Source organism: Dipteris shenzhenensis, chromosome 7 (assembly GCF_047967505.1).
Source record: "Dipteris shenzhenensis isolate YYH24624 ecotype China chromosome 7, Dip_SZ_1.0, whole genome shotgun sequence".
NCBI lineage: Eukaryota > Viridiplantae > Streptophyta > Polypodiopsida > Gleicheniales > Dipteridaceae > Dipteris > Dipteris shenzhenensis.
Window position 1 is genome coordinate 41495474 of NC_141602.1, and position 72089 is coordinate 41567562.

The window sequence follows — 72089 nt, forward strand, 5'->3', positions numbered from 1 at the left end:
TGTATCATTGACATTTTTTATTTTGGTACCAAATCTTACACATAAATCTTGACTAGTGTTCATGGTGGTTCTAATTTTGAGGGAGCTAACTTTGTACGGTACAATTCAACGATCCTTGTTTAGACTCCTTCGAATTCATTGAAGTGCTCAGCTTTTTTGTGATTTCCTCCATCAGCTTTCTTGTGGGATCTTATGCTGTTATTCAACTTTGGAGGTTCAACTTTTGAGAGCTCGACTGCCATTAGAGCATGCAGAATAGCTAAGTCATTATCAAAGATTTGACCTTCAATTTCAGCATTCTCATTCTCTATTTCAAGGTCCCAAGGAAAATTTGAGTCATCATTGGTATGGGTACCTTCTTAGGTTCATTATCCCACTTGAGGTCAGCAATAAAGAATGGCATCTCTAGATCGATTGGTTCTGCATGTGTTGGTGGAGGATCTACCTGTAGCACCTTAGCATCTACTTGTGAGAAGATGGGGTCTAATGAATGGCAGTTGTCGATGGTTGCCAATGTTTGTTTCTAGTTATTGACATTGCTTTGTGACTCACCTGCTATGGCATGCTGTTGCAAGGGAGCTGATTTGCTTGAGATTGTTGTCAAAGATGTGTCATCCAATGCTCTAGGGCATCAAGAAGCAAATCATATCTATTTTGATGTCTCTATAGAAGCTATCTCCTCTTTGCAAAAGGGTCAATGGCAAGAGGCCATGGAAGCTGAATATGATTCTTTAATCTCTAAAGGTACATGGGTTATTATTGAACTACCTCCTTGCTCTTCTTCTTGCATTTTCTTAGCCATTTCTAGCAATACTTTTTCATGTGGCCATACTTAGAAACAGGTCATGTTCAAGGGGGAATTCCAAGAGCAAGTCTAGCTCTCGGACTTGTGTTAGATGTTTTTGACAGGAAGAAGGAGGAGAAGCATGTTGAGCTTCAAGGCATGAATGCCAGGGTTTCCACTGACAGTAGCAGTGATGAAGGCATTCTTTTGTCTATGTTTGACACCTCCTTCTTGGCCGCTGATTTACCCATTCTCGGTGATTGGATGTTAGATCCATGTGCTTCATGTCATATGACCCCTCATAGGTCATGGTTCAATGCATATCAAGAATGCATTGTGGAGAGTAGTTTGATGGGCATTGATCATTCTATGGATGTCTATGGTTATGGAGATATCCACCTTGTTATGCCTAGTGGCTCTATTCTTGTTCTGCAGAGGATTAGACATATACCAAGTTTTGCTATGAGCAAGATCAGTATTGGACAGTTGGTTGAGGCAGGTTATCGTGTGTCTTTGGGTGATCATGCATGGAAGATTGCTAGAGGCAATCTGGTTATGGCTAGGGGATCACGGGTTGGATTCTCTTATGCATTGCATGTATCAGGTGTCCAAGATCAGATGCTTATGATTAGTAAGCAACCATCAATTAGTTTATGGTATGCCAGACTTGGACATATGTCTGCTGCAGGTATGGAAGCCCTTACAACATTGAGATACATTCCTGTTATGGATGTCTCTCAAATTTTATGTCATGATTATCATGATGGTCAGCAGTAAGGATCCTCTTTTATGAGGAAGACAATTAGTGAGAGGTATGTTGAGCCATTGTAGTTGGTTCATAGTGCAGTTTGTGGGCCTATGCCTACCGTTTCATTGGGTGGCGCCTCTTACTTTGTGACATTTATTGATGCTGCTACAAAGTACATATGGGTATATCTTATTCGTCAAAAGCATGATGTATATGATACATTTCAGTGCTTCTTGGGTAATGCTGAAAATTAGTCAGGAAAGAAGCTATTGATCTTGATGACTGATGGTGATGCAGAGTTTACCTCTCCTAGATTTCAGCATTTATGTGATACACTTGGTATCAGGAGGGTGTTGACCACTCCTCATCTTTTTGCTCATGATGCCTTGGCAGAAGGCATAGATCGGATTCTATTGGACAGGATTGGTAGCATGCTACGATATGCAAGTCTTACCAAATGCTATTGGGCTAAGGCATGTAAGGCAGCTGCATACTTGCTTAACAGGTCACCCAGGAGATCTCTGGATGGTAGACTACCATTTGACTTCTTGACAGGTAGGGCACCATGTTAGGAGCATTTATGTGTGTTTGGTTGCGAGGCTTATGCTCACATTGGTCCTGATCGAGGAGGTGTATCTTCCTTGTATACAGTGAGTCCAGTAGGGACTACATGTTATGGGATTCTTCATCTAAAGAGCTAATATGCAGCCATAATGTCTATTTCAGAGAGGATGCTATGTTTAGACAGCCCAGGACTATGGATAGCAGGAGAGTGGTGTTCCAGGAGGGTGTAAGTGCATTGATACCTCCGAATTCTTTGCAGGGGTAGCCCATATCCCTTGGAGTGGGAGGTTTTTCCCACGGTGAGCAGGTTATAAATTTGGGATAGCCACAATTTAGAGACGATCAGATGTCTTGAGTATTCCACAAGTTTATACTCCTATGGAGATTGTTGATGCAGTTTGCTCCCAGGATGCGGAGTGCCTCTTGTAGATGAGGATGAGGCTATGCATGGTGAGCAAGATACTTGGGCTAGTGATGCCCGGTATGATCCATTGGCCAGTTATGCCAGGATAGATGTGGTTTCTGCAATTATTGACTCAGGCCATATTGTGCATGGGCAAGAATCATTGATATGTTTTCTTTGTAAGTGCCTCCATGGCTAGAAGCAATAACCTCGAGCTTTGCTTCATAGGTTTGATACCGTTATGAGAGCTCATGATGTGATGCACAGTGAGACAGTTTATGGTCTCAGTAATCAGGAGGTTGCTATCCTTCTAAGGTTACTTGCCATATGGTCCTTTATGGATAGGGATGCTTTGTAGTGGGAGCTTCATGGTCTTGATGATGCTTGTCTTTAGATACTTGGTTGTTTCAGTATGGAGAGGGGAAAGTTAATGAGTACTCCACTGCCTGTATTGGCTCCATACTTGAAACACAGCAGGTTTGATGATCACAGATCAATTAAGCAGCAGGTTATGGTTGATATGGTAGCCATAGTACTTCATGCATCCATGACTGGGTTGAGACTTGGTTCTCACATGTTTGCCATTAGGGCTACACTTCCAGTTCTTACTTTCATTTTTGCAGTGGGAGTTGGTAGCATGATTATGGTATATTTTGGCAGTAGGGAAGCGGTTGTGGACATCAGTTCCTTATGCTTCTAGGAGCACCATGCAGGTGATGCAGGTTGGGTAGACCAGCAGAGGTCTATTGTAGGGCATGTGCTTATGGTCATAGGTCGTACAGAGACATTTTCTTTGCACAGTCACAGTTCGGGTGCTATGGACTTAGTATAGGAGCACGTGGTGGTGAGAGTTCACTCTCCCAGTGAGATCTGGCATGAGATCTTGGTTGACAGGCATCTACAACTTGTCATTTTCTATTCTGTAGACTTGATGTTTGCTAGCAGCTTATCCTCTATGCACTTTGCACATTGTAAAGTGCCAATGGGCATAGGATGATGGTTTAAACGGTCATCATTTTTCAACCTATGGCTGATTGTATTATATGTGTACTATACTCCCTTAAAGGCACATTGCCTTTAAGTGGGAGGTTGTTGGGGTAAAGGGCAGTGTGCCCACCCACTTGTATAGTACCCGTGTATACTCATATATATATGATAGAGGAATAAGCTGGAGTAGCTTTTGCTCCACCACTTCTGGTGTCTCCTTATCCCTTCCTGAGTGCTCCCTCTTCTCCCACACAATTTGTATTATTATTTGATTGTATGTGAATACATAAGGGGCGGTCTCTCATGGATACATAAGGGACATTTATCATGGATACACTTGATGAGAATTTGCAACTCAAAACAATAAGATTACTCAAATCATGCTATAGGGTCAAAGTTTATAACATTATAGAGTCATAAGAGCCACACTGCATGAGAATTTGCTACTAAGAAATAAATTTTATTAGCAATTCTAATATGATCTTCTTAGCCCTACTAGGCTTGTTGCAGAGAATACAAAATAGGATTAACGACTATTACAGGACACATAGGCTGAGATCCACACTAGAAGAGCTCATCATTAGTATCTCTTATCCTCTCAACAACCCAATCTTCCACGGACTCCACGTCCGTATCCTCAACATAATTACAATGAAGGAAGAAATTCAAGAAATCACAAATTGTTTCTTTATCATCTCTTTGGGAGGATCTTATTGTTCTTTCAACATCTGCATCAAATCGGCCATATTGAGTGCTGCGATAACGTAGGTTGCTTAAGAAGTCTAGGCGATCTTGTCGTGCTTTTATAATATATTGTAAAAGTCTTTTTCTCTCTACCTCTCTCTCCATCCATATAAATGGAGAGCCTTGTCGAATTCTTGTGTCTCTCTCTCCTTTGGTTAGCAATCCATTCTTTGAGACTGTCGATTCTGGAGTCCACATCTGCAACGATGCCAAGGACATCCATGATGGGTGGGGAGATGATAAATTAAGAGTGATGAAAGAAGAATGTGCTTGTAGAAGGACTAGGATGGAAGAAAGATAATAATATTATTCATGTCTTCAATCACTTTATTTCATATATTTGAATGTATTCAAAATCTATCATCTCATATGTCTCTCACATTACGGTCTTGCATCTTTTACTTCACTCAATTGACAACTCACCTCTCTAAATTTATTTATTCGGTTTCACTTTATTCGAAGTCTAACTTATTATATACAATAAATATCTCATGATAAGAATCTAATAATTATACCATTCTTATGTTCCATCACTTAATTTTAGAGATTTCAATGTACTCAAAATCTATCATCTCACATGTCTCACATTACGGTCTTGCATCTGCAAGTCTAAGTTATTATATAAAATAAATATCTCATGATGAGAATCTAATAATTATATCATTCTTGTGTTCCATCGCCTTATTTTATAGATTTCAATGTACTCAAAATCTACCGTCTCACATGTCTCGCATTACGGTCTTGCATCTATGACTTCACACAATCTAGTAGTCTAGCGTTCTCCAACCATCATCTTAGTGACATCTCAGCCTCTCCCAATTCTTTATTCTAAATCTTTCATCTCACATTATGAGTCTGCAATTCTATAAATCTCTCTCTAGTCGTTCGTCTTCTACATCTTGCCCGTGCAGCTTTACATCCAAACACTTCTTCTACTTTGCTCTCATTACCTTCCTCCTCTCGTCAAGCTTACTCCTTCCATCTTGCCAGCAGCCTTACAGCAAAACACTTCTTCCACTCTATATAGGAGAAAATTTATAATTCCTTACTTCTCTTCTATAGTTTTAACTACATCAATGATGATGAGATGAACTCAGCCCTTGAATGGGTTGAATCTAGGATTTTAAGAGCAAATATTAGTGCCTTCCAGTGAGAGGCTTAGTGTAACTTTTGGTGTTTGTCAACACCTTTATAAATATTGTGAGAGTTTGCTTAATACTGTAACTTTTGAAGGTGTTTGTTAACACCATTATAAATATTAAGAGAGTTTACAACTACTAAATCTTATTTTTTGGTGTAACTTATCTGTGTCACACTAAATTGTATAATTTTAGTTTCATCTAATTAAAAAATCTCAAAAAATTTGCTTGTTTTTATGCTTTCATCTGTGCTTTGAAGATTGGGTTTTTTCTTAAATTTTATCCGGAAACTAGTCCAAAAGTATATGTAAACTTGAATGAATTTGTAAATTGACAAGTCCAAAATTAATGAAATAGGTGTTAGTACCTATCTGCTCTGGGATGTATACATTTGAAATTTATTGAATTATTTTGTTTTCGTTTTCTTTTTGGGTAGATTTAATGAGCACTATGTAAACATTCTACTCAATCATGATGTAAATGAGCACTATGTAAACGTTCTACTCAACCTTGAACTAGAAAGAAAAAGCTATCATCTAAAGCTTAAGAGAGGTTCTCATTAATGCTAATAGAGACAACCTAAGTGCGTAAGTCATTGCTAGAGTGATGACGTTTTGGCATAAAAATACGAGAGTTTCTATAAATAAAAAGGACATCTGTAAAAAATTGACCGAATGCAAGGTATTTGAGGAGCATTTCATACACATGCTTGATACAACGTAGGTCAATGATGCCTAATGACAAAATGTGATTGTCCTAAATGAGCCCGATGGTTGCACTACAAGACATAGGCTGCTTTTTTACCAATTGATCTACCTCTGGAGTGCATATCAAGGCTGTATTTCAGCCCATTAAGGCATTTCAACCCATCATGCTATAACATAACACTATCATGGTCATACATTCGGCATATACGAGTATAGAACTCATATGCATGGCAGCCTACACCCTGTACACCATCCTATACCTGCAAGTAGACTAACTTGAGAGTGATGACTAAATGATAGAGCATGCTTGCTCATCTGTGTCATCCCAATCACTCTGTTTAATGCTATTAGGCTTGACACCTTTGCATTGTATGGGCTTATGCTGCCTCTTCTACACTAATACATCATAAATCTGCTCTCTCCAATACTGAAAGTTTGATCCATTCAACCTCTCATTATCAAAGAGGGCACTACCAGCTGTAGATGCCATATCTGTGGCACAATAGCTCACAACCAAAGAGCAGTATAGTGCAATAGGCAACCCAAATGACCAAAAAACATAGTGTTGTCCAGACCAATCAGGTCTCCAAATAAACTGGCTGATCCAATGCTCAAAAGCACTCAGCCACTATAAAGAGGCATAAACAGGAATATATGCAACCCAATAACCTGCCAATGCTTGGCAATCCAAGTAAGCAATGCACTGAACCAAATGAGCAATGCCTGCTCAACCAATGGTAGCAAGAGCCCAGCTCAATTATCCATAAACATCAGTGCGGCATCCACCAATGCAAATCCATAATGCATCAAAATGGCATTTACTACATCACCAATGCATCACCTCAAGTGTGCAACCCTTTGGCATCAAAATCAAGCATTCACCACTTGCCAAATGTGCCAAAGTGACTTGCCAAAATGCCAATAATGCCCTTGGACTAAAGTGAGATCCCAATCACTTTCTATAATTTACTATGAGTTCCCAATTCACTGTTGTGCTAGAGAAATTCCTACAACAATACATCACATCCACTTTGGGCATGATAACACGCTATCCCTGTTTTTGAATAGTGATATCTTTTCATCGAAAGACCAGATGCCAAACCTATAAACAGCAAATTTGTAGCTTGTAAAAGATCTACAACTTGTCAGTTGACCTCAAGAGCCAAATCCTTGTGGATTCTCAGATATTCTCACCTGAAAATTAGCTTCCTACACATTGGTCACAAATAGACATTAGACTGTAACTCTTTGTGGTTTTGCAGAGGCTGTAACTCCTGCAACGTATACCGGATCAACTTGCTTCCAAAAGCAAAGTTGTAATCTGTCCTACGAACTACAACTTTCCAGTTTGGCATAAAGTGCAATTCCACACCAGGAAAGAGTAAATGCACTGAATAGACGAGCACACATAGCTCAACAGTAGTAGATGCAACCAACTGCTCAATGCACAAGCAAAAAATGCCAAAACTCCACTGTGCAAATCTCGTATAAAATGTCCTGCAAATGCCTCAAGATCAGCATATCCTTAGCTCCAAGAGCACAAATGCAATCACTGGCAATCCCCTAGGCATCCAACTACATCAACCAGAAGCTTCACGGGGTCCTAAGCTTGCCCGCACATGAACTAGTGCCAATGGCCATGGAGAATGCCAAAACTGGTTACAAAGGAGAGCCAAAAATAGCTATGTTGCCATTCTTATACTCCTCCTAGAATGCATAGAAGTGCTCCGTGCTTGTGCAAGGTCTCTTAGCAATGCTAAATGGGCTTGGCAATGGGCAAGCAAGCAAGTAATGGCAAGCAAGCAAGTAATGGCAAGCAAAATCGGCTTAAGGAGAGCTCCAATGGCGCCTGTAGCAAGCTTGAATGACTTGCAAGCTTCTCACGTTCAGCCGGCCAATTTCCACGTCCGCCATCATATAGCTCTATGACAATGCATGCCCCAGCCTTCACACAACAATGGTTTGCAACACCAGCCTATGCCTCCACAAATAGCTCCATAGCCACCTCTCTGGCAAACCGATGACTCCAGAGCACAACAAGGCCACAAACCTTCCAAGGCCTCTTCTCTACAGCAAAGGCAATAGCCTACAAAAAAAACTATGTAGCCACCAACGACCGCATCTTCGAGCTCCTACTCGGTAGAGTAGCATATCAACAAAGATAGTGCTCACTAGCCAAGTTGCCTCTAAGCTCCGAAGCTGTATCATCTAGCCAACAATGCCCGTGGATGGGTTTTGTAGATTGCTGGAGCACTGGAGCCCTGGAAGATAATCCAAAGTGATTCTTGCAGTTGCGTTGTAGAGCAAACAGATCTGGATGATGTCTACCCAAAATCTCCTTGTGAATGAGAGAATCGAGCTCTCCAAAGCTCCCGGTAGATCTCTCAAAGTAGTGTCGTGCTCCTCTCACCAAGCTCCTTGCAATTTGAATGCCATGGGCTCTGATACTAGTTGTGGGAGAAGAGGGAGCACTCAGAAAGGGATAAGGAGACACCAGCAGTGGTGGAGCAAAAGCTACTCTAGCTTATTCCTCTATCATATATCTATGAGTATACATAGGCACTATACAAGTGGGTGGGCATACTACCCTTTACCCCAACAAATTGAATAAATATCATAAGTAAATATCCTATTGTATTGTAACATTTAACATAAGTTTAAAAAATACTATCATTAGTCAACACAAACAAGGTAAAAATACTCAAGGACTCATGTTTCTTTCTACATGCTTTACAAACGGAATAGAGTCTGATGAATCCTCTTGAGGCTGTGATGCTCTAAGAGTGCATTGAGTCTCTACTTCTTGTGTAGATGGTGTACATTGAGTTTCTACTTCTGGTGCAAACTATAACAAGCCTGGTAGGGTTGGGATAGACTCAATCTCTTCCTCCTTCACAAGATGTGATGTTGTAGATGCACATAGAGTCTCTACTTCTTGTATAGGAAGAATGCAACAATGCACATTGAGTCTCTACTTATTCTGTATTGATCTAGGAAAGTGAGATATAACCGTACTGATATAACCGTACTGCAGCAATAAATAAACAAATGTTAGAAGCAGATTAAATCAAATGATTGAAGTATCAAGCAAAGAGAAGTTCATATCAAACCTGAGGATGGCCATCATGACTTTGTCATTAGCCTCTTTCAAAGGGTCAGAGAGGATTGTAACTTCCTCTCCCTACCAAATGTCAAAACATGAGGTCGCTTGCTAATGATAACCCTAACCTCAAAAGAGCTCTCCATTTTGTCGAATACAATGATTACATTAGAACAACTTATGGATCTAGCAACCAATGTTTCCTCTAGACGCACCATGTTATCAATAAATTCCTTAATGGTAGATTACATAAATGCATGCAGATGCAAGTCTATGTATGTTGACAATGAGGTTTCACCGCCACTCAAATTAAAAATTTGAGCAAGGAGCAAAAAGCAGTTATATCCAACTCTCCACCCACAACTGTGACCATCATTTTGCTTCACTGCCAGGCATGTTACATACTCTATTTGATCTTCTAAGTCACCTTCCAATTGCATAAGTGCATCTCTAGCACCTACCAACTTCCGAGATGATCTACACATCAAAATAGATAACATAAATGAATATGCGCATTGCATAGGATGCATCTCATTGAAGTAATTGTTACACAAGTAGGTTATACTTACTCTGACACACTGCCATTGAATTGACAAAGAAACATTACTTGGCTACTAACATGTCCACAATCGCCAAGCTCCAATGCGAGCTGCATTATCAATTAAGAATAATTATTATTTGACATAATCCTCCACAATGTAAGAGATAAGCTAAATAAGGATTGATACTCACTTTTCATGATATGCAATAAAGATAACTCGTGCCTCAGTCAAATCAACAAGTTGCAACCACTTAAAAACACCATCCATGGTCTTTTGCTTGTTGCTAAGTACATTAGAAACAAGAGGATCGACCATATATGCACGTCTCTGTATATATAGGGGAAGCTGTTCTAAAACCATACTATAATAAAAAGAAAAGAATATTAGTTCATTTGAATCAATGGAAATACAAAAGCGTAAAGTCAAGAAAAAGTTTGTGTCAAACCTGAGGATGGCTATTTGTGTCAAACCTGAGGATGGCTATTATGACATTCTCATTAACCTCTTTCTTGGAGTTTAAGAGGATTGAAATGTCCCCTTCATCAAATAGAAAAGTAAGAGGTTGTTGTCGAACTTGAAACCTAACTTGAAATGACTTCCCCATCTACTGCAAGGTATAATTATTTTCTAGACTCATCCGATGGATAGCCATAGTAGCTTTGCTTTCTTAAGATGAGCTTCCTATATTCTCTACTCCAGCTATGTCCTCCTCCTTTTCCTCCCCCTATAAAAGGATAAAATAATTATGAGATTCAAAATTTTAAATTAATTTTAATTTAAAAAAGGATTTTAAATAAATAAAGAAAATTAAGGATAAGTTTTCATACCTCTAGATATCTTCGTGGTCTTTTTATGTAACCTTCTGAGGCAAGGTCAATGTCATATCCATCTCCTTCTGCTTCCTCACTATCACTGGTGTCCTCACTATCATATCCGGAGCTTTCAACATTTTCATCCTCTTTCTTGCTCTCATCACACATGGCCATTGCTATCTCAGCATCCTCTTCATGTGAGATCGGACCTTTCTTATCATACTTCATTATAAGAGAAGCCACGGTATCAAGGTATTCCAAGCAAGCAGGGCTCTCAATAATATTTACAAGGTGTCCTTTTCTAATAAGAGCTTCAAAGAAATGTCCCATTTGACACAATGTGACTTCCCGTCTGAGCAGCAGCAAAAATTCCATCATACTAATTAAAAGATCATCACTTTTTGCTGACCTTTCATAGTGATTGACCTTATGATGGAGGGGACTTGGAGCTTCATGCTCTTCCAACATTAGTTGCAATCTCTTTGCATTCCCTCTTATGTTGTTCTATAAGGAGTGATCATTGTAAGGGCTCTTCATGCATAAGAAAAAGGTTTCAAGACTCTGTATCTTGAGACCGCATTCTCTTTTGTCTCTCTTTCTTGAGTATATACCATTGTAAATCTTAGGCTCATTGCCATATCATTTTTCTAGGGTAGTAAACATTTTTTCCTTGTCTTCTTTATTAGTAAATATGACGATGTTACATAGTCCCACTCTACCAATGGTGGTATGTAATATTCTGTCAAGGAGTTGATGAATATCATCAGGTGATATTTTATGGACAAAGAAAAGCTGAGGCCTCTCCCAAGCAGTGTCGTTAGACAAGAAATCATTCAATGAAACTCCCTTGCACTCAACACTCTTTCCAGACTCTAAATGTTCTCATGTATGAAAAAAAAACCCTTGTTCAAGTTTTTGCTTTTCTGAGAGTGTTCTCATTGATAATTTCTTTTGCATATGCATGCACATTTTCCGAAACATCATTCGCCACATAGAAGGAGTAATTTCAGATCCATCATTGTCTACCTTCACCCATTTTTGTGCCCAAGCCTTCTGTTTAGCCAACAGTAAAGCTGACGCCATCTGTCTCACAATACTATGATCAACTTTACATTGGCTAATTGGAATATTTTTTTCTACCAGCAAATATTCAATCGCACTCTTTACTACATCATGCTTAACCTGCTGAATGGTGCAATCTTCCATACAATGATCTTTATACTTTTTGCCAAAAAACCATTCTTTGGACATTAATTTCTTTGCAACAAGACTTGTGTATTTGTATGGTAAGTTTCTTATAGGCCTCCACATCTGAGCCATCATCTCTTTTTTCTCATTCTTCTTTGCCTTGTCTTTAATCAATGATAGAACCTCATATGTGACATCTCCCTTCTCACATGCAAGACACACTTCTTGTATCTAATGAAAAACTTCATCACTGTGGAAAAGTATGCTTGTGTAGGCTTGATACCTGTCCCTTATTGTCTTAAAGCTTGTCATCGCCTTTGTTCTTTCCTACTTTCCCCTTGGTACAATGTCACTCAAGCATGTGTAGAAGTCAACAAGATTATCCACTTCCACTTTAGTAGCAGTTCTTTGGAGAGTGGCCATAGGAGAATTAAAAGTTCACCATATGGTCCTAGCTTTGAGCAACATTTTTGAAGTGGAGGTGATCTTTTGTAGTGCATGAATGTCATGATTAAGTCTTTTCAACTCAATCCAATATTTTTTCTCATTCTTGAAGATAAAAATGCATGCAGAATAGTAGTGGAATTGAGGCACATTCACGAAGGTGTCATAAGCAATTTCTCCTTTGTTGTATGCCTCTCTAGAATGCTCATTACAAGCATAGGCATAGTGTTGACCATCTATTGCCTCAAATGTGCAATGAGCTAAGAAATTTCTCTTGGCATCCTTTATATGTCGTTGTGGATCATTCATTGAACTATGTCCTTCCCAAAGTGAGGAAACTTGTTTTGCGAGGAACTTAGTGAGTTGCATCTCAAAATCTCGAGACTAAAAGAAATGGATGGATTGACTAGAATCTCCTTTAATTGGCCAATGTGCCCTTGAACGGATTACCAAATTAGAAACAACTGGTTTTTTCCCATCAAGCAAATCTTGAAAAATCTTTTTAGCATAGTTTGTATCTAAGGTCCTGTTGTTGGTGACGATGCCTACTTTGACCACTGTTGAAGCATGTACAACTTGAGTCTTTTGGCCCCATATATATCTTGGATCCTCATCTGTCACTATGTCATTCAAGCGAAGATTTAGGTTCTTCATTGTTCATAACATTTCAGCTTTTGAATCTAACTCCATTTCAAGACCCTTTGCATCCTCTTCGTGTTCTTCCTCTTCTCTTCTTTACCCTTTCTTTGTAGATGAATGACCTCTTTTTTGAGTACTTATAGCTATCATAGGACTTGGAACTGTAGCTTGTGAAGTACTCGCCTTTTGCATTTGAGGTCGGGGTTTATTTTTTAGGGGCTCTATGTGAACCACTCTAGATTGTCCTACTTCTTTTTCTATTGCCTCCACTCCAAGTATACTCAAGGGCTGCACTTGTTCTATTATCCCATCAACTTTATGCATTACACCATCTAAGTGAGTAATACCATGAATGAGAGATGCATGTGCATGTCCTATCTCATTTGATGCATGTCATGTCTCAACCAATTCAATTCTTGTCTTAGATGTAGATCCCTTGTCAGCATCCATGTGTACAAGACCCTCATCCAATGTTACAATGTGTTTTGTCTCATCCATACCAGTTCCTCTCTCATTTGTATTACCCTAAACCAGGTCTACATGGCATGTCTAATCACTTCCTTTCTCATGTATGGATTTTTGCACCTTAGGTCCCTCCAATGAAGTTGAACCTTGTTCAATGACACCCTGAAAGTATTCAAGGATGTCTTTGACTGCATTTTTCTTGCTTCCTTAATGGAAAATTCCTCCCACACATGTTGGAGGATCTCCAATGCCGGAACCAATTCAGGAAATCTAGGTGCTTTTGGAGGTGACATCACAAAGTGCATTGCATATTTCTTTGAAAAATGAAACAATCTGTTGCTCATTCTTGACTTTGTGTAAATCATCATTGTATTACTATCATTTTCAATTTTTATTCCTAGTAAGGTGTCCCCTTGAATCGAATTGCACTTTGAGAAAGATATATCTGTGCCTACTCATCTTTCTCCAACTCTCTCTTTGTCATCACTAGAATGAGATTTTGTAGCATCATAAATACACGCAGATGCTATGGGAAACAAAGACAAACGATATGTAAGAAAATAATACGTTTGTGCTCAACAGATAACAAGATCTCATATGCAAGAGAGAAAACCAGATAGTATGGAGAATCAAAAATTTGATTACTATAGAACTAATATAATAGATGGCGCTGCCTCCCAACCATGCGCTCCTATGAAAGAAGCTTCGATGGCATGCTGGAAATAGTAGAAGACAGAGACTGGATGCTAAGGAATCAGGGTTGTTGTAGCCATTGATGAAATGGGCTTCACGGGCTTGCTCTTATATAGCCACCAGTCATATTCGATTAGGCCCAATTGGGTGACCGACCTAGTCTGCCCAAAACAATCGGTCCCAAAATAGGCCGCCGACCATACGATAGAACCGGTGCACAAAACAGAGCAACTAACCTATGGTTTCCATTCGGCCCAGAGCCATCTGGGATCATCTGAGGCTCCATACGGGCCCCGCAACCCGAGAGTGGACTACCTCGGGACATGCTCCGTCTACCCTCAGTGCAGTTAGTCAAGGGATGCCTTCCCGCACTTGCATGTAGCCTAGTTTGTGGTGTGCCAACTCGATCTAAAGCCGTCTAGCCATCAGGCCACACATGGCCCCCATCTGGTGTCCAAACCAGGACCTACCGGATAACCGAGCTACTCAAATGCCTTCTCCTCATATGGGGGGATTACAAGTAGAGTTAGTTGGTTCCCATGTAGTTACACGAGAGTGGAGCATTGATATCTAACACGATACGCATAGCATCCATGAGAACGAAATATAGATATGCAAGAGAGATAGAACACCGAATATGACTGTATTTCGGAGCAATAGCTCGCACAACAACTATGTACAGAATGACATCGGAATGCTAGCAATAGCATGCACATAGAACCGTCTGATGGTTAGGGAAGCAACCGTTGAAGACCCCAACCACTTGGAGATCCGAACCGTCAACCCTTGTGGCTAACCTGCCCTTGCACACCTCACTACTACTAACCTGCATGGTTATGCAATAACAGATTTCCTTTGCTTAGTACCAAGAACCATGCTTTCTTTGTGGTGTCAACAATGGTCCAGTTTGTGAAGTCCTTCAGGGCATAAATTCTTCCATTGTATTTCAGTGTCATACCATTGACAAATGCTGTAGCCTCAAGATTCATTCTATATTAAGGCATAACACAAAATTTAGGTACAAATAATATAATACTTTTGCATGAAAGCTACAATTACTTTGATAGTCCCATTGATACACCTCAAGTTTTCATTCTCCCCAATGGTATAAGTGTCAATTTCACTCTTTGGGAATAGCCTAAAAGGCTTTACAATGCTTAGATACATGCATAAATGTGCAAAAAAAATTAAGGATTTACAATGAACTCATGGATAGTGTAAAATGAAATAAAATACAATCGGATACAAATCTGAAGTCTGTCTAATACAAGTGCAATATGCTCTCTGTCAACTCCCACAAGTAGTACAAATATAATTTACTCTGTCCACTCCCACAACTGATACAATTGTAATCTGTCCTGTCCACTGATACAACTTCCAATCATCTTGAAAGTTTTAAAACCTTGATCGTTGCTTAAATGGTAGGGTTGTTGTGAGTGTGAAACCACATGTGAACGAATGGACTAACTCCGATTAGGGACTAGTTGGGAAATTTTGAGCATGGCTTTGATTGGTTTTTTTGGAGTTCTCTCTTCTAAGGATAAACTAATCTATGCTAATCTAGACTACTCCAACCGTCAAAATGAATAAAAGCAAGAAATAATTTCTTTTCCATTGTTATTTTTAATATGCTTAGGTTGCGAGTTAAAAGCAAGAAATAATTTATTTTCCATTGTTCTTCTTAATATACTTAGGTTGCGAGTTCAAAAAAGACAATTACTATTGAGACAAACAATTTAAAAAAATGAGACAATATTTTTATTTACAAAAACTAATTTACTTACAACTCATAAGAATTTAACATTCACATTAATAAGAAGTTAAAATTTCAATAAATTTAAATTTGACTTTATGACAAATAATAAAAACTAAAAATTAAAATTGACTCCAAATCCTAAACCCTAAGCCCAAACCCTAAACCCTAGACCCTAGACCCTAACCCTAAACCCTAGTCTTGGCTTTCTAAACCCAAACCTGAAACCCTAACCACCAACCAAGAAACCCTAAACCCTAAACCCCAAACCCCAAGCCCCAAACCCTTATCCCAAAACCCAAAATCCAAACCGCAAACCCTAAGTCCCTAACCTTAAACCCTAAACCCAAACCCCCAAACCCTAAACCCTAAACCTAAACTCCCAAACCCTAAACCCTAACCCCCAAACCCTTAAACCCTAAAACCTAACCCCCAAACCCTAAACCCTAACTCCCAAACCCTAAACCATAAAACCCCAAAATCCTAAACCCTAAACAAAAACCCCCAAACCCTAAAACCTAACCCCAAAGTCCTAAACCCTAAACCCCAATCCCCAAACCCTAAGCCCTAACCCCCAAATCCTAAACCCTAGCTTGAAAGCCTAAACCCTAATCCCTAAACCCTAAACCCTAACCCTCGAACCCTAATCCCTAAACCAAATCCTAAACCCTAAACCCAAACCCTAAACCCTAAATCCTAACCCCTATCCTAAATCTTAAACCCTAAACCCTAACCCCCAAACCCTAATCCCTAAACCCTAAACCTCCAATCCCCAAACCCTTTTTTAATTCAAATTAATTTCACTTAAAACTAATAAGAATTTAAAATTCACATTAATAAGAAGTTTAAATTTTGACAAAGCAAATTCTTATTAGTTTGAATCACAAATTTTGAAATTTAAATAAATTAAATTTAACTTTATTGGAAAATATAAAAATGTAAATGTAAAGTTTAGAAAATAAGGCTTAAAATAAAAATTCAAAATTTACGTAGAAGAAAATATTAATTCTCCCTAAAAGGAAATAAATTAAACTAATATATTAATGTAAGCTAAACTACTTTTAAAATTTTCAAAAAGGTGAGAAATTTGAAATTATACGTTCTATATTCTAACACAAAATGCATTTTTTTTCTACTATATTTCATAAGTTTTAATTGAGAAATTAAACTAGTAAATTGAAAATGTAAGTGAAACTCATTTTAAATTTTAAAAAAGGCGAGAATTTTGAAATTCAAGTTTCCATAAATTTGTCTTTTCACACACTTTTCAAGTTTCCACACATTTGTCTTTTCACACACCAAGGTTCATAGTTTTGTTTGTTTAAGTTTTGACTAAATCACACACTAAGGTACATAGTTTTGTTTTCAAGTTTCCACACGTTTACATTCAGTCATTCCTATCTTCTCTTTAGTAGCCTCTAATCTCCTTCCTTGATAGTCCCCTCTACTTCTATACCCATTGTCATCTCTAATCTCCTTCACTATCCCTTCTCTAATATCCGTTATTGATCGTAGCACCCACATCCCTCCATCAAAACATCTCTCCTCCATTACTCCTTGATCGTCGCCCACTCCTTTCTCCTCCTCATTGGTAAGATTTTCTATCTCTTTCATTCTTACTCTCTCCCTCTCTCTCACTCCCTCCCTCCCTAGATGTTCATCTCTCTCTTCTCTCTCTCTCTCTCTCTCTCTCTCTCTCTCTCTCTTGTCTCCTCTCTCCCTCTCTTTCTCTCTTCTCTCTCTCATGCGAGTATGCTTCTCTCTCTCTCTCTCTCTTGTCTCGCCTCTCCTTCTCTTTTTCTCTTCTCTCTCTCTCTCTCAGGAGTATGCTTGCCTCTCTCTCTCTCTCTCTCTCTCTCTCTCTCCCCTCTCCTCTTCATTTCCTCTCTCTCTCTCTCTCCCCCCTCTCCTCTTTATTTCCTCTCTCTCTCTCTCTCTCTCTCTCTCTCTCTCTCCCTCTCCTCTCTGTTTCATCTCCTCTTCATTTCTTCTTCTTCTTCTTCTTCTTCTTCTTCCTTTTTGGGTTATGTACCACATTTGAGTTTCTCTGATTTTGAATTTTGTGAGCATTGTCTCTATGGGAAGCAGACTAAATCAGCCCATAAAAGAAGGGGAAAGAAAGAGTTTGAAATGCTTGATTTGGTGCATTCAGACGTATGTGGTCCCACGCCTACACGATCATTAGGCAGGGCTGAATACTATGTGACATTCATTGATGATGCAACTAGGAAAGTGTGAGCTTATGCTATAGTTCGGAAGAGTGATGTGTTCCAGGTATTTCAGAAATGGCTGGCCTTGGTTGAGAATCAGTCAGGTAGAACGCTTAAATGCCTACGAACTGACAATGGTGGAGAGTATCTCTCTCATGACTTTCAGCATTTCTGTGATACACGTGGGATTAAGAGGGAGCTCACATCCCCTCATACTCCAGAGCAAAATCCAGTTTTGCAGAAAAGATGAACCGTACCATTCAAGAAAGGTTGCAATGCACGCTTTCCAATGCAAGTCTTTCTGGTGGTTTTTGGGCTGAGGCAATGAAGACTATAGTGCATGTGATCAATAGATCACCTAGTAAGAGTTTGGATGGTGGTATTCCTAAAGAGGCATGGAGTGGCAAGAATCCCTCTTACTCTCATTTGCGTATATTTGGGTGTGAGGCATATGCACATGTGCCAAAAGTGCTTCGAAAGAAGCTAGATCCTAAGTCTAGGAAATGCATCTTTCTGGGTTATGGTGAAAGTGGAGAGATGGGCTATCGTCTCTGGGATCAGAAGCAAAGAAGATCATACGCAGCCATGATGTAGTCTTCAATGAGAAAAAGATGCATAAGACACCCATGAGGGATGTGGAAATGAGGAGAATCAAATTCCAGGATGTGAATCCACCTACATATGTTGATAGACAGCAAGCTGTCCATGCACCAAATGTGCAAGAAATGGTACCACCAAGTACTCCCACATGTATACAATCAAGGGTAGATGATGGATCATCTATTGGTGGAAATGATGAGCCAAATGTGGTTGATATGCAGGTGCGACAGCAAGCTGAAATGCCCTTGAGAATATCATCTAGAGTGTCTAGACCACCTGATAGGTTTTGTTCCAAGGATAGACTATGTGATGCTTACTGATTGCCGGGAGCCTTCTTGCTACAGAGAGGCTATGATGCGTGAGGATCAACGCAAGTGGGAGTATGCTATGCAATCAGAGATGAGTTCACTTATGAAGAATAAGACTTGGGACTTGGTTTCTTTGCCACATGGAAAGAAAGCATTGCCATGTAAATGGGTCTACAAAATGAAGGTCACAGGTGATGATGTGCCTAGATACAAGGCCAGTTTGGTTGCTAAAGGGTTCAAGCAAGAGAAGGGTTTGGACTTTGATGAGATATTCTCTCCGGTTGTGAAGATGATCACACTTAGATGCATGCTTGGACTAGTGCCATCAGAAGATATGGAGCTTATGCAAATGGATGTCAAGACAGCTTTCTTGCATGGGGATTTGCATGAGGAAATTTACATGGTACAGCCGGAAGGTTTGAAGAAAAAAGCAAAGAGCATTTAGTTTGCAAGCTGAAGAAGAGTCTCTATGGTCTTAAGCAAGCCCTAGAGAATGGTATCAAAAGTTTGATGCTTTCATTCAATCTCAGGGTTTTAGAAGGAGTGAAATTGATCACTGCCTCTACACTAAAAGGGCTAAGGAAAATAGCCTGATAATCTTGCACTATATGTGGATGATATGCTATTGGCTAGCAAGAATACTTATGAGCTAGATGCATTAAAGTCCAAGTTGCATGAGGCCTTTCATATGAAGGATTTGGGATTTGCAGGTCATATTCTTGGTATGTGCATCACGCGTGATCGGAGTAGGAAACTCCTTTGGCTTTCACAAAAAGAGTATGTTACAAAAGTATTGCAGCGTTTCAATATGGAGGGGGGGAAGGCAGTGAGTACTCCATTGCCTCCATATGTGAAACTGAGTCATACAGATAGTCCCAAATCAGATGAGGAGAGGTCCATGATGGCCAAGGTTCCTTATGCATCAGCAGTTGGGAGTCTTATGTATGCTATGATAGCTACTAGACCAGACATTGCATTTGTAGTGGGAGTTGTTAGCCGGTATATGGCTAATCCAGGAAAGAGGCATTGGGAGGCAGTTAAGTGCATCATGAGATACATGAAGGGTACCAAGGAGATGTGCATCTGCTTTGGTAGAGGAGATATGCGTGTACTTGGGTACACAGATTCAGACTATGCAGGGCATGTGGATGGTAGGAGATCCACTTCTGGTTATGTGTTCACCTTTGCAGGTGGTGCAATGTCGTGGATGTCTTGCGCACAAAAGTGCGTTGCTTTGTCTACCACAGAGGCTGAGTATGTTGCAGCCACAGAGGGTTGCAAGGAGGCTATATGGCTTGATCGGCTAGTGGGAGATTTGGGGATTCATACAGGTGTACCGACATTGCATAGTGATTCCACGAGTGCTATTCAGCTAGCACGGAATCCGGTCTTTCATGCAAAGACCAAACACATTGAGGTCAGGTACCATTTCATCTTGAGGACAAGCGCATAGAGCTTGTCAAGGTTCATACAGATGATAACCCTACAGATATGCTGACGAAGAGTCTACCTAGTCAGTGGTTTGAGTATTGTCGTGTATTGATGGGCATTGGATAGTATGCTCACTGGTTGTTGTCCCTTAAAGGCACATTGTCCTTTAAGTGGGAGGTTGTGGGGGTTAAAGGTCACTGTGCCTTTACCCCGATTATGTACAATACTCAAACACATATATAAATGAATGAAAAAGAAGATTAGGGTGGTTCTGCACCCACCAAAACTTGTGTGGCTCTCTGTCTCTCTCTCTCTCCTTCTTCTATTCTTGCTTCCATTGAGAGCACTCTTAGAAGAAGAGGTTGAAAAGGTAGATATTTTGTATCATAAACTGACCAACATAGATTCGATATTGGGATTGTGTGGAATTATTCCACTTTTAGACAAAATGAATATGTTGAGTAAAATGTCACAATCGAAGGATATTTATATCAATGAATATGTCAAGGCAATAAAACTCACTAATTTGAGTATAACAACAGCATACGATAAGAAGTCAAGCTCCAGTTTTCAAGACGAGAAATTGTTTAAAGATTGGAAAAGTTTAATAGACCTAGATGGGGATTCCTCACTTTTAACATGTGACCAGGAAGGATATGTTTGCCTTCGTGCAAACAATCATATTTTCAGGATGACAAGAGAAAACAAACAACACAAAAGACTACAATACATTAAAAAGAGGCTTTTTTAAAGAAAGTACAAATGGTGAAAAATGCCCTTAGTGAAGTTGCAAGTGCAGTGGTAGATGAGATTAGAAGTAGGTTTCCACGAAATGACCTAATGGAAGCATTTACCATCATATTTTCACATGGATCTTATGAAAATATCAAAGCAGGTCTAAAGAATCATTTGGATGCTCTCAAAAAACAATTTGGATGGGACATGGACATGGACAATATAAAGTACAATGGTTTGTTGGATTTTGGAAAGCTTTATTCACAGTCTTCTCTTTTTGGAGAAGTCATGCACCAGCAAAGTAATTTAATGGAAAACGTTCAAATGCAAGGTTCGATGGTTCGGCTTTGGAACAAGCTCTCTCATAGTACATTCCTACAAGATAACATTTCTGAGTACTTCAAGCTTGCAAAGTTATGTCAAACCTTTATTCTTGGCTCAGCTGAGGATGAAAGGTGTTTTAGTGCTCTCGGTTACTTGAAGAATAAGCTTCGTAATAAGCTAGATGATAACTTAGATCTTAGCTTGAGATTATACTCTTGTTCTTATGATGTTAGTAGCTTTCCATATGATAGAGCATTAGCACTCTAGAAGTCAAGTTGTAAAAGAAAAGGCTATAATTAGCTTTTTTGGACTATTTAAATTAGACTTTGAGAATTTTCTTCCCCCATTGGATTTGAAGGATATTCATTATCCTTAAACAATTTTATGTTTTGCATAATCTACAGTATCCTAAATGCTAGCTATTTCATGTATTTTGAAATTATGTAAAACGGAAAAGACATAGTTTTCAATATAACTAGTTTTTAGTATATTTGTGAAAATTGAAAGTTTTTTAAATGCCTATAATATTTAGCCAAGTTTTGAAACAAAAATTATAACAAAAGATATAATTCGCCAATTTTTTGAAACTTTTAAAAATAATTTATAAAAATTTTCGCCAGTATATTATAATACTATATTTCTATACCTTCGATAAAAACATCCCTGGTGGGAGGCCCGTAGTGAGGTTTCTATGGAGCCTTGGGCTGTCATCAGTCGAGGAGAGATGGGCTGCCCATGAGCTTCGAGTTGGATGTTGCTTTGTTGAGGAATGGTTGTAGATAGAGCTTCGGGCTCTCTCTCTCTCTCTATTACTCACATGCAATGATGGAAAAGTCTCTCTCTCTCACTCAATGATGAACAGAAATTCTCTTCTTCCTCTTAGTAGAAATCTCTCTTTCTCTCTAGCAATGAACAAGATCTCTCAAGGAAACCTTTCCCTCTCACAAGAAGCAATGAACCAAATGAATAAAAGGAGCTCTCTTGAAGAAACTCTCACAAATCTCTCAATCATGAAGAGAACATGAATCTCTCACAAACTCTTGAAGGAGGTGAATGGAAATCCCTTACAAAGAACTCAAGCAATGAACAAAAATATGGATGAAAATTCCTTTCACATGAACAGAACTGAATGAAATTTTCCTTCTCTCGAAAGAAGTGAACTTGCATGAAGAACACTTAGGAGAACTCTCAATCTCACAATCTCTCTCACACTCTCAAGAAAAGCTCAAGAATCACAATGCCTCAATAGTAGAAGGCAAGGGAGCTCTGATACCATGACAAAATATGAAGAGGGAAGAAGAGAAGAGTAGAGATGAGGAGAGAGGGCATAGCTAGAGAGCACACCACAAATGACTAATTGTACACTAGATTTAGTTGAAAATGTAAAATATATACAAACCCATTTAGGGTTAGGGTTAAGGCATCTAACCCTTTTGTTTATAGCACTCTATTGGGTTAGTGCTCTGCAGATATGATCACCTGATGGCGCTATGCACATATGATCACATGATGTTGAGCGTGAACTCTCAACAGGACAACTATGAGAGCATTGTGTCTATAGAGTAGTGGCAAAGCTCCGCTTGTAATATCTTGAGCCTAAAAGATGGTCTTATGAATCTTAAAGGATGAGGATAGCCAAAATCCTCTCTAGAAAAGATCCAATCATACTTGCAAAATCAGGATCTAGAGAGAGAAATACTAAATCTAGTGAGAGAGAGAGACTAAAAGCCTACACTTTTTGAGGTCCCTCCACATTGTGTAGAGACCCAAAAGGTCCCCCCACTTTGTGTAGAGACCCAAAAGGTCCCCCCCAAAAGTGGAGGGACTCATGTCCAAAATGGGTCCCACCACGAAGGTACCTACGGATTGTGTAGAGACCAACATGTATAAATATCTCTCAATGGACTCGCAAAAAGAGTAGTCCTAAAAAAAATTTATCTCCAAAAGAGACATTCTCATGCATATGCTAAAGAGAGAAGGAGTTCTATTGCTCTGCATTACTATTACTCGTATTGTCCTCCTCATCCTAACTAGATGGGTCACTTGGGACCTCATCTTGCACATCTTCTAATATATATTGAAACTCTTCTTGGACGATGTACCCACGGTCCAAGAAGATGTCTACATAGTTCATGATGTCTTTAATAGTCTCCTCCTTGTTAATTTCTAGCACAAAGTGGTCTCTCCAAAGCTTGCAAAGATATTGTAGGTTGGTTTGTGCGACCCTCAGGTAATGTTGCTCCCATGACAATCAGTCTGGACCCCACCTACGTGCTTGCACTTTGATGTTAAAATTATCCAATCTACATCATGCACAATTTTTTTTGCTACATGTGATAGCAGAGTATCCATGTGTCGAATGGTGGCAACATGAGGAAGTGGGTTGGGGTTTATGGAAGACTGTCGGGGAGAGGTCATTCCATTTATAATTTGTTTGAAAAAAACAACAAAATATAGGCATATAAAACACATGATAAATCATATCAAGGCACTCATTCAAGATCTGTAAAAAAGAATTCAGAGTACAAACAAGCTACATTCACATTCACTTCTATTCAAAAAATTAAGTGGACCAATAAGCCGATATATATCGCACAAGCCAATATATTCCCATATGATAATTTTAGTATTGCATCCACTCTCCTTTATTCCACAATCTTTCCCAATCACATCCCCTATCACCCTATCCCCTTTATCCTCCTCAGCTTTTGTATGCTTGATTCTTTGCTTTTCCCTTCTTCACTTCATCCTCCCTCAATCTTTAAAGTCTCCCCTCCTCTCTTCTTTTTCTCACACCACTCCCCTCGTATATCTCTCACCATTCTTTTTTGGTCTATTACTCGTTCCCTTCTCATCACTCTCTTGTCATTCTCTTCTCATCATTCCCCTCCTTCCACTCCTTTCACTCTACTACTCCTTCTCACTCTCTCATTGCTCCCTTCTCGTCGCTCTCTCTCTATTACTCCCAATGGCCCCTAGTGAAGAAGCTCTAATAACATACTTGAAGGTGTTGTGCCATCAGTATCACGATATAAAGGATGGGGAGGTAGATGTACCATTGCTCCCCGAGGCGCATCTATAACCCTCCGCACATGCCACAGACGAGGATTATTCCAACTAGGATAAGATAGATCGTGAAATCCTGGAGGATTCTATTGAGTGTGTGATGAGCTACATCCAAGAGGAAGGCCTCATGCCCAAGGAAGCTCCTTGGAGTAAGGAGCCAAAGAAGAAAGAAGTGAAGGACAAGAAGAAGAAAAAAGATGACAAAGGAGAGGGTAGCACTTCATAGAAGACCAAACGATGAGAAGACTAAAGTATTATAGAGTACTCCGATTTGGAGAATGTAATTACTGTTTCTAGTATATGAGAGGGAGCCCTCTCTTGGATATTTTTTATGCTCTAAGAAGTGATTATGTTGTAACCCCTCTTGGATATTTGTTATGCTCTATGAAGAGATTATGTTGTATCCCTCTCTTGGTTATTTATTATGTTGTATGTTTTTGAAAAGATGAAAGAAGGTGAGATGTTGAAAGAGAGAGGAGAGGAGAGGAGAGAGAAAACAAAGAAGAAAAGAGAGATAAGAGAGAAAATAATATAAAGAGAGGAGAAAAGAGAGAAAGAGAGAGGGGAGAAAGAGGATGTGAACATAAGAGAAAGGGAAAAGGAGATGAGCGAAGGAAAAGAGAGGACCTTTACCCCAGTTATGTACAATACTCAAACACATATATAAATGAATGAAAAAGAAGATTAGGATGGTTCTACACCCACCAAAACTTGTGTGCTCTCTGTTTTTCTTTTTCCCTCTTCCGTTCTTGCTTCTGTTGAGAGCACTCTCAACTGGTATCAGAGCCCGGGTGATCTAGCTGAGCGTGTGTGAATGCTTGAAGCTCAGCAGCTTTGTGGGAGGAAGGAGAAGCTCTGTGGGAAGCTTTGTGGGTGACTTTACTTGCATCCAAGTGTGTAGAGACCTTGGAGGAACCTTTGGAAAAGTCACTTTCGTTTTGCGAAGTGGTTTTGAGAGCATGTTAAGTGTTTTCAATGAAAAAGTCGTTTTTTGAGCTTTTCCCTATTCCATTCGATGACGGAGACTCCGTATTGACTTGTAGAGGCAACTATTTCTTGCTTTTGGTGTCCACGTCACTTCACGAGCTTGGAAAAACCTTCATTCTTGAATCTAGGATCATTTCACTGGAATTCTGACTCAATGTGTCAGTTTCTACGTTTTTTTGCCCGGGTGTTGGAACTCAAGTTTAGAGCAACCATTTGGAGATCTGTCAGTTCCGGTGGACTCAGGAGGTCCTAAAACTTCTATGTTGCTCATCATTTACAGTCCGGTGGAGTTTACAAACAGCTCTATTTCCAAAAACGTTTTTCAATCCGTGTGTTGGACCCAATGATTGAGACCACGGTTTCCAAAACCATCAGTCCCATTGCACTCCGGACGCCCAAAAACCCCTACCTGCTAGTTCTTACATGATTCAGTGGAGGATTTTTAGAGTTATAGATCTCTGTGTATTCGATTTCGTCTCTCTGTTATGCATTTTTCATTCTAAGGTTTTGAAACCTTAGATTTATGCCACATGGCAGTCGATAAGTGTTGACTCCCATTTCTCACTCATCGATTGGGATTTTGGAGTTCCAGCAGAAGAGAGATATTTGCAGATTTTCTTGCTGAGTCTGATTATGCAATGGCACCCATGTTTTGAGGCATCTCAGGTTCTATTTTCAATAGCGGTCATTACCATGGGACTATGATTTCTTGAGTATACCTTATGCAGATCACACTGGTTGCAGTTTGAGCAGTGTGCGTTCATTTGTGGTATGCATTGGGTTGTAGTGGATGATTTATAGGCTATTTGGATGCATTGCGGTCCTTATTGGATGCGCTGATAGGCCCAAATTGCCTTGTGGGATGCTATTTTTATGGACGCTTTGCACATGGATGCTATTTTATGCTGAGGGACAGCTTTGACACATTGCAGGTGATGCACTGATAGTGCTATGCTCTCTTGGATGAGATATTATTAATGCATATGCCAGTGGATGGTGTTTATGCTTGAGTCATTTGGCACTTATTGGCATTTTGGATTGCCATTGCAGTTGGCATTTTCTTTTGGGCCAGATTTGCTCATATGGATGCATAGTATATGCACATGAGTCAGATGCTTTAAGACATGACTTTTGGTGATATTTCACTCTATTGTGGCATACACATTTGGGTGCATCTGGTATTTGGTGTGACTAGCATTTGGGATTTTTGCTTCATTTGCAACATGGCATCCTCTTCCATGTTTGAAAAGAAGTTTTTTAGCATTAAAACGTTTGATGGGACAAACTTTTCTTTGTGGAAAGAACAAATAAGGGATGTGCTTATTCAAAAGAAGCAGATTAAACCCTTGGCAGGGATTGAAGCTAAGCCTGCAAATATGTCTGAGGATGAATGGAATGAGTTGGATGCATTAGCAAAATCTACTATTAGACTTCATCTTGCAGAGTCAGTTTATTTCATAGTAGTAAATGAGCAGACTATAGAAGATTTGTGGAAGAAACTATGTGCCACTTATGAAAATGAAACTACCTCTAATAAAGTTTATCTCATGAAGAGGTTGTTTGAGCTGCAGATGAAGGAAGGGGTCTGCATTGCTTCTCACTTGAATGAATTCAATATCATTTTCAGCTAGCTTCAGGCTCAGAAGACGATTTTTGATGCGGAGACTAAGGCAATATTTCTCTTATGTTCATTGCCATCCTCACGGGATACCTTTACCTTAGAAGTCTATCAATGAGTGGCCTTTGATCACTTTCTTTTCATTACTTGTACCTTCTACAGTCTTGTAAACCTTCCCACAATGCTTCTCAATCGTATCAATCTTCAATTGTAACCGTGCCTCCTTTTTCCTTGCCCATGTGCATATTTTACAAATGGCCCACTTTGGTGCATCCCCAGTGTCCACTTGTTCTACGTCTAACCAAGGATAATTGGCTACCCAATCTTCTTGAAAATTCCTGCGAATATCCCAATCTCTCTTTCTCTTCTACTTACTTGAAGAGTTGCAACTTTGTGATGCATTCTCAATGGCTTCTTCAGTTGGTGTTGACATTGATGATACTATTTCTAACATTTTTCCACTTTCCAATCCAGTTAAATCCACCACGTCATTATTTGTCAATGATGTGCCAGCTGATGAATTTTCAATTCCAATTGCATTCCCTAAATTATAGTTTTGTGATCCTATCTTCCGTGCTTCCAAGACTTGAAAACTCAAATCCCTGTTAAAACTATCATCGTTAAGCAGTGATCTAGAACATTGATTTCTAGCATAATGCATTGTGCCCAGAGCATGTTCAGGAGTCCCATAAATTGCTTCATGATTCATGGATGATGAACTTAAGAGTAAATTCTCTGGTGTACTTGATGTTGTAAACATGTTTATATTAGTGCCCAATGATGTAGAAGGTAATAAGAAAGATGTCATTTTTGTATTTTTCTCTAGAGCTTGAACTTTCTTCTTTCTTCCCATGATAAGTACCTATTTAAAATATTATGTCTTTATTAGTTGAGCATAAAATAGAACATAATTTCTTTTCTCTAAACACATGCTGAAAAAATAGCATAATAATTCTTATCCTTATAAAATTATGTGCACTTCAAGTGTGTTGCAAATCAAGTATAACACATCTTCCAAGAGAAGAAATACTTTAATTTATTTTCATACAAATCTACTATATGAATACAAAATGAATATAAGTCCACCACATGAATACAACAACAAGATATTGCTAGCTTCAAAGCAACATTCATCTCATCAAGGGGCCGCATTGCTAGACTTGCATTACATCCAAAGCAACATTCAAAGGTAGACTGAGTATATTTTCTATGTTGGTAGCTTCAAAGCAACATTCATCTCATCAAGGGGTCGCATTGCTAGACTTGCATTACATCCAAATGTTGATAGGATTCTATAGGTATCCATAAGTGCTATTCTCTCTATAGAATTCTCAGTCATCATCTTTTCAAAGGCATGTTTTTTAATACACTTTAATAGTGCACTATCAGGCATGTGGCGAGACTATTCAAAATACCCAACTGCATCTTCCCAAAACTGTATAATCTCTGTAATTATCCATCCTAATGCATATATGTCTGACTGAGGGCTATACACACCTCTCCTAGAAAAACATTGAAGCTCAGGTGCAAACCACTTCTTTCGTGCATGCTCTTGCTCTTTCTTATGCTTCCTTTGTGTAAATTGTTGGTCAGTCTCTAGAGGTGTCTTCTTCATATCCTTAAAAGCTTTTCTAGTCTCTGAAGAAACTAGTGCCATCCCTAATCAATTATGCCAACTCTACATGCACCATTTGCTGTGAAATCTAACAGAATGTTACTAGGATGTAAGTCTGTATGAATCCATTGACCCTTATGTAACCTTGCTAGTCTAGCAATGAGTGCATGTATAATGTGATGCACATTTGAACTAAAGTAGTTAATTTGCTCTATTTTCTCCCTTGTGCATACATCTTCCAATGTTCCTTGTGCCCTTGCCTTCGTTTCTTTGCCTCTTTTTAGGACTATAAAACTTTTAAAAAATAAATACGCATACATTTCTTTAGCTTGTCAACTAGATCTAAGGAACTTGGTCCTAGGTTGTGGTGCCTCTTAGCCCCCTGCCTTGTGAGCACAGGAACCAGACACCACTTCCTAAACCAAGCCCTTCTTTCATGTTTGAGATCATAATACTACACTACATAAAGCATGCCAAACCAATTTCAACTTACTCTATACAATGCACCAATAAATACATTAAAAAAGAAAGAGCACATCACAGACAATGATGCATATGCATATTCACAACAAAAACTTTTAAAAAATAAATAAGCATATATTTCTTTAGCTTGTCAACTAGATCTATGAAACTTGATCCTAGGTTGTGGTGCCTCTTAGCCCCCTGCCTTGTGAGCATAGGAACCAGATACCACTTCCCGAACCAAGCCCTTCTTTCATGTTTGAAATCATAATACTCCACTACATAAAGCATGCCAAACCAATTTCAACTTACTCTATAGAATGCACCAATAAATACATTAAAAAAGAAAAAGCACATCACAAACAATGATGCATATGCATATTCACAACAGAAAATTTTAAAAAATAAATAAGCATACATTTCTTCAGCTTATCAACTAGATCTAAGAAATTGGTCCTAGGTCGTGATGCCTGTTAGCTCCTTGCCTTGTGAGTGCAGGAACCAGACACCACTTCCTGAACCAAGCCCCTATTTCATGGTTGAAATCATAATACTACATTACTAAAGCATGCCAAACCAATTTCAACTTACTCTATACAATGCACCAATAAATACATTAAAAAAGAAAGAGCACATCACAGACAATGATGCATATGCATATTCACAATAGAAACTTTTAAAAAATAAATAAGCATACATTTCTTCAGCTTGTCAACTAGATCTCAGAAACTTGGTCCTAGGTCGTGGTGCCTCTTAACCCCCTGCCTTGTGAGCATAGGAACCAGACACCACTTCCTGAACCAAGCCCTTCTTTCATGTTTGAAATCATAATACTCCACTACATAAAGCATGCCAAACCAATTTCAACTTACTCTATACAATGCACCAATAAATACATTAAAAAAGAAAGAGCACATCACAGACAATGATGCATATGCATATTCACAACAAAAACTTTTAAAAAATAAATAAGCATACATTTCTTCACCTTGTCAACTAGATCTAAGAAACCTGGTCCTAGGTCGTGGTGCCTCTTAGCCCCCTGCCTTGTGAGTGCAGGAGCCAAACACCACTTCCTGAACCAATCCCTTATTTCATGTTTGAAATCATAATACTACACTACATAAAGCATGCCAAACCAATTTCAACTTACTCTATACAATGCACCAATATACATTAAAAAAGACTTGCTACCCATGTGGCAGTAGATCTACTGCCTACATGTCAGCCTTAATTCTTTCCCTACTATAGTCAATCCTCTACAGCTACTGGCTATGGTGTATGAAAGACCAAAATTCAAATAGACATAGATAAGGGTCTATTGGGAAAGGTTCCTCTTCATCAAAGACTGCAGATTGAATTCCATTTTATGTCTTTGGAGGATGCTGCACAATGCTAGCTTATGCAGATGTATGCTTTTATTCCTATGTACTTTAAGAGTGGCTACTTTCTGCAAGTAGTTTTTCTCGTTTCTTTTTTCTAGACTTCTGAGCATGTTGAGCAATCATAATACTACACTACATAAAGCATGCCAAAACAATTTTAACTTACTCTATACAATGCACTAATAAATACATTAAAAAGGACTTGCTACCCATGTGGCAGCAGATCTGTTGCCTACATGTCATCCTTAATTCTTTCCCTACTGTAGTCAATCCTCTACAGCTACTGGCTATGGTGTATGAAAGACCAAAATTCAAATAGACATAGATAAGGGTCTATTGGGAAAGGTTCCTTTTCATCAAAGACTGCAAATTGAATTCCATTTTATGTCTCTGGAGGATGCTGCACGATGCTAGCTTATGCGGATGTATGCTTTTATTCCTATGTACTTTAAGAGTGGCTACTTTCTGCAAGTAGTTTTTCTTGTTTCTTTTTTCTAGATTTCTGAGCATGTTGAGCAATGAAGATGCTTCCTTCTACTACAAATTTTAAGAATCACATCTGGTAAGCTTCCTGCTTGATCGTTAAGCTTTGCCATGGCTCACACACCTATTTCTTAAGGAAGGATAATGCCCATTCTTTCCAGGGAATGACATGAATGTGTTGTGTATTACCCCCTTCATATGTCTGACAATGTTCCGTAGTATGTACGAAAGAGTTTGTACTTATTTTATGCATAATGAGTTTGTATTTCTACAAGCAGCCTACAACTATGCAGATGAAGAGAGAACGTCACCAAGCTACAACGTAGATTAAGAGAGAAATTTTTCAACGTGTCTCTACAAATATGCAAATTAATAGAGAATGTCATCATTGGAGGGTAGAGAAAAAACTTCAATCGCTAAGGGCATCCATGAGCTTGTAGAACGAACCAAGAAAGAGGCAATGATCTGAGTTCTCACCAGATTTTGCCTGGCACAACCAACAGTAGCTGATTTCAACACGTCAATAGCCCCTAATCTCCCTCAAAGCTCGACCTGTTGGCAGCCACAAATTCAGATTTGTTATCTGAATACATCTTCAATGCACTGATCAGTACTTTGGAGACTACCTACAACTTTACATACACTACCACATAGAAACATAGCAGCCCCAACACTTCGATTATACAGTGAATTAACAACTGAAAGAATCAAAGAACTAGCTCAACGCAAAAACACGAATCGAACAAGAAAACTACAAGGATGAAATTTGTGTGGTCGCAAGTGTGTCTAAAATTAGAGGGAGAGATGCCTGAGTGGGACACTCACATACGAGAAATTGACGCTGCCAATCGAAAGATGCAGAAAAGAGTCTCACAAAGATGAGAGAGCGTAAAATTGATCGTCATTGCTGGATCATGAGAGAGAGAGAGAGAAGAAGGGTACCGGCCCTTCTGCTGAGAGCAAGATTCGGGGTGCATCGACCAACGGGGCGATGATTAGCAGTGGATGGTCGATGGAGGGAGCCGATTGTGTGGATATATAATTATATCAACAAGAAAATCAAGAGCGAGGTATATTAATGTGTGGAAGTCAGGCGCGGCCGCGTGAAAAGTGAGGGAGGTGTAGCACCACTGCATTGATGTGGATATGGCTTCTGGCAGTTCTGATGAAAGCTCAAACAATGGCAACAACGAAGAGTTGGATGCTAAGGAGGAGAGAAATCCAACAAGTCCCCAAAAATAAGGATACCTCTCAGGAACCAGAGAGTCTTCAGCTGGTTAGCTTCTAAAGGATCTCTGGTGTAGTCACTATCGAAATCCTGGTCATGACTCACGACTCACATGTCTGCGGATTGTGCTCTCAATGAAAGGTGGTGCGCGATCTGTGCATCTAATACTCCTAACACAAGTAGTTGCCAATGTAACGGACGATGAGAATGGGCACGTAACCTGAATTATGAGGAACGAATAGTTTCCTTTGTCTAGAATCAAGGAACTGCTATGCTCTCATACCAAAAATGATGATGGGTATATATGCAATGCAGCTAGATATAGCTCTATTCAAAAACTGGTGCGGGCTCCAAGATGCTGTAAATCACAGCCCACGGAAGAAATATATAGAGCAGTCATCAGTTGGCTCAAGAGAAACAGCAACAAAGAGATGAGCACTGAGTAGATGAGCGAACTTCCGGCACACAACGTAACGTGATCACGCCCATATTTTCCCACACTGAAAAATTGAATCACAAGTATTCACAACAAAAAACATTCCTAGACATAGAACACTATGAGACTCATAAAACCACCTCCAACTTACACAAAAAGGCAAAGCGTCATGATAGCAACCCACACCCTTGAAGTGGCAATATGAAATGCTTGTCCCAACAACAGCCCAAGATAAAACTTTGCACAAGGATCCAAGAACAAGGTGTCAAGCATGGGAGATGAGAGGAAGGCACACACTTCTCTCATCTACGAGAGCAAAGGCCAAGGATACTGCAGTCTGCCACAACCTAATATCTCACAATGGTCTACATTATGACCACCTAAGTGGCAGCGCCGTCGGCTTTAACCCATTCCTCTAAAAATAATCAAATTAATTAATACATCTTAGAAAAAGGAATGCCCTCCTCCCCACCTCTGGAATTTGATCCCATAGGTGGTCTCCTTTAAGATCTAGTGGGTAGCTCGTGGCAAGCCACCATGGTCTGATATTATATATATAATTCCACAGCTTTGCAACTACTTGTTTTTCAGAATTGTCAAGTATAAATGGTTACGTAGTTCGCATTCATGAGCTTCTGTAATACAATTGAATGGACCCAAATCAGTTTCACTGGCAATGGATTCCGGGTGCTGTTACTACTATGTCCATGAAGATCCATGTACTTCTTCAAATTTGTGTTCATGTATTCAAATACCACGTTCAGAAGCAGCTCGCTCTTCTTCTGAACATGCTCTATGCATAGCAGCCTGCAAACAATGCAAGGGTTGCTTGTGAAAATGGAAGTAACAGGACACCACAGTTAGCGAGGAATTAGTGAGCAAAAAGAAAAAGAAGAGAAGCTAAAAGTAAAAGAGGAGTTGTTACGACAAAAAGCTCCAACGGAAAGCCATAGCTACTATATCAACCGACAAAAAAGGGACAGCTACACCAACCTACTAGTGGATAGCCTAGCTACCTGCAATGAGAGCCATGGTGTTGGTAGTTGCAAGAGAGGGAAGAACGAGACCTTGCGAGTTGAGTAACGACCTTGAATGTGGAGTAAGTAGTAGAATTGCAGAGGAGATAAGGCTGCAAAATAGAAAATAAAGCCCACAGGAAGTTGGCGCGTTGATAGCCGAGCTACAAGTGGACACAAATAGAGGCTTGAATGAAGGGATGGGTTGTTTGTAGAAGGAGAGAACCTGTTTAAAGGAGGCATGGCAGGGAAGTCACTTGAGATGGTAAGGAGGAGGAGGAGAGCAAGTCAGTTGATGAAGTTGGGATGAAGTGAAGCATAACCAAAGGAGTCGGGAGCTTAATAGAGATGCAGGAATTTCGAAAAAGGAGGCAAAGAGTAGGATGGAGTGCACCAAAAAAAAGGGGTTACAGAGGTGAGGTGCAAGTGCGAGGATGTAAGGATAAGAGCTAGAAGGTGGCAGTGCATAACAGTGCATAATGGCTCCAAGATGGCGGTGTATAATGGTTAGGGGGTGTGGTTTGGTGGGTGTTGTGTATAACTGAAGGTGCATATGGAAATAGATAGCACCTTTCATTTGCACTGAGTCCAAATGAGTAAGAAGGTTAGGATATAAAAAACAATGATAAATTAAAAAGTTACATGGTAAACAACCATAGGAAATTAAGAAGGAAGCAATTAAAGGAAAATAATCACTATATAAGTATATATATAGGGAAAGTATCTAAAGACTCAAATGCAAATATAAAATCACATATACCATAGGAGCTAATTAATCATGTATTTTAGATTACGGATTGCATTTACATTTTATGCAATATCAAACGGCTTCATGTTCAAATAGATAAAACCTCTACATTATTATCATTCTAGCAAACATTAAATGTTAACACTAGATTATACTTGATTGCACAAGTCTTCTTTTGGTGCTTAATTCTATAGATCTACCCAAATTTTTAAATTGTATATATAATATGTTGGCGAAAGTTTCCAAATATATTTATCTATTATATAAAACTTTGGCGAATTTTCATGGACTTTATTTATAATTTCATAATCTTAAAGGCTAAACCTAGCTCTTTTTTTAATTTTAGTTTCAAATTCTAGTGAATATACTAAGCTCTTATTTTTATAAAAGCATACAAACTTTCACAAGCCATATAAAACTTTCGCTTATTAACGAAACTAACGCGAAAAAATCATCCCTAGTTACAAAAGTATTGCAGCGTTTCAATATAAAGGGGGGGAAGGCAGTGAGTACTCCATTGCCTCCATATGTGAAACTGAGTCATACAGATAGTCCCAAATCAGATGAGGAAAGGGCCATGATGGCCAAGGTTCCTTATGCATCAGCGGTTGGGAGTCTTATGTATGCTATGATAGCTACTAGACTAGACATTGCATTTGCAGTGGGAGTTGTTAGCCGGTATATGGCTAATCCAGGAAAGAGGCATTGGGAGGCAGTTAAGTGCATCATGAGGTACATGAAGGGTACCAAGGAGATGTGCATCTACTTTGGTAAAGGAGACATCCGTGTACTTGGGTACACAGATTCAGACTATGCAGGGCATTCTGATAGTAGGAGATCCACTTCTGGTTATGTGTTCACCTTTGCAGGTGGTGCAGTGTCGTGGATGTCTCACGCAAAAAAGTGCATTGCTTTGTCTACCACAGAGGCTGAGTATGTTGCAGCCACAGAGGGTTGCAAGGAGGCTATATGGCTTGATCGGCTAGTGGGAGATTTGGGGATTCATTTAGATGTACCGACATTGCATAGTGATTCCATGAGTGCTATTCAGCTAGCACGGAGTCCAGTCTTTCATGCAAAGACCAAACACATTGAGGTCAGGTACCATTTCATCAAGGAGGTACTTGAGGACAAGCGCATAGAGCTTGTCAAGGTTCATACAGATGATAACCCTGTAAATATGTTGACGAAGAGTCTACCTAGTCAGCGGTTTGAGTATTGTCGTGTATTGATGGGCATTGGATAGTATGCTCACTGGTTGTTCTCCCTTAAAGGCACATTGTCCTTTAAGTGGGAGGTTGTGGTGGTTAAAGGTCATTGTGCCTTTACCCCGGTTATGTACAATACTCAAACACATATATAAATGAATGAAAAAGAAGATTAGGGTGGTTCTGCACCCACTAAAACTTGTGCGGCTCTCTGTTTCTCTCTCTCCCTCTTCTGTTCTTGCTTCCGTTGAGAGCACTCTCAAGAGGAAAGAGAGGAAAAGAGGATGGAAGGGGAAAAGAGAGGGGAGAACGAGAGGAGAAAAGAGAGGGGAGAACGAGAGGAAAAGAGAGGATGGAAGACGAAAAGGGAGGGGAAAAGAGGGAGGGAAAAGAGAGGAAATAAGATAGAAAAGACAGGAAATAAGAGAGAAAGAGAGAGGGGAGAAAGAGGATGTGAAAATAAGAGAAATGGAAAATGAGAGGAGAAAGGGAAAAGAGAGGATGGAAGAGGAAAAGAGGGAGGGAGAATAGAGGGGGAAAAGAGAGAAAAGAGAGGGACAAAAGAGATAAAAGAGGGGGAAGAAAGAGGATGTGAAAATAAGAGAAAGCAAAAAGGAGAGGAGAAAGGGAAAAGAGAGAATTGAAGAGGAAAAGAGAGGGGAGAAAGAGGGAAAAGAGGGAGGGAAAAGAGAGGAGAAAAAGAGAGAAAAGAGAGGGGGAAAAGAGAGAAAAGAGAGGGGAGGAGGAGAGAAAAGAGAGGGGAAAAGAGACACGGGGGATTCACTAGTAGTATAAGGAGACGTCACCTGCGTGCAATAAATATATGAAAATTTCCCTTATCTAGCCCCTATTTAGGGGACCTTACCTTATAAAATGTACCTTCCTTCCCTTATATAACCCCCCTCGCTTACACTCACGTGGTACCATACGATAAACCCTAGTGGACCCCCCGGGAAAAGAGGGAGGGAAAAGAGAGGAGGAAAGAGAGGAAACAAGAGAAGAGAGGAGAAGAGAGGGAATAAGAGAAGAGAGGGAAAGAGAAGAAAAGAGAGGGGAGAAGAGAGGAGAAGAGAAGGGAGAGGAAAAGAGAAGCGAGGGGAGAAGAGAAGAAAAGAGAGGGGAAAATAGAGGAGAAAATAGAGGATAGAGAGGAAATAAGAGAAGAGAGGAGAAGAGAGGGGAGAAAGAAAGGGAAAAGAGAGGATGGGAAAGGAAAAGAGAGGGGAGAAAGAGAGGAGAAAAGAGAGGGGAAAAGAGAGGGGGAAAGAGAGGAAAAGAGAGGATGGAAGAGGAAAATAGAAGGGAAAAGAGGGAGGGGAAACAGAGGGGGAAATAGAGGAAATAAGAGAGGGGAAAGAGAGGAGAAAAGAGAGGAAAGAGAGGAAATAAGAGAAGAGAGGAAAAGAGAGGGGAGAAAGAAAGGGAAAAGAGAGGATTAAAGAGGAAAAGAGAGGGGAGAAAGAGAGGAGAAAAGAGAGGGGAAAAGAGAGGGGAAAAGAGAGGGAGAAAGAGAGGAGAAAAGAGAGGGGAAAAGAGAGGAAAAGAGAGGAAATAAGAGAAGAGAGGGGAGAAGAGAAGAGAGGAAAAGACTGGGAAAGATAGGAAATAAGAGAGGAGAGGAAAAGAGAGGGGAGAAAGAAAGGGAAAAGAGAGGATGAAAGAGGAAAAGAGAGGGGGAAAGAGAGGATGGAAGAGGAAAAGAGGGTAAAAGAGGGAGGGGGAAAGAGGGAGAGAAAAGAGAGGAAATAAGAGAGAAAGAGAGAGGGGAGAAAGAGGATGTGAAAATAAGAGAAAGGGAAAAGGAGAGGAGAAGGGAAAGGACAGGTTGGAAGAGGAAAAGAGAGGAGAAAAAGAGAGAAAAGAGAGGGGGAAAAGAGAGAGAAACAGAGAAAAAAGAGATGGGAAAAAGAGGGAAAAGAGAGGAGAGTTCCTACGCCCACACTGCAGCTAGCCCTTAAAGCGCTAGCTGCAAGCCAATCTATTCACGAAAAGAAAAACAAGAAAAGAGAGGAAGCACGTTACCTGGAAAGTACGTGTCCTGGCACCAAATGATCCTGCTCGAAAGAGGAGGTATTTTGCATTTATTGCCCTATAAAAGAGAGGAAACATACAATTTTAAGAAAACTAATTAGTGAAAGGAGGAGTTGGAGAAGCAACATTCCAAAGGGTACGATTTGAGGAGACAAAGGGAAGCCTACAAACAAGGAGAAGGCACGAAAACAATAGGTAGAGTTGTCATACTCTCTTCTCTTTCATGATTGTTTTTCATGATATTTTTGAAGATAGGAATGTGGATACGGAGATGCCAGTAGAAGATCCAAATAATGATGCCGATGGATCTAGGAAAGAGGATGAAGATGATGATATGGGCCACGAAGGTGACAATAATGACACTGTAATGGAGGAAGGTGGAGATCACGACCTTGGGGAAGAAGAGGGAGAACTAGAGGATCAAGTCTTAGGTAGACATACAATAGGAGATGATGATGTGGGTGATCAATTGTATGTAAACCTTGAGATAGACATTTTTGGTGCACAAGACTTGGCTCAAGATTGAAGCCGTCGATGTAAATGCTATTGATTCATAGTTTTAACATCGACGAGACTTCCTATGTGTAATTTGGCCCACATTTTTATAGTGACATTTTGTACATTAATTTTTATGTTATGTTCACTCTCAATATATGAGTGTTTTGATCTCAATTTTAGTGTACATACTCATATTTTTAATCTTTCAAATGACCAAAATTATTTTGGGACCCTTGGAAATGACATTCTGTAAAAATGTCGCTATGGAAAATTGTACCCAGAAATCGGTGAAAGTGTCGATAAAAACATCGGTGCAAGGATTGGCAATAGTCGGTATGGTAGTTGGTATGTATGTCAGTATAGGGATCAGTATATACGGCATACATATCGACTACCATACCAACTACTATTTTGATGTGTACACCGACACCTTCCATGCCTACCAACTATACCGATGATCTTCTTGACCGCACCAGTGAAGTGTTGATAGACAGCATCGGAAAGAGGCCCATGTCTTGAAGTGATAGCCTTATTTGGTGTACTTATTGATATAGATGTCAAAGCATAGGATTCCATTAAATGTCGACCACCATCTAATTTTCTAACATAGGTTATGATCAGGTGCCATCATAAAAATCCATACAAATATCGGTGGCAAAATCTAGCTACATGTCTTTTTTCAACGATTTATCTTTTTCTCTATTTCTTCTCTCTCTCTCTCTCTCTCTCTCTCTCTCTCTCTCTCTCTCTCTCTCCCACCATGATTATTTGTCTTTTTTTCCCACCATTTTGGATAAATTTTTAGCCCAAAATGGCTTCATAAGGAGAACTAGCATGCACAGAATCCCACTAGAGACAACATTTCATGAAACTAACAAGATAAATTAGCTCATTTGATGTGTTTCGATCGTTTTGATACCAAACATGACTAAATTTGGATATTTCTAGCAAAAGTTGTGAAATTTGTTTTTAGCCCAAACTGGCATCCAGAGGAGGGCGCCGATGCCCTCCTCTGGATGCCAATTTAGGCTTTAAAAAATTTCATTCATTTCTTTTTATAGTCCCTCTCTCTCTCTCTCTCTCTCTCTCATGTGTGTGTGTGTGTGTGTGTGTGTGTGTGTGTGTGTGAGAGAGAGAGTGAGAGAGAGAGAGAGAGAGAGAGGGACTAAAAAAAGAAATCAATGATTTTTTTTTTTGCCAAAATTGGCATCCAGAGGAGGGCACAGACGCCCTCCCCTTCTGCGCCCTCCCTTGGATGCCAGTTTGAGGTTTAAAAATGTTCATTTTTCCGGTCGCTCTAATCATGTGAGTTCTCTCTACTAGGAGATCTTTCCTTCTTCTTCATGCCTCATCTCTTACTGGTTGTGCATTGGTGTTGCCTGGATCTCGACCTTCTCACTAGTAAGGGACCTCTCTCCATTCATTTTCATATTCCAAACTCCCTGTTTCTCCGCCTTAGCTATAGTACTGGCAGCTCTTTTTGGGCTCTTCTTAGCTTATGTTCTGGAAAGATGCCAAGAGGTGGCAGCTAGTTCTTCGTGATTGTTAGTTGTCTCTCGCTCCTTTTTGGCCTTGCAAGGGTCCTAATGGATGAGTTGGTTAGTGAGTTGCCAATCAGGGCCATAGTTTTGAAGTTAGTTCATTTGGCCAATTTGACCTTGCAAATTATGGTTAGTATGAGGCTTAAATGTGGGTTAGTAGAAGTTTAAGCGCTTCTAATGTGTTTAGGGTTTAAGGTTTTTGTTTGCTTGTGGACGTTCTAAATGCTTTTGTCCTTTATTCCTAAATCTTTTGTCTTTTGTTAGGTATTTCTCTCTAAAGATGGAGGCTCTCTTTGTCTCTTGTATGACACCACAAATAGGCACATCCCCACTTTTATTTAATGGCCCATCCACCACACACACACACACACACACCTTTTCACCTCTTTTCTATCCTCTCTTTCACTCATCTACCTTTCCCGATATTCCTTCCCCTTCACTTGTTTTTTCTCTTTTCCTTTCCTTCAAATTTACACCTATAGTTTCCTTTCTTAAGTTATTCAAAATATTTATCGGGCTACTTACACTTGGACTTATAATGACACTCCAAAATGTAGGGCCATAGTGGGATCCCTACCTTGTTTCATATGATCATTTTCATTTCAACTTGTGGCTATATCCCGTTTTGCCTTAGTGTTGACAAGTTGGCTCTACTTGCTAGGTTACGTTTACGTTATCGTCACAGGTGGTGGTTTGGTCAGATGGTGGTCTATTTGGTGGAGCTTTGGCTTTGTTGGGTAAAAGTTGATGGACAATAGGCATTCTGTGGTGCCGTGCATAGTTGCCAGGGTTTTTGGGAGATTACAATTGTTCGCATTTTTGTTTGTCATTCACTTTGTTGTGGTGCTCCCTAGCCGATTCGTGTGTTTTTTTCATTTCTCCAGTTTCACTGGTCATTTTTTGATCTAGAGTCCTTTTAACCCTCATGCCAAAGGCCAGTGCCCTTTGTCCTTCCAAGAAACAATCACAATGGTAATGTATATTCTCTGGGGCGTTACTGGCTGTTCCATCTTTATGCTCAGGTTGGTGTTTGTTTTTTTGGTCATCTTTATCATTCACTCGTCAACTTGGTGTTCATTGGCTTAGTCACTACGTGCTGTCTGGCACTCATTTTGTCTTGCGCCAAAGTTCTCCTTTCATTCTTTGGCTGAGTCCTTAAAGCATCATCTTATTTACATTCAGTTCGGGTTCCTTTTTCTCTATGGGTGAAAGAGCCTCTGTTTCTCATGATGGGTTCCTACATTCAGCAAGAAGTTTCCCAGCTTTAGATCTCTCTTTGATGGAATAGTCTTGGTTGGCTCCTTTCATGGGCTATAGATTTCGTGGAGCTTGTTCTCAGCTCACTGATCGGCTTGATTAGCTTATGTGGTTGACTTTAGCTGTCAAGGTTTACGATCTATTCGTTTACCTACTCATAATGGTGGAGCTCATGGGGTTTCTTTCCTACCCACAACTCTTGCCATCTGCCTTGCCACCTAGGTGCCTATCTCCTAGAAATACCTCGCCATGCTGCTATTTATGTTGTGCCCTTTTTCTAGCCAGATCTAGGGCCTTATGTCCCTGCTATCTGCTTCTTCCATAGGCTCCATTTGTTGTAGCCATTATGGTCCCTCATGTAGAATCCTTTTCTCTCTCTCTTTGGCATCTTTTGCCCTAGGTCTCCCTCCCCCACGCTCTCCTCATGTGGGGTCTTACAGATGGGCAGGTGACCTTTCCAATGGCTTCTACTCAGCTCCAACACTTGTACCCCATGCACAATCACCTATCACAAGAAATTGATATCTTTTGCAGATGTTCCCAACGATCGTGTTGCCCCTTTTGAAAGCACACTTTTGTTTAGCTCCATTCCTCCCTAACCAGTGCCAAGGGAGGCTTTCTTAGTCTAGACCAATCACTGAATCTCAATCTAGGGAGGCCTTTCTTGCATCTTCTCTGGCTATTCTAGAAGGTCGTCAGGAATTCTTAGAATTTTCTTGGATTATAAACAAACAAACAAACAAACAAATAAATAAATAAATAAAATAGTCCCAGATTGTTTATAGATATTTAGATGTAGGCGATGAGATGTAGACCTTCCCGAAGGAATCGATGGGGAGGGAGTAACGATGAGGACCTCTAGTGCCACTACCTCCAGCAGCACTAAGAAGGCATGCAAAAGCCTCTCCATAGTTTCTAGAGGCGACAAGAGAAGTTGAAGTATGAGCGTAAAAGAAAGAAACCAACGTTGGGACTTCTGTACCTTAGATACGAATTTTAGAAGAAAGAAGGACCATTATGAATTTTACTTATGCGTGAAGTGGGATAATCAGTCATCTGATTGCTAATTTGATTTGTTCAAGGGTTGCTCGGGTAGTTGAGCCTGCCAAGGGAAAGATGATTATGGAGTTCAAACTTCGAAGTCAGTATTGCTAGCTTATCCTTGGGGTGCAAGGCTTTCGGCTATGTCAATGACAAATCTGTATTTCACATCAGCTTTCGCTAGCCTGTCCATGGCGGTGTTCACATAATCCATGGGAATCTTTTCTATGATGCTGGTAATGTTATGCTCGCCACAGAAATCCAACATTTCTTGCGTCTCGGCCATTCCACCAATGCTACTGCCTGCAACCAGACGACGCCCTGCAAAAACATTTGACGAGAATCAGTCACTCGTAGCATAAAAGCTATTTTAGCATCATTTGAATCTCCAAGCATCGTTTTAGGAGAATTGGCATCATTCTAGAGGTTAAATCATTTCAGATGAGCATTCGCTGATAATTCCCATAGTTCGATTGAAGAGGAACGATATAAATGCAAGTGATGACGGATTAGCATCACTTGTAAGGATAAACAGGGGCGATCTGTAATCAGTTATTCGTGTTCTTTTTCTATCATTGGCAGTAAGTATAAGACTCCAGAGCTTGCTTACCCATCACCACATCAAATGGATTGAGCTTCAAGGGTACTTCTGGTAGGCCAACGAGAACGAGCTTTCCGTTGACCTTGAGGAGTTGCAGTAGAGGGTCGAGAGGATGATCCACAGCGACAGTGTCGATGATGTAGTTCAGCGTTTTACGAGCTTTCTGCAACCTCCACGAAATTGTGCAACATTAAACCGGCAGATTAAAACAGAAAGTTTTGCTTTTACTGGGTTCCAAGGAACTCTTACTTTCATTTCGTCGTCGTTGGTGCTAATCAGAAAATGATCTGCTCCCAGCAACTCCTTGGCTTCTTTCTCCTTGTGAGGTGATGTGCTGATCACTGTAACGTCGAGGCCGAAGGCCTTGGCAAACTTTATAGCCATATGTCCCAAGCCCCCAAGCCCGACCACCCCTATTCGCTTCCCTTTTTCTGTCATTTGAAAGTGCTTCATGGGGCTGTATACGGTGATTCCGGCGCACAGTAATGGAGCGGCTGCATCTAAGGGTAAGTTGTCGGGCATACGAAGCACGAAGCTGAGCAAAAGACCATGGAGAATCATTATTAGCATCATCTGATTGAAATGCAGCAGAAGCAAATTAGCCATTTATCAGTTGATCGAAAAAGGACGGCCTTAAGCTGAGATTGGTCGATGCAGGAGAAACAATTTCGTTTCAGATGCATCAATATGAAATACTCGGGCCGCAAGCTTGCAGGCAAGAAGTCATTGACGATCGAAGGCGCTTACGGAAAAGCTAATCAAAATTTTATTGATCGGGAAACACCAAGCTTAGAAAAAATCATGAGTGAGATGCCTCATGGGCAGGCATCCGCAGGACTGATATTAAAGAACAATTGAGATGCATCATCCTATCGAAGGAGGACGACAAACAATGGGGCATTCGGGCACGCAAGCTGTTTCATGGACAGCTTGGTCTATTAAGATCATACTTCGATCGAAGGTCAACAACTACCATACCGCTGATTAGCCACCATGAGAGTGGAGTAGCCTCCCTGGGTTGCAGTTCCATCTACATCTACGGCATTGTATGTCGGGATGCATCTATCGCAGTGTTGCTCTAGCAGCATCTCGCAGGCCTCGCAGTTGCCGCAAGATCCCACCATACATCCCACGCCCACGCGATCTCCCACTTTGAAGCGCTGCACATTGGGACCGACCTCTACAACGATGCCAACGAGCTCGTGTCTGCAATATAATCAAAGGTCACCAGATCACAGCAGAATGATGCTTGGGACAAGGGGAAAACAAGCAGCTTGTTATTTCAGGACTCACCCAGGCACGAGCGGATAGGTCGAGAATTTCCATTCGTTTCGGATTTGATGTAAGTCGGAGTGGCAGATACCGCAGAAACTGATATTGAAAGCCACATCCTCTGCTCCGGTTGGTCTAGCAACGTAAACACAGTGTATCAAATTAGGAGTCCGGCCAGGCTAGGATTTCAAGCTATATTGGATACGTGAAACGATCGCACGGCACACACAGCTATGAAACTACATGGAGCGATCGAAAAGAAATTCCGGCAGCTGGGTGGGTCGATGAGCAAGGATTCAAATGATCAAACCAGAGACAAAAACGAGATTGAAACACGATATGAACGAGAAAGGTGGTAATGAGCGCAAACCTACGACAGAAGGTGAAGGGAGAGAGGTGACCGGAGGGGTCTGTGGCAGCGTAGCCGAGGACGGAATGTTGAAGAGGAGCCATGGGATGACGGATGGATCGATCGATGAGGATAGCAATTGACGTAGAGATAAATGGAATGTGTATATAATTGGCAACGACGAAACGGCAGCCGTTTTGGCGATATCCTCTCGCATCGATATATGCTTGTATAACTATGATTCTAGCTTTTGTCTTTCTCTTGTATTCCATAGATTCTATCAAGGTCGTCCAAATGCTCATGGGTCAAAGGGTGGTGTCTCTTGCATAGCACTATTAGTGACTCTATACACTCTCAATTCAACAATCTATATAGAATGAACTCCCTAGAATCTTTATGTGGATCAATAATTGCATTGCACGAGTTCCTAATTTTTGAGAGAAAATTCTCAAAGGCTTGAATTGGGAGGTTGACAAAGGGAGGCGAGAGAGGCAAAGGGACCTCTACGCTCCTTCTCCACCTTACCCTCAAGCCCTAGATTCAACCTCTACCTCCCCTCTCTTTCTCTCTCCCCTCTCACCCTTCCTCCTCCCTCTCCCTCCGCCTCCCCCTTCCCTCACCCAGCAGCCCTAGAGTTCCTTCTCTCTCTCCCTTACCTCTCCCTCCACCTCCCCCTTCCAGTCTACTGGCTCGCACTCCTTATTCCGTGTGCAAGGCGATGTAGAACAATCTGGAATGGGGACACGTGGCGAAACATTGGCGTACAAATCAACCTTAATCCCGGCATATTGATCCCTTGAGTCCCCTCCCCTCATCTATTGCTAATACGGATTTTTACAATGTTATGCAGCCTTATTGTAGAGGTTTAGGATAATGATTGTGATTTTTCACAATATCATACCCAACATTCATATTTTCTTTCTACAAATCTCCTACAAATCAACCATTCAAGGGCAATAGTGGTCTTCTTTTAGGAGTTATTAGAGTGCTATACAAGTAAACAAGGTGAAATTTTCTCTAGGCCTGCCAAACGAGATGTGACAACCTCACCCTTAGATTATGACAACTCTTAAATCCCCTCTCATATTACCATTCTATTATAGCATTCTTTTAAGGCCCTTGTACAATTCCCATAATAAGAGAACCCAAAACAAACTCTATGGCTTTGGCTTTGGCATGGGTCCACTTTAAGTACATGCACCCACCCAAGCTTGTTCATGCTCCGTTGATAGGTATATTCAGGCTTTTGTCTTCCTTTACAAATTCCATATATGTTTGTTTGATGCTTCCTTCTCTATAAATTACATATATGCTGTGTAAGTTGCTTCATGCTCGGGGAAGGGTCACACAGAAAAATTTGACTATCACAAGCGTTCAATAGTTCATTAAATCATTCTTTTAATACAAAGAGGTATCATTCAAAACAAAAAAGTCATAAATTTTTCTAAAAAAAGGGTGTCTTTTAATCATACTATTTTCATAGATAAGGGACTTAAGAAATACCACACATGATATTGTTGAGATATCGAGCTCCACTCGTGATATGCCAGGGTGACCGTTGTGCATTTATGTCACCAACTTGTTAGCTACATATGCGGTTGGTACATCGCCCATGAATAATAGCTGGATGATAGCTATCTTTATGTACTCTAGTTAGTGGCTCAGTTAGTATGCCACCTAGGTTAGCTGAGTTTGGTTTGAGACCCACATATAGGGTTCATCTATTCCTTTTGTACTTAGAGAGAGTTCTTTTGGCTTTCACAACTAAGAAGAGGAAATTTGTTTTCAGCCTCCACCTTTGTGTGTATTCCCCCATTGTGTATGTGAGAAAGCTGTAAGTGAGACTCCTTACTTCTCTCCCACTCTCTTTGCAGATATGTAAGGTTCACGTATAGTCATCAATAGAAAACTAGGTACAAATGGCTATTAGAGAATGCCATTGCATTTTATTTTTGTCATTTCTTATGTATGAAATAGCATTGGGAAGAAATGGCAAGTATTTTCTTAGGAATCAAGGGAAGAACAAAATGGCAACCATTTCTTAACTACCATTTCTTTGGAAGAAATGGCAGTATAAAATGGTAACCATTTCTTGATTACCATTTCTTAGGTAGGAATCACAACATAAAATGGTAGCTATTTCTTGATTGCCATTTCTTAGGAATGGTAGTAGGAAATGGAAACCATTTCTTGACTTCCATTTCTCATATAGAGATGGAATATTTTAAGATATTAAGATGATCAAAATCCAAGGCCTAATACCTTATGCAAACTGAGCTAAATGATGAGTATTGTAAATGCTTTAGAATATTATCTTAATTATCCTACAAATTTAGTGGAAATTATTTAAGATTTTCGATGGCCTCCCTTTAAATTAAAAGTTACGGTCCTACAAGCATGTCTAAGAGAATTTTTAAGTAATAGTGATTGAAAAAGCTCATACCCTTCATTCACACATGGGCTCTCATTTAGAGGTCCACAAGATTGAATAAATAGGAGATAATTGGTGACATGGTAACTAATATAAGGACATAGGACCTCATTATTCTTGGATAATCCTATTAAGGCATACTAACTCATTTAACCTCATAAGTTCATGTGAGAAATCATGCACTTTCATAGGAACATATAAGTTTAAGACTTCGATCTCATGTGATTGACTAGCCATGAATAAAGCTTAATCTTCTTGATGTGGCACGAAATGTTATAATTTTTCTTGAGGTCATTGTGGATCTATTTAACTATGATGCCTGCTTATAGTGAATTCAAGTGCTTAGTAGACCTGAGCTTGAGTTTTATGATATCTTACATTTTTAAAATGCATACTATTTGATACTTTAAGTTTAATGAGGTCTTTAGTGTCTAAATATAAGATGGGTGATCAACTCTGAAACTTTATTGTCTAGCTAGCGGCTACTTGATATTTGCTTTCCAAATTATAAGTGTGGCATGTTTTACCATCATAATTGAGAGATTCTTATGCATTACTACCCTCTTACTACCCATGGGTCCCTTTGTGTCACTTTTTTGCTATGTTACCTTGGAATTAGAGAGAGAGAGAGAGAGACTACAAAAAGAAATCAAAGAACTTTTCCTTAGCCCAAATTGGCATCTAGAGGAGGGCACCGGTGCCCTCTTCTGGACGCCGGTTTGGGCTAAAACAATTTCACAACTTTTGCTAGAAATATCCAGATTTAATCATGTTTGGTATCAAAATGATCGGAACACATCAAATGATCTCATGTCTCATAGGACACAAGCTAACCAGCAAAATTACACAAGCTAACAAGGATAGGCAGTTCCAACTAGCTTTTTTCACAAGCATTGCCTAATTCCAACCTTTGATCAATACATAGATATAAGGGTGCACATGAGGCAATCGTAATGTCACATGAAGCTACGACTTCATGGCCATTCGCCTTTGATATAATTATAGATGCTTGCCACATGTCGTGTCAACGTCTACCCAAGCTGTTGACGATCGAAAATCGTTTTTGAGAGGCAATCTCTAGTCAAAAACTGGTGAAATCGGCTCCTAACCTTTCAACTGGTGGTTGCTTTTGGCCGCCAAGGGGGGGGAAAGGGCCTAGAGGATATGCTTTTCTAACTCCCCACGTACCCTATTTTTCCACTAACTTCATAATTGGACTTAAATATGCTACGCTTGCTTCCAAGAGTTGACAAAGTGACCATGTGTAGAAGAAGGATTCATGTGGCAATGGAGATGAAGGCCCAATTACAACATCTGTCTGCTTCTGTATGCTTCCTTCAATCCATCTGTATGCTTCTACCCTCCAGACTGTGAACGATCACGATTCGCTCTGCTGATTGTGAATCCACAATCGTATCTGTTTGAGAAGTTGTATTTGAGATTGCTCGCATTTTTTAAGTTGCCCGCTTTCGTGGCTCTCTCAGCACACTCGCATTAATATAGCAGGAGAGCTAGGCTACGTACCCATAACCCGCATCCTTGCCCTTTGTGGGTGAACTTGGCATTCTTCGACTTGAAGGCCGAGCAAGCAACTGCCGCCACGAAAGACATCCATATTTTTGAGGAATAGGTCGATAGCATACATCAAGAGATTTATCAGATTCTCTCTTTGCTCAGCATCTTTCTCGGAGTGGTACTTGGAGCGGTGGCACAATCCATTAATAGAATGAAATGCAATTCCACATGGATCCGTATCTACCTTTCTCTACTGGTTCTTCTAGCTTTGTTGAGTGCGATTACCATGAAATTCCATCAGAAAGCTACCGTGAAGAGTTGTAAGCGAAGGGCTGAGGCAATCGTGTTGGCCAATACCTGAGAGATTTCTAAGATTGTGGCACAAGGTCCTCTCTATGACGTGAATGAATCAGTCATTATTATAAAGTATGATTCACTGGAGCAAAGTATTTGGCATTGGTGTGATGCTACCCTTTTCTTGGCAGCTCTCCTCTTGGTTGCAATCATGGTCGTTGTAATTGTATCATGTGAGTTCACTCTTTGCCATCACCCTTGCACCTGTAGCAACTGATTTCTTTTTGGCCTGCCCCCAGTGAACGTTTCGAGGTGAGAGAGAAAAATAGAAAATTTTTGGAATTTTTTATTTGGAAATTTATGATTGGTCATACGGTCTTTGTGATTATTCCCTTTTTAGCGGAGGGAGCGAGAATCGTGCGGTGGCTATTAGTTCATTATTCCATGAATTTTACAGCCTACTTTTGGATTGCAAGGCTGATCTTCACATGATTCTCTGGCACCTCATTCACTTTCATGCTTATTTTTGCTGGTGTATTGTTTGGTGCTCGGCGCAAATCTAATGGTTTGGCTATTCTCATCGTTGAAAGTAACATGAAGGACCGCAAGTCACGCTTGCAACATCAACCGAGGCAAATGAAGATGGCGACAACTAATTTTCACGATAACTATAAGGTTAGAGCGGGAGCATTTGGCTCGGTTTGCAAGTTTTCTTCTCTACTGGGATACGAAAGCGTACAGTCCAGGTTTGTTTCGCAACAACATATGCAAGTGTTTGTAGGGACACTCGAAGACGGAAAAGTAGGAGCGATCAAGAAGTAGGAGCAACCGAGAAAAGTAGGAGCGACCGAGATGGAACTCATTACAAATGTAGAGCATCACAATCTATTCAAGCTACTTGGATGATGTGTTGAAGGCTCAGAGAGGGTTCAAATACTGTACTCTACACCAGCATCTATTCGGTAAGCCATTGGTGTTATGAGCTCACCATTACAAACAATTTCAATGACTAATTTAAAATGATACAGCAGTTCAAATGCACACGGGAAAGTTTTACGATGACTTTTTTGTTGCATCGAAAGTGGCATGGGTTTTAAGGTAAGGAAATCGTTCGGCTGGAAATTGTGGGGCAGTGCCAAGAACAGGCATATATGATCAATGAGGAAGAGGATCAACACGGCTGAGCAGGAGGGCAAGAGGTAGCATGGAGCACTGGAATTGGTGGAAGCGATGGAAGAACAGCAGAGGAATTGGTGAAAGGGTAGGAGGAGGAGAGGGGATGGGATGAGGCGGAGCTAGAATAACATATTTCGGTCCTAAAATCTCTCATCCGCAATATACCAGCCTTTGCTAGTCTACGTAGAAACCTGTACGATTCACAAAATTCCTGAATTGGCTTTGGCTCTAGACCAATGGTCCAAACTATTACGCGAAGTAGATACATTGAAATCCTCTGACAGTGACGATTTCAAAATAAGCCGTGTGGAGTTCTGGAGGAGGGTCCCTTGCCTTTGGCCTGTCCCTCGTGGGGAAGGTGTGAGTATCGTTCTCCTTTTCCAAAGAGAAAACTCGTTTTATGGATATTTGTAATTCCGATACTTGCTATCATGCGTGGAATTAGTGACGATCTTCAAAGCTTCGATTAATTCATGGGGACAAGCTTACATATTTGCTGTCATTTCGTGGAGGTCTTCAAAGCTTCGATTGATTGGTAGGAAAGCCTACATATTTGCTATGGTGCGTGGAGTTCGTGGCAATTCGATTAGTTCGTGGGCAAGCCTAATGAATGTAGTTCATCTTGTTAGTCACGTTTCATTCTCTCTGTGGATCTGTGAGTATGCGATACATGAAGTCGACTTCACTGTGGAGGTGCAAGTATGTGGTATATGGAGTTGAGTGTAAGTATGTGGTATATGGAGTTGATTTACTCAGGAACGGAAGGATTCCACACGAAATGCTCCAAACTTGGGCAGGTGGAAGATTGTGGTTAGTCAAGGGGCATTTTGTTTGTAATTATTGCACTCCAGTTAGTTGCTTGTGGAGCCCTTGATCTGCGTCGACCACTACTCTGCTTTGCCCATCGCCCTCATCTGTCGCTTTGTTTGGCAGCTTCATGCTACGCTCTTATTATCGACAAGAAGGAGAGCAATGTAAGCAACGAGTATGTGGTATCTGTCAAAGATCCATCCAACTTATTGTTTGTACCGCAAAGAACATATGGAGGCGCTTGCATAACATGCACATTTTGATCAAATTCTTTCGGAGCGCGTTCGTGCTACCGCTCAGCTCTATAACAGTCATCTTCCCACCCCCACGAAGGCTGGCTTACTTCTACAATGTATTTAATGAACCATGAACTCAGAAGTCGTCTTCCCAACCCCATGAAGGCTGGCTTTCTTTCCGCAGTGTATTTAATGAAGTTTGAACCATGAACTCAAAAATCCCCAAGGTGTATCTCCCCGGGCCAATGAGAGTGTTTGGGCATTGCAAGGCTTCGCTAGAATCCTAAGATTTCAAGATGTTGGGTTGGACCTCCAATGCTAGCCCAACATGCTACACCCAACCTGGACCTGCATGGGGTTGCGAGACTTGCTTGCTAGTGGGGCTAGGTGAGCTTTTCTCTTAGGGAAAGGTTTGGCCAAGTTTGACCATGGTAACTTGGTCTTTTAGCAGTAAACTTACAATTCGCTATGCAGAGAGGATGGTAGCTTTGAGAGCATTCATAGAGCCACATTTAAGGTCAGTTACACACTGGACCTTCGCACGTCCGCCCAATGCCACACACTTGATGATTTCCATCACTTGCCTAAGCTAAGCAAGACCCTCCGCACATGCATTTGGGCGGGGGATTTCCTCGTCATCAAAATTTAAAGCGATTGCTGTAGGTGGGGCTCGAACCTACAATTTCTCACCATGCATGCAAAGAGTCTACCACCCCCACCCTGGCAGTGTGTACACAACAATGCCCACCAGCAACTAATTTTTTCAAAATTGGGTGGGTATGCTTTTGGTGTGTAACCACTCTAAAACAAGGAGACGGTCTCAATTACTCTTCGTTGCCTCTTGAATAGCATCAATTCACAACACTCTTGGTTATTCAAACAATCCTTCTATTTACATTGAAAATGATATGTAAAAGGTTAATAAGAGGGGATCGTAGTGACCTAATTTGTAATGCACTAACTAGCAACTTGTACTAGGATTGAAGGGATATTGTTGCATGGTGAAAGAAAGACTCCAGTTCTCACATACCTATGAAGTCTACTATGGGAGGTTTTTCTTAGGTGTAGTTGAACTAGGATCCATGGTGCTTGTTTCACCAACATGAGAGTGCCTTGAATTTCTACAAATTGGCGACCAACTAGTTAACTATCTTTCTAGAGTTTGCCCATGCATGGAAGGTCCCTCTAAGCCTAGCTATGTCTAATGATTTTGTAAAGGCATTACTCAAGTCAGAAAAAATGCAAGGGTGACACTTTTACACATTTAACAGCCTACTTTTTATTCCTCTCTAGGCGATCTAGTTCTATCTAACCTATACCAAGAACCAACATAGGCAATAGAGTTAAAGAGACAACCCAAGGTTTTCCACAAAGATGTGAGGTAGATGGCACCTTAATAGGTGCATTCTACCTCATTCAAAGAGTAGGCACAGTTGTAGATTTATTGTGTATTCCCATATAAGCAAAACAACACCACATTAGCTAGTCTCAAAGGTCGGATGATTTTGACAACCTCCTCTCAAAAGTTTAGTTGATTTTGGCTTTTAGAAACCTCTAATTCCATGGCTTCTACTGTTCACTACTTGGAGTTTTCTAATGTGAAGAATTTGATCTTGTACTCATGTGTTAGTACGAATATGTTACATAAGATTTTTAAGACGAATTTAAATCACAGAATTTGCAAATTTCCTAGATTTTATGTATTTTCAAAGATTTGAACAAAATAATTGCAACATTAATGTAGAATATAAAGTTTCTCCTCATTGTTATTGCTTGCTATTGTAAATGCAAAGCATCAACTAGGAAATCCATGTTAACTTGAAGAAGAAGTCCTTTTTCTTCTTTTTTCCCTTTTTTATTGAATGTGCTACAATTCAAAAGAATGTTCTTTTTTCTTCATGTTTTTGCATATCCTTTGATGTTGTTCTTTGCTTCAATGAATGTGCAACAATGTAGGAAGATGTTTTTCTTGCATATTTTATTCATATCCTTTCATACTTTTAAGAACAACAATGGTTGGCCCACAATTGAGATTCCCAAAGGTTGGCCCACAATTTCTTCAAAGATGCATATAAAGCCTTCACACACTAGAAACCAGTCTAGGAAGGTGATCATCAAAGCACAAGCGGGGGTCTCAATTGTTTCGTGGTATGTTTGAGGTTGTTGCGGTAGAACCATGCAAAAGGGCTGTTTGTCAGTAATACATAGGTAGTGTTGCCGAGTATAGTGTTTATGTGCAGGGTCAACGTTTGCTTAGGTGTAGCCAATCGCAAAACTATTTTCGGGGCCATTTTAAGGCCACAACGTGACACGTTGGTGGGTGAGATTTTGAATTTTACACGGACGTGCGCTCTCACCGAAAGTTTTTTCAACATCATGATTGGCCCACTAGCATAATAATGAGACACAATCTTATCATGTTCAATAGCGTAGATCTCGACACATGGCACTATATGCATTCACTCATGAGCATAGAGATTGTTGCTCTGCTACCTCTATCCTGACTACATCACATAGCCTTTGCCTTGCCATGTTTGCTTGCGTAGCTTCACCATCTATCACTGTGCAACACAATCTTTTGTTGCACTGACCACCACCATGCTGGTCCGAGCACAACCACGTTGGCCTGACTATAGCAGAAAACTTTTGCCTTGCCCCCTGTCATTGCGTAACTTCACCATCTATCGCTGCGCAACACAATCTTTTGCTGTGCTCACCACCGTGCTGGTTCAAGCAATGATGTTGGCATGGAGAGACCACCACGTTGGCATGAAGATCACCATGGCATGTCAATCTCTAAAGGGGACCCCTCAAGGTCCATATCCGCAACCACCGCACTGGATGTTGGAGCTATTTTAGTTCTAAACTAAGGAAAATAGTGTTATTTTGGAGCTATTTTAATTGTATTACTCCTTGTGCAACAATTTCTCAACCACCACACACGTTCTTGGAGCTATTTTAGTTCCAAGCTAAGGAAAATGTAGACACTTGCAATTTAGTATAGTTTCCTTGCAACCACCGTGTTGGTTATTGGAACCATTTTTACTACATTAACAACATTGTTAGCACTTTCTTACACTTTTGACCTGGTGCCTTGTATGCAGGGGACAATATGAGCACCTCATAGTGCTATCGTCGGTAGGACTTTCTTACCATTTTGACTCGGAACTCCTCGTATGCAGGGGACAATACGAGCACCTCGTAATTGAAATAACCTTTTTTGTAGAGCAACTTCTTTCAAGGCACTAGAAGAGGGAACTCAACTTGGAGGTGAGCTCAATCAACATTCGAGAGTGGATAGGGAACTCAATATGGTGGTGAGCTCCAATAAACTGACGCATGCTCTCAGTGTGTTGGATCTGATCACCAAGTTGAGTTCCTTCCCCAGTGCCGAAGGTTGTGTGCATTTACGAGAAGCTCAACACCAAGTTGAGTTCTCTTCCAATGCCTAACGGAACGACGACGACCCGTTTCCCTCGGTTCCCCATCCCTTGACTCCCCATCTTGCAACATGGTTGGTCATGAGGTTTTTCTTTCAAGTCTTTCAAGGAATTGCCTTCACAATTTCTCAACCACCGCACACGTTCTTGGAGCTTTTTTAGTTTCCAAGCTAAGGAAAATATAGACATTTGCAATTCAATATAGTTTCCATGAAACCACCACGTTGGTTATTGGAGTTATTATAGTTCTAAACCACCGCATTGGTTATTGAAACCATTTTCACTACAGTAACAACAATTTTTTCAACAATTCCTTGTGCAACGATCCCTATGGTTGCAGTAAAATGTAAACGAGGGCAAAAATATGCCACTTGTTCTTATTTAGAGCCAATTTCACTACCGAAGTAACAGCAAAAATAGTTTTAGTGATAATGGTACTACATTGAAATTGAAACAAAAGAAATTACATCCGATAGTTTTTGCAATAATAGTATTACATCAAAATTCAAACAAAATACGAGCACCTCATAGTGCTATCGTAGGTAGGACTTTCTTACAATTTTGACCCAGAACTCCTTGTCTTCTGCAGGGGACAATATGAGCACCTCATAATTGAAATAACCTTTTCCATATCAACTTCTTTCAAGGCAATGGAAGAGGGAACTCATCTTGGAGATGAGCTCAATCAAGCACAACATTCGACAGCGGACAGGGAACTCAATATTGTGGTGAGCTCTAGTACACTGACACATGCTCTCAGTGTGTTAGAGCTGATCACCAAGTTGAGTTTCTTCCCTAGTGCCGAAGGTTGTGTGCAATTATGAGAGGTTCAACACCAAGTTGAGTTCTCTTCCAGTGCCTAACAGAACAACACCGTTTCCCTCGGCTCCCCATCCTGCAACATGGTTGGTCATGAGGTTTTTCTTTCAAGTCTTTCAAGGAATTGCCTTCATCATAGCAACTTCTTTCAAGGCACTCACAGAGAGAACTCAACTTGGCGATGAGCTCAATCGAGCACAACATTCGACAGTGGACAAGGACCTCAATCTGGTGGTGAGCTCCAGCACACTAACGCATGCTCTCAGTGTGTTACAGCTTATCACCAAGTTGAGTTCTCCTTCCCCAGTGCCGAAGGTTGTGCTCAATTACAAGAGTCTCATCACCAAGGTGAGTTCTCTGCCAGTGCCTAACAAAACAATGATGACCCGTTTCCCTTGGCTCCCCATCCTACAACTCCCTTGGTCATGGCTCTAGCTGGTGGAGTGTTGTAGGATGGAGAGCCAAGGAAAACAATGGATCCCATGACTTGGGCAGCATTATGAAGGGGCATCGAGGTTGCAGCAGAAGATTCATCATAGGGGTAGAAGGGGGCTTAGAGAAAGCATGGAAGGGGGTAGGAGAGAAATTTTCCTAGGTGCGGTGAATTGTTTCTCTGCCCTTAAGGCCTTTATATAGCTAGACTTGCTGCCCTCCCACTCTTTTCCCTTACGTTTCTTGTGTCAGTTGTGCGACTCTCAGAGAATCTTGAGAGCCGCCTCACGAGATTCATCGAGAGACCAATAATTCTCCACCCTAGCAGTAGAAGTAGATATGGCGATGCAAGAGAATCCTAAGAGCCGCCTTCTTATGAGATTCACCGAGAGACCAACACGTCTCCATCAAGAGACCAGTATGAGATTCACCAAGGGACCAATACGTCTCCACCCTAGCAGAAGAAGTAAATATGGCCATGCAACAATGGAAGGCTATCGAAGAACTCAAGAGCATGCAGCTTCGGTTGGCGGTGGGAGACCACCCGTTGAAAAGTGTTTTTCAATCTATCAAGAGAAATCAACAAAGGGAGAAAATCGAAAGGGTGAAAGATGCCCAAGGTAGAGTTGTGAGACAAAGGGTAGCAATGAGCAAGAGCAAGAGTGAGAGAAAACGTAAGTGTACTGAATAACTAAATAGAATGAGTGAGTACAAAATGAGAGTGAGGGGTTTTTTCTAAGTGACAAAACCCTATCCTATCCATTAATCATAGTTAAGGATTGGACTGTGGTTAGGGGGGAAAACCTCAATGAGGGAAAAGTGCCCCTAACCTACTTATTACAATACATTGGCCACTACCTAGAATATAACAATAATTCTAACACCCCCCTCCACTGCCAATGTGGTGTACAAGGTAGTGATCAATCACCAAAAGGACATAAGTTTAGGGTAGTGCGAAATGTCTCAAACTTCTCACGTGGAAGTGCTTTCATGAAGATGTTTGCAACATTGTCATGTGCTGACACATAGATCATACTGATCCCTCCTACATGCAACTTTTCTCTGACATAATGATAATGAACCTCAATGTGCTTCGTGCGAGCATGAAACAAAGGATTCTTTGCCACCACTAAAGCACTCTGACTAACAGTGAGAATGGGAGAAGGACCCTCCAATAAGAGATGAAGATCACTGAACAAACGACACAGCCAAACACATTCAACTACCATTGTGAAAGTTGCCCTGTACTCAGCTTCACATGAGAAAATAGCCACTGTAGATTGCTTCTTGCTCAGCCAAGAAATCCAAGCTTTACCCAAAAAGAAACAATTACCACTAGTGGACTACCTGGTATCATAGTCTCTAGCCCAATCTGAATCACTATAAGCATGCATCTGCAAGTCACCCCCACCGGGAAACATCAAGCCATAAGACTTTGTGCCTTGCAATTCAAAATCTTTTGGCTTATGTGTCTATCATGCCAGGCATTTCTCCTCCTTTAAAATGATTACTTGTGAGACCTTAACCTTATCTCTTCCATCACCGCAATGATTGCTATAACTTATGGGGAAGAATCTCTACTTCACCTAGTCATGCTCTACTACAATCCTTAAAGAGAATTAAAGTACCAAGAACACTGTAAGTTAGTTGGAAATGTTTATAGTTATTTCTTACTTTAAAGCCCATCCTACAAGCCCATAGGGCCACGTGCAATTTTCAACCCCAATCATTCATGTTCCTTTATTATTTTGTTTGGGATTTTTGCTTTTCCATTACACCTAGAATAGTATGTGATGGATGTCTTATTTTGACTAAGAAAATCCTTCATCAAAATGCTTTACCTTAGTTGATCACCTGAGATACTGCATACTGAATATCAGGCCTTGTATTGCATAAATAAATGAGGCATCCAACAGCCTCACTAAAAAGTGTGACATCCACTGATTCACCTGCATCATACATAGTAAGCTTCAACCCCGGCTCCATGCGAGTGGCTATAGGCTTACAATCATGCATGTTGAACCTATCTAAGAGCTCTTGCACATACTTGGATTGAGACATAACGATGCCATGCTTGTCTTGTATAAATTGGATCCCCAAATAAAATTTTAACATGCCCAAATCTGTCATGTCAAATTATGCTTTCAACTTAGCTTTAAAGTATGCAATTATCTCCTCATTTGACCCTGTGAGCAGCATGTCATCTACAAAGAATGATGACCAAAATATCCCCCCATCCTTCTTGATGTAGAGGGGGATTTCCGTGGGACTATTATGAAACACCTTACTTGCCAGGAATTTATCAATCTTGGCATACCATGCACATGGGGCTTGTTTCAGCCCATATAAAGCTTTATTAAGCTTGCAAACTTGAAGTGCATTGCCAAAAAGTTCAAATCCAGGAGGTTGTTTGACATAAACCTCTTCCTACAAGTCCCCATTAAGGAAAGCTGTTTTTATATCCAACTAATGGACATTCCAAACAAAATTTGCAGCCATGGCAATAACTGACTATATGGTGGTCATCTGGGATGTAGGAGCAAAAGTCTCCTCATAATCTATGCCCTTCTTCTGTGCATAGCCTTTGGCAACTAGCCTTGCCTTTTACCTATCAATGGACCCATCTGTCTTCCGTTTCACTTTGAAAACCCATTTGGTACCAATGGCATGCTTACCTGGTGGCAAATCCACAACATCCGAAGTCTGATTTTTCTCAATGGACTGCAATTCATTGTGCATGGCATGCATCCAATGCACAGTATCCTAGGCTTCTTCAAAAGATTCCGGTTTTCTTCATCAAGAAGAGTAACTGCATAAGCTGTCTCAACAGAAAGAGCCCCCCCTACGTGCCTTACTACACTACGAGTCCTGCATGGTAAAGGTGCCTCAAGCCTACTCTCCCTGAGATTTGAATCTCTTGCCTGACAAATTCATTCACACCCTATGGAGGTACAAAATCAGCATGTGGCTGAATCGAGGTATGTGGATCAGGAGGAGGTTGCTGTAAATTTTGATTTTCAGCATGAGCTTCAGCTGGGGAACCAAATGCTATAGGAAGCATTCCCTCAAAAACATCATCTGAAGAAGCTGGAATAGTAAATTCAGCATTTGTATGTGTTGAATTCTCTAAAAATATAATATCTCTACTCACAAAAATCTTGCAAGAAGCAGGATTGTAGAGACGATAGCCTTTGCTTTGTGCACTACACCCAACAAAAATGCATTTAAGTGCCTTATCTGACAACTTATGTCGAAACTCCACAGGCACGTGGACATATGCAACACAACCAAAAACTCTGAAGTGATCCACTAAAGGCTTTCTCCCATGCCATGCCTCATAGGGAGTGATTGTCTTCAAAGCCTTTGTGGGAGCCAAAACCTGTGAGGCAACTTCTTACTAGTGAGCGTGCATCTATCCATCTCCATAAGAGTGTGATTCTTGCGCTCAACTTTGCCATTTTGCTGAGGTGTAAGCCTCACTATTAGCTAATGCGTGATGCCTTTCTCCTTCAAAATTCCCTCAAACTCATGAGACATATACTCCCCCCCTCTATCTGTGCGAAGTGTCTGCACCTTGAGTCCTGTCTCATTCTCAACCATAGCCACAAAGTGTTTGAAATGCATAAACACTTCTAATTTTGCCTTAAGACCATAGACCCAAGTATAATTGGTGAAGTCATCTATGAATGTAACATAATAGAGATAACCACCAAAAGCAAGTGTCCTCATGGGACCACAGACATCACTGTGTAAGAGCTGTAATTTTCGAGTAGCTTTTACTGCACCATCCTTCTTAAAAGGAAATCTATGCATCTTGCCAAAGATGCAACCCTCACATGCATGAGGAGGAGGTGACTCCAAAGGAAGCAATACACCAACCATATCATGCTTCTGAAGTGTCATCAAACTGCCATAGCTCATGTGCCCATATTTGGCATGCCATAACTCCGCATTCTGCATCGCAGCAATGGGAGTGCTCAGTGAAAGTGCAAGATCATATATTTTCTCATATATGTCAAGCTGAATAAGACCTAGATAACCTGAAATCATCCTCTATTGAGAGAGGACACTGAAAAAAAATTATTCTTTATACCTGGCACATAAAGAGCATCTATAATTTTGAAATCTGTGCCATCAGTGGATGTGAGGATGATGTCCCCCACTCCACACACTGAATAAGAAGAATTATTTGCACATGTCACCTTCTTTTTAGTAGGTGGAGGATGCAGAGATGCAAAAAGGCTCTCCTTAGAAGTGATGTGCTTAGAAGCACCACTATCACAATACCAAGTATTCAGTGTCTCATTGACACTAAGAGAGCATGCATCCTTTGAAGGGTCATAGCTGCAAGTCAAGAAAGCATATGGATCATCCTCAATAGTGGTTGTAGTATCTGAACTATCCATTGAAAAATATGAAATGCAAGACAAAAAGGCATAGTGCTCTTCCACAAAGTTTGTTGTAACATCTCCTCCATCATGTGCATTAGGAGCTGAGGCATCTGATATAGCCATACCTAGAATCCCATCTTTTCTGCTCTACTGTGGGAGCCATTGGAGCAGCAACAGCTGCTCCAATTACTTGTGCTGCATTTTGACCTCCACCCCTACCTCCAGTTACAGGAGTGATAGGTGTAGCCACAGAATCATCTGCATTGACGTAATCCCAACGATGTCTACCAATCAAGATGTTGTGTACCATAAAACTCCACAAAGAGTAGTTGGTGCCATCCAAGTTATCATCCTGGGTGAGGACTCCAAACACCTCATTGGGGGTGTTCTGAGTCATTTCTGCCAGAAAACTCAAAAAAACACAGCAAACTGGACAAGTAAAATCCCTTCTTGGGATGTAAAATGCACAACCAAAGTCTGCCAAAGAAAAATCTGCCCACAATGACAATTACTGTCACAGCCTATCAAAGGCTTGAAATGCACCACAATGCTCTGCAAATGCCCAAAATTTTGCAAAGCAAATATGCAAAAAGTGGCAAAAGTCTGCGATTTGACTCACACTAAGTCCAAAACTGCTTGCAAATCTCCAAAATGCTCTTTCAACTGCCAAATTGCATCCACAATGCAAAAGCCCCAAATTTTTGCAAGAAATTTCACCTGAAAGGGAAAAATGAACTAAACGTCCCAAATTTTTGCAATTCTCTGCAAAAAATGCAAAAGCCCCAAATGTGCTCCCAATATGTAGGCCAAACAATGGCTCTCTGCACAAATTCCTGACAAAAAACACCTTCCAAGGTCCACCTGCAAAGAAAGCCCTACAAACAAGCACCCTGCTAGAGTACCCTATGCAAGCACCCTGCTCTGAAGACCTGCAACAGGTAACATATAGTACGGATTCCATACTATGTACGGAAAGAATGTACGAAATGCAACATGGATGGCAGTAGGGCCTACATAGTATGGGATCCGTACCTTTGTACGGACGGCTAGTACAGGAGTTTTGACAGGTGTACAAAAAGCAACAGCGCTGACTGTACAGAATCTGTATGTTGTACGGATGGCGACGTGGCACTGCACGGAACTCTAACGGACAATGTATGGAACGCAGGTGCGGAGAATTGTACGACTGGTGCAGTACGGAATGCCATACAAAAGGCGGTGCTGCAAGCATACAGATCTGACAAAATGAGGCAACAGGGCTGTACAGAACGGTATGTGCAGCTGGTACGAAATCCATACAGTCATACGAGCTGTATGGAATGGAGGCTAGAACGGAATGGCGAGCTAGAGCAGGAGGAAGGGCATTTGGGTAGTAGGGACAACTCGCTCTGATACCAAATGTGGGACAAAGGGGAGCAATGAGCAAGAGAAAGAGTGAGAGCAAACGTTAAGTGTACTGAATAATTGAATAGAATGAGTGAGTACAAAATGAGAGTGAGGGTGTTTGTCTAAGTGATAAAACCCTATCCTATCCACAAACCATAGTTAGGGATTGGACTGTGGTTAGAGGGAAAAAACTCAATGAGGGAAAAGTGCCCCTAACCTACTTATTACAATACATTGGCCAGTGCCTAGAATCCAACAATAATTCTAACAAGAGTGGTTACGGAGTTCTAGCATATTTCCGAGATCTTTAAGTAGGAGTTCAACACAATCATAGGTGAGGAGGTACAACAGGATGGTGAGTGGCTATCATGCACCTAGGAGGTACTTGCAGCAGTTGGCTATAGAATCTAAAAATGCCAGAGAAAAATTTTGGCTAGGCCGTTTGATAAGGAGGAATTGGAGGAAGTCTTAAATGCTCTGGCAAATGAGAACTCCCCAAGCCATGATAAGCTCAATGTGGAGTTCTTTCATGCCTTCTAGGAAATGCTGGGTAAAGATCTCACTGACATGGCCAATGCCACAATTGAGAGAGCAAGTTTGTCAGAAGACATGAATTCAAGACTCGTGAAGATCTTCTTGAAAGGCAGAGTCGGTTGAAAGTTGGTGATTGGCACCCAATCACCATGTTGAACACCTCATACAAGATTATCGTGCTAAATCCCTGGCTATCAAAATAAGGGACGTATCTAGAGAAGTGGTGGACAAGGAACAAAATGGATTTGTTAGAGGGTGGGAAATCTATCAAAACATCTTTAACATCGCCTTTTCCCTAGACCATGCTTGGCATAGACCTGGATAAGGCCTATAACAAGGTAAGCTGGGACTTTATGTTGGCAATGTTAGAGCGCCTTGGGTTTGGTTAGGGGTTTGCTAAAAGAGTAGCCTACCTATTTGGAAATGCTGGTGCTATTTTGTGCTTGAACGGGGGGGTAGCGGGTTGCTTCAACTTAATTAAATCGGTCAAAAAAGGGCTCCCACCACTAGCCCCTCTCCTATTAGCACAGTGCCGGGCATGGACATGTTGAAGAAACAAATTGAAGCAAGCGTGATCAAAGGGGTCCTGCTCCCCTCAGGCAAGCAACTTAGCAGCAGTCAGCTCTTCATCGATGACACCATTTCCTTCAAGCAAGTAGGACATTCTGCGTTGAGTCTCTCCTCAAAATTATGGGTGATTTTTGCATAGCATCGGGCTTCAAATGCATCTAGTTGAAGACCTTTGTCGTCAAGACTAGTACCAATCCCTCGCCAAATCGGCGAGAAATTTAAGAGTGTAGTTTAGTGCAGAGCGATCGTAAAGTATTTGGGAGCCCCAATTGGGCTGGAGGTAATCCTTCAACAATGCTTCAAATGGTTCAAGGCCACACTCAAGGCAAAACTAGGTATAATTAGGTTGGAACGTGTGGTGCCTAGTTGTGCAGCACATCTTATCAGCAAACTATGACCTACGTGGCCTCAATATGGCACTTTGAGAAATCCCAGTGGCAAGAGATCGAATACTTATTCCGAGGCATCCATTGAGCCGAAGAGGGAGGTAAGAAGGGTATGCACTATATCCCCTAGGAACCCCTAAAGGCCCCCAAGCTCCAGGGAGAGGTCGCAGGATGCCTAATGTGAGAATCAGAAACATGGCCTCTATTGGCAAGTGGCTACCAAAAGTCTTCAAAGGACAGTCACCATGGGTGGAGGTGATAAATCAATTCATTACTAACACCAAGAGTAAGGGTGCACAGTTGTGGAGAGGCATGGGCTAGTATGACAATCTGGTGTCGCCATTCCCAGTCCATATCGTGGGTTCAAATATAATAGCAGGGCTGGTTGAGGCATGGAAAGCTTGCATCACACAGCTAAACTGGAAAGGTAGAAGAGGGTGAAGAGGGGATGGTAGCCTGCTAGAGAGCATATGGTGGAGTGTTGTCTCAGGTAGGGACGGCGAACCGTTCACTCTGCATGACCTTGCCAAAGCAAGAAGCCTCCAGAAGTAGGGTACAAGTGCTGAGGAGATCTTTGGAACCACTGTAAGCTAGACTAGAAAAGGATGGAGGAGATTAGAGTCGAAGCCAGAGTCATGGATGGAGAGGCGGATATGCTAAGAGCTACCTTAGAGCAGATCCCTGAAGGTTGGCCCACAAATTTTTATCTCGTCTGAGGAGGGCAAGATGAACCAGTGGCGGTTGGGTGATACCCCTCTACAAAAACTAATGGCAAAAGTGATCTACAAGAGGTTGATCGGTGCAGATGAGAGCATATGCCATCTGAATTGGAAGTGGGCCTTATAGGCGCAGCTCGTCGTGTGATGGAAAGTGACGCTGAAGGATGTGTGGAAAGGATGCACTATAGGCAAAGCCAAATTTCTTCTTTAGAAGATAATGAATCAATGGTTTCAAGTCAATAGAAAACTGGCTAGAAGGATGCAGGTCAATCTGGAGTCTATCCTATGCAGAAAAGCTCTAGAAGGCTTACAACACTTGTCTTGGAAATGCCTGGTTGAAGATGCAGTAAGATCATTGGGTCTAATGGCAAAATTCTCTTTAGGTACTCACTAGATTATGCCACTTTTGGGAGACACACAGAAACTTCTATCTACTCTTGCAGCCAGCTAGCCATACCTGCGTGCTGCGGCCTTGTTGGGCTTATGGTGGGAAGTGAAACAAATCGGCCTTCTAGCATCAAGTCCAATTCAGTTTCATAGTTCCAATAATCATTGCCATTATTAAGTCCTACCTACGGGATCTCATCGATATCATAGAGAAGGAAGAGCCGGTTGTAAGTGTTGCCATGTTGGAGGTGGATAAATGTCTGGTTGTTAAGTAGTCTCAATGTGTTGTTAGCAACATAGGTCTTTGGCCTTGCCCTTCTTTAGACCAATTTTTGTGATGGGCCTTGTTTTAGAACTGACAAACCCTTTAATACATTTGGCGAGTTCAAAGAAAAAAAAAAAGACACCAACAACTGTGGAAAAGGGAGGGGGAGAGCTCACTCTTTAGAAGTCCCTTATAGCATGCACAAGTATCCCTATATTTTAAATTTTATATATGTCTACATAATTATTCATACCCTTTCATGTGTATATGTGTTTTGATGCTAAATTTAAAGCTCCTTGTTCAAAAAGTTATTACATGTTATTTAACTATAATTGTGCACATCCCCTCCCTTGAAAAATAACACATATACACACATTTGGAAGCAAGCATTATAAGGGAGTGAATGAGAGATAAATAGGGTCATCCTTATTGCTATTGTCGCTAGTGATTTTGTATTTTTAAACCATTAGACTAGTTGTACTACCATTGTGCAGAAGAAATTCCAAAGAAATACAAAGAATATTATTTCTATCATTCCATTGTCTTGAGTCCTCTCTCTGTCCATTCATCTTGAGCAATTGTTTTGTTACTTACCTTGCATTTGGCTATTCATCCATTCATTGCAAAGGTTGTCTTGAGTCCTTCCATCTCTTCCCATTCATCTTGAGCAATTGTTTTGTTATTTACCTTACATTTGGCTATTTGTCTATTCATTGCAATGGTTGTAGCATGTGCTTCCCATTGCATATGTAAGCTTTGTTCCTAAAGATGGAAATGGATATCTACCTCACAATACTCATAATAAATGCACTCCTAGACAAATGAACCACCCTATTGACTAACATTAGTATTTGATGCCTTTGGTGATCCTATTGGGGAAAGCATTAGTCTACATTGGATGAGCCAATGAAGTGATGGGAATGCACATTGCAAACCAACGTACAAAGAAATTTAGGACCAGAAAGAGCTCTTCGCCGACAAAGATATCAAGAGAAAAAAGAAGAATGCATAGCAAGATATGAAGTGCTAGGTAGCATACTATGGACTATGAGTAAAGAAGAGGGAAGTGGGCAAAGTGAGAACTTTGAGACGAGATATGATGGCAAAGAACAAAGAGAGGAAGAAGCGAAAGTCCAAAAGAGTCAAGACTCTACCTCTCAAGGAAATTCAGGCACATTCTGGCAAGACTCTGAGAGTAGATCCCCACCAACCTCACAAAGGCAAAGAACCCGCCACATAGTCCACAAAGAGATGTGATAGAAATGATGGGACTGAAGATAAGAATAAATTTCCAAAATTTGGACATAAGGGTGAAAATACTCGTTTCCATGTGCAAAGTTTTTTGTAAATGGTGGCAATATTGTCAAGATCAAGGAAGACGAGCTAAAAAAGATTCTAAAGGAAATGGGAGTACGAGATGCTCTAAGAAAAGAAGAAGTATGGTGCCACAAGTGCAAGGTGGATGGATGTCCATGTAGCGAATGAGTGTCAGTTGGGAAACTATTGCAACATATGCAATAATCCAAGCCACATGACCGAAGAATGTTGATTCAATAAGCATACGAGGACTAAAGGTTTACAAATTGGAAAGGTAGGCCAAAAGGCCCTAACAATTATATAGCACCAACACAACATGTTATTTATATAGAAAGGAAGGTTACAACAAAAGCGAATCTCGATTGTGGAAGAAGAAATTAGACATGCTACAAAAAAAATGTGACCAATACAGACCTACACAAACTACCAAAGTGGTGCTAGCAAAACTAGAAAAGGTGGTCACAAGATCACAAGAAAAGAATTAGAATGGAAGGGAAGAAAATGGTGAAGGAGATCATCCCTACAGTTAAGCAAAAGGTGCCCCTTAGCGAGATAAGGAAACAACCAAGCCCTCCGACGGGTGAATGAAAGCATGGAGGAGCCAAGGTGCATACAAATGAGGAACCAAGGTGAGAATGAACTAGGTAAAAAATGTGAAGAAAAAGAAATTCCAATGGCATAGAACCAAATCAACAAAAATTTTGGGGACTAAACGTACAAATTTTCATCATGAAACTACCAGAACTCCCTCCCCATTGCATGAAGTGCAAAGTGGATGGCCATATAAAAACGAGTGCCAATTGGGAAAGTATTGCAACGTATGCAATAGTTTGAGCCACATGACAAAAGGATGTTGGTTCAATAAGCATACACGGAGTACAGGTCTACTAAGTGGAAAGGTAGGCCAGAATTCCCTAACAAGGAAGTAGACCAAAGAACACCAACACAGCATGTTACTTCTATAGCAAGGAAGGTCACCACCAAAGCGAATTCCCATCGTAGAAGAAGAAATTAGGCATGCTACAAAAAAACATGTGACTAATATGACCATGCACAAACTACCTAAGTGGGGCTAGCAACAGTGGAAGCAAAGCTGGTCACAAGATCACAAGAAAAGAATTAGAATGGAAGGGAAGAAAATGGTGAAGGAGATCATCTATGCACTCAAGAAAAAGGAGTCGCTTGGCAAGATAAGGGAATAAACAAACCCTCGGGCAAGACCGAAATCATGGAGAAGCCAAGGTGCATACAAGTGAGGAACCAAGGTGAGAACGAATTAAGGAGCAAATGTGAAGTGTAAGGAATTCCAATGGCATAGAACCAAATCAACAAAAAGTTTGGGAATTGAACGTGGAAATTTCCATTGGGAAACTATCAGTACTCGCTCCCCATTGCATGAAGTTCTTCCAAAAATCCTCAATCAACAAATGACTTGCAATAGGGCATCCATGGACCATAAGGATGGAAGTGAAGAAAAAGATGATCTAGGATGAAGTGATCAGCATAAACATATAAAATCACACAATGAAGGGAGTTCTCATTGATGAAGGCTTTGGTGTGAACTTCATCTATGAGGCGGCTCAAACATAGCTTAATTTGAAAAACTCGAAGCCATCACCATTCAACATTTGCATGGCACATTAGAGATTGACTATTGCCAAAGGGTATGTTCAAAGACATGCATAAAGATCAATGGAACATGCTCAATGCTAACATTATCACGGTCAAAATGAAAAATAACTAGGGATACCCAATGCTATTAGGGAGACCACGGCTGAAAGGAGCCAAGGTGGTGCATGGTTGGGGAGGCAACATGCTTGCCATTACAACTGATCGACAAGAGGTGGGAGCACAAGAGAACCATGCAAAAGAAGTGCAATCTTGAGTGTGTAGAAGAAAAGGAGGCATGTGCCTTAGACATAGAGAGAGGCTATTTGTACTTAAGAGTGTGCTAACAGTTGCAATGACAGTAGGCAACAAAAATGCCAGTGGATTTGAAGAGCCAAATATCACCTTTCCAAAGGGATTGGTTAAAGACGAAGAGGGATAAAGGTTAGTCCAAGAAAAGCAACATATTTCAAAAATTGAATCAATGATAGCAGCCAAATTACAAAATCAAATTAGTGGTAGCAGCCGAATTACAAAATCGAATCAAGGGTAGCAGCATCCGAATTACAAAATGGCAAGCCATTAAAGAAATCAATGTGTGTTTGTAGGAAGAACCAAAGTTGATGTAGATCAAGGAAGAACTTCCCAATGTAAGAACTCTAGAAAGAGTACAAGCATGTATTTGTAGGAAGAACCAAAGTTGATGTAGATCAAGGAAGAACTTCCCAATGTAAGAACTCTAGAAAGAGTACAAGCATGTATTTGCATGGGAATATGTAGGGGTACCACCAATAGTATCCAATACTCTTAAAACCCCAAAACATATGTTTTAGGGATGCAGACCGAAGGACGAAGTGAGCAAACGAAGCTCGATGAGGGGAGTTGACAATTGAAGAACTCTCCAAACAAGGGAGTAGCTCAAATGATCAAATCCCCTCGTCAACATCATGTATTCGATGCCTAGTCCGAATGCGGCAAAGATGGACCATACGTAAAGGTCACTAAGACCGTGTGCATTAGTTGAAGGCCAACAAGAAAGCAACACTACACAATGAAGAAAGCTAGAAGTGCACAGAAAATATGGACACCAAGAAATGCATGATTACACATGTACTAGCAATGAGTCAATCCATCAAATGAAGGACATTGTCAAAGACCATGCACGAAGGATTCATCTAGAGGCAAAGTTGTTTGCTTGGATTAATATTAACTGTAGGCACATGCTCTTCTAACAAGACGAAGCAAATGTGGTGGGTAGTACCCACCACATTCATGGTGGGTAGTACCCACCATGAATGTTAGACCTAGTTCTTGTATAGAAGGATCTAGAGTTCTAAGAGTTAGGGTCACTCATGTAACATAGATATACTTGTGTGTGTGGACTACAGTGCAAAGCTAGTTGCAAGCAAGCTGTTTGGCTAAATAATATAAAGGCTACTTGAAGTGCAATCAAGCTTTCCTTCCATCTCTCTTTAAGCATTCTGAGTTGTTCGCTTCACCTTGCCATCATTTTGCTTGTGCACACATTTTGCTTATCGCTGCTCTAGTCATCTAGAAATACAATTGTTCTACATACCTAGCTAGACAAACAAAGGGTCTAAACACTGCACCATCACCACGATTCATCATTAAAATATTTGGCGAAAATGCAAGTTTGTGCACTGGTGAAGCTAGGGGAGAGGAAGAAAAGTGATTTCTTGTGAATGAAAGAGCCAACATATGCAAGAACAAGGCATCAACTCAGATACCAACAATACAAATAGTGTTAATGGTCCAAGTGGGTGGAAACCCCAAACAAACAACTTCATTAAAGAGCTTTAATAAGATCGGGGCTAGGAGGTTAATCCCATATGCAATGAACTCAGTGCATAGCCCCTCATGATCCTTCGCTCAGCCATTATGAAGTTTCATTACGGCATCCTTCACTCCCCCCTTAGTAAAGAGGACTCGGTGCATAGCCCCTCATGATCCTTCGCTCAGCCATTATGAAGTTTCATTACGGCATCCTTCACTCCCCCCTTAGTGAAGAGGGTGCAGGATGTGGGACGTGGCATATGTGAGAGCAAAGGACTAGTTGATTTAGGATGTCATAAGATGTGTGTGCATAGTTATGCCAGACCTGAGTGTCAGTGAGTGGTGAGGGGGACCGTCCCTTTAGAAATCTCCGCCAAAAATCCTTGAGTTGTTACTAAACAAAATGTTCAATAGTTCCTCCTCGTTTCGGTGAACGAAATCTAGTTTCTTTCTACATACCAATCAAACGATACTCACGTAGTGTCTTTGGTTCGCTTGGAAGATTGTTATTGGTTTCGAATGAGAGAGAGAGAGAGAGAGAAAGTGTATAAAAGTCTTCGGAAAACCGATGGGTCTATGAGACTATGAAAAACCTGATACAATGCGCTGTGGTATTAAAGCTACTAAACAAGCATCCACACCAATGCAAAATGCAAAAAAATGCAAATGCAAAATAGCAGTACTAAATCCTAAGTACAACATAGTCATATCTCGACTCTATGTATCAATCTCAGCATCATCGTCGACATCATAACCATCATCATCAGCAGCAGCAGCAGCAGGACCTTAGCATGGTTGAGGCTGTGGAAGTGGAGGCATGAGGTCAACAATAGAGCGCTGACGCCCCCCCAAGGGTGCAGTCCTGGTACGTCTCCTGGTCGCAGCTCTGCGTCTAACCAGGGCCACTATGACCCCCGTCGATCGGGCTCCGATACTAAATAAGGAAGGGATGTCCCCAAGTATGATCTGTGAGTCAACCCTCTATCTGAGCTGTCGGGTCACAAGCTCTGGGTCACAATCATGTCGAGGTTTCGCCTCGTGGGGATCTATGTGATCTGGCTGAAAGAACTCCGTGATAGAGCTCTGAGAGATATTAGTCAAGGAAGAAATCTCCTCCTATCTTCGTGCTCGAAGTATCCTATCTCGGTGTCTGAGCACCTCATGAATGAAACCAGCCAAACATCATTGGTCTGGGTAGGAGAGAAAATGGGCCAGAACCCCATCACTGTCTCTGAAAAGGCAGTAGAAACACCCTCGAATCTCATAGTAAATAGGACACCTGAAGATGAAATGCTCCTCTATCTCAACCTCCTGCATGTCACACAGTGTGCATATGCGCCTCTCCGTAGGTAACCGCTCTGCTCTACCGCTCTCAATACGAAGTCTGTGTGAGGAGAACTAAAACTACCCAAGAGATCCTCAGCGAGGGGTAGGTGAATCTGTGTGTATCCTGGTGGATCGATGAAATCCTCCGCTGTGATATGTAAGAGATGATCTATGTAGAAGCCCAACTTCATTGAAAGATCACTCGGGCAAATGTGTGTAGCTATAGTAGATCCTCATGGATAACCTAGTTGACCTCGTGTGATAGAAGGAGAGAGAAAGGAGCATCTATGTTGTACTGGAAAGGAGATAGTCTGTCCATGTGGAGCCCTAGCCCTACAAACCATCTCTCTGTGCGAGCATACCAGTACCTCTAGTCTCCCCCTGTTACAAGTGCCATAGAAGAGGACAGTGCTAGCCATGGTATCCTGCTGCGCCCGGATGTGTAGACCCCATACTCCCTGACTTGGTACAGATACGTAATGACTTGAAATGCGGCATCTAGTTGTAATGGGGATGATCCAAACTACGCCCAAATGATCTGGAGAGAGACGGATGGCTTACCACGGATCATATGTGATAGCATGAAAATCTGTAGCCCCTTCACCCTGGCCCACTCTGTATCTGACAAGTCTGGTCACAATATGGACTGCCATACATCCCTGCTGAGCGAACCAAGGAGTCAAAAAGCAACCCTTTGGTCCGTGGATCCTGAAAGTAAGAGCGGAAGCACTGTCTCTCTAGTCTGGCCAATGAAGCATATCCTCTACTCAGGCGTGCATGCGTCACGAGTCTCATGGTGAAGATGGGTCCGAAGAAGACAACCCCAAGATAAGTGTATGATGAAACTACGTAAACACAGGACCCATCAAATGCGAAATGCTCATCGCGCATGATGACTCGACATGTATTGAAGATCATAACCTTGGTTTTATCCAAGTTGACTTTCAAATCATGAGACTCACAAAAGGACTGTAGTGTGTCAAGGTGTCTCTAGAGCCCCTCTACTAAGGACGACAAGAGAGCCATGTCATCTGCGTGAAGTAAAATCCGAATCAGCGTGCCCGCGAGAGAGCAACCTACTCCACCCTGTGCCTGCATCATTGTCTCGAGCTCGTCGATGTAGAGACCAAACAAGGTAGGTGATAATGGGCATCCTTGTTTGATCCCGATAGTGCTCATGATCTCGTATGTCCATCCTGACCCTGTCTAGACTCTGCCTGAAACTCGCTCATAAAGTGCCATGACAGTCCAAATGATCTCTTGGTCGTAACCCAAATCCTATAGACGTCGTATGAGGCGGGCTCTCGAAACGATGTCAAATGCCTGCGAAAATCCACAAAGCAACAGTAAACCCTCTGCTTTCGTGCCCTCGCCTCCTCGATGATATATCTGAGTGCGAGAATAGGATTCATGGTCCCATGATCCCGTCTGAAACCGATCTGTCCCGTTGCTCTGAGTCCTCGACACTCCGCAAATCTGCTGACCTCAAAATCAAGTACTGATGCATAGATCTTGGACGTGACATGTCCAATCATAATGGTCCTATAGTTCTCCGAGTTCATGGGATCCCCTGTCTTGTGGATGGGTGAGATAGTGTTGATGGTTCAGATGTGTGGAAACCCCAAGCAAACAACTTCATTAAATAGCTTAGCTAAGATCGGGACTAGGAGCTTAATCCCATATGTAATGAACTCAGTGCATAGTCCCTCATGATCCTTCGCTCGGCCATTATGAAGTTTCATTACGGCATGATTTACCCCCCCAGTGAAGAGGGTGCAAGATGTGGGACGAGGTATATGTCATAGGTAAGGGGATAGCTGATTTGGGATATCATAGAGCGTGCGTGCATAATCAGACCACACCTGAGTGTCAGTGAGTGGTGGGAGGGACCGTCCCTCTAGAAATCTTTGCCAGATGTCCTTAGAGTTGTTACCGAACAGAATGTTCAGTAGTTCCTCCTCGTTCCGACGCACGAAGTCAAGTTTCTTCCTACGCACCAGACAACGATACTCACGTAGCGTCTTTGGTTCGCTCGAAAGACTGTTTTTTGTTTCGAATCTAAGCTGACGACGTAAAGCCTTACACTCATCA

At 40.9% G+C, this 72089-nt stretch overlaps 1 protein-coding gene across 1 annotated transcript; it reads right to left on the minus strand.

Annotated features, from left to right (window-relative positions):
* Positions 1-31345: 31345 nt before the first annotated feature.
* On the minus strand, positions 31346-44266 carry LOC147900359 (mannitol dehydrogenase-like). The gene is made up of 12 exons (XM_087376629.1): positions 44184-44266; positions 43835-43948; positions 43520-43747; positions 42791-43076; positions 42551-42704; positions 42086-42261; positions 35470-35517; positions 33668-33729; positions 33215-33407; positions 32185-32254; positions 31579-31634; positions 31346-31423 (listed from the first exon to the last, which is right to left on the minus strand). The coding sequence occupies exons 1-12, from the start codon at positions 44264-44266 to the stop codon at positions 31346-31348; spliced, it is 1548 nt and encodes a 515-aa protein (XP_087232755.1).
* Positions 44267-72089: the final 27823 nt, after the last annotated feature.

Coding starts and splice junctions, on each gene's coding strand:
- LOC147900359 (XM_087376629.1), bottom strand. CDS start 44,266: ATGGCTCCTCTTCAACATTCCGTCCTCGGCTACGCTGCCACAGACCCC. Junction 42,262..42,550: donor TCCATTTGATGTGGTGATGG/GTAAGCAAGCTC, acceptor ATGTTTTTGCAG/GGCGTCGTCTGGTTGCAGGC. Junction 33,408..33,667: donor GTCGTTACTCAACTCGCAAG/GTCTCGTTCTTC, acceptor CATTGTTTGCAG/GCTGCTATGCATAGAGCATG.